A 72,089-nucleotide genomic window follows, 5' to 3' on the forward strand; every position below is an offset into this window, starting at 1 on the left:
ATTCTCGTCGTGTAAGTCAACAGTCTCACATGTCTGTTATCACAGAAAATTGTATAAAAGACACACAAGCGAATAGCACTTATAATCAAATTACGATGAAATACAGTAGAGCCAAATCCTGCAAAAAAACTACAACATACACGTATTTTGTCGTCCTAAGTGAAACTGAAATATACAACATACAAATGTATATACTTATTGCAAATCTATAGGTTTAATGAAACTTTTAGCTATTTTGGTTTTATCTATTTCCGATAAAACAATTTGAAATAAATATTACACTGAAAGAAAAAATGAGTTTAACATGATTTCTAGATTAAGAGATGCAGCCAGGCAAAGCATAATAAAATCACACATGGAAATAAATTGAATGTCATGATGATATCGAAAATACTTCTCTAAACATAGATAAATACGTAACGTATTTATACATCATTAAAGCACACTACATAATTCCTATCAAAGACAAGCGATTGGGTTACTACGACTGATAAAATCGTATGTTCTAGTTAATAAAGTTAAATAGGTTTAGTCAAAACCAACATATTTAAATGTTGAAATTGACAAATGGTTGGATATGTTTATACCAACCCAGTTATTTGAACATTGAACAATGGATAAATAAATGGGTTTAAATTAATGAAGAAAACACTTTTCAAGAATGGAAAATCACCAATACGCAATGTTAAGTCATCAATTCTTCATCAACCACAATTTAAAGGGGGAAACATCTATCCACAAGAAAGGAGCTACAGGATGTATTTTAGTTTGACTGTACAAACTCCTTATAACATAAAGTTCAATCTTGATGATGTACGGAGAGTGTAAAGTTATTATCTCTAAAATAGCAAATAAGATATCATGTAGGTTTTGCATCTGACCTTATTTGAAAAACGACGGGTATTCCTTTACATCATTTCTATCCTCGGTTTTCCTTAAACCTTTGATTAGTTCAAATGCGTTCAGATATTTGTTCCCTTACTGCGTGATAAAGCAAAATACAAATGGTGATTTGTGTTATTTATACATATTTGTTGTTCTTGAATGTCCTTGCAAATACTCCTTCGGAACACCTGGTCTTATCCTTAAAAATAGTTCCTATAACGCATCCTCTTGAATATTTGAACATGATGTTTCGACAACGACAAGGTCTCATTCAATCTTTGTAATTATAGTTCTTTATATTATTGACTTATTGAATTGTATTCAAATGTTGTTTCACAATTGAATAAAATACAACAGCAACTAAGTACTTTCTTTTAATGCTCTGAGGTGTCTTTGGCATTTACGTGGTTCTTTTTTTGAGAACATCTTATCATTTCCATGTGATTGATTTAGGGTTCATTCCCAATTCATGATTCTCGTGCAAGATGGTAAGGTTTCGAGAGTTGCAAGTAAATAATATTGTTGAAAGGTTCATAACGACAACATGATAGGCGAGCAGGTAGAGCGTGTGCATGTCATATGCTGAAGTAACAGACGGTGATACAAGCACAACGTAACAGTTACATTATACTGAGTGGTTGTACTATCTAGGTCGATTATATTTTAATGATATCAACGTGAGATGGGCTAAAAGTGAAAACGATTTTATTTGTATAAATATTAAAAGTTATCAAATTCCATCCTATCACCAGTTCAGGCCAGTTAGTATATTATCCCCAAGACATAAAGCTGTCTGTTGTTGGTGTTAAGAAATTACAATCTCGTAGTTAATAGAGATAAAGGTTTAATGTTTAAAAAAAGATATCAATGAAGTTTGATTATAATACGAGTCAGGTAGTGCCTGGAAAGAGCGGGCCTACATGTCACACGGACATCCTCGGATGGAAGCGTATACCATCAATAAAGTTTGCTTAACTGGTTAGTTCTTCAAGAAATGAGAACATTTGTACATGTTGTGACGTCATGTCATTGAATGGCGTTATACGCTGTGATCAAGAAATTTTGATTCAAGCCAATTTCATTTATATAAAACTATATTTATGTTTAGTAATAACTAAAAGTTAATGCAACAAATTCAGGAAAGCGAAAAAGTGTTTTCGGTTAAGATTATATACTTTAGGCTTCTCAGTTCCGGATACAACATGCCTTTCACTTCCGGAAGAATTTTTCTTAGATAGATAATTCCTAAGGTTGCTCGTCCTAAACGTGAACGAAACGTGGTCTTACAAATGTTACCGGCATAGAGCTTGCTCTCATCATCTGTTATACAATAGAACGAGTTGCTGTCGAATGGTTTCCTGTGATTTATTATATAAATGTAGTGAATTTGGTCTGAATAGTCCAGAAAATGGTCAGACATATTATCGAAAACTCCTAATTTCAAACTTTGAAAGTGTTTTAAAGATTGCTTTAGTATCATTGTGACAAAATATGAAAGAACGAACAAAATAAATGACAGGCGGGTGAACGTTTATATCATATTATTATTTATATATAACACATTTTATCCATACACATGCATCTCTTTTTCAATGAATTCCCTCTGTTTTCGAGATAAACGGTGAAATCGTCAACAATTGGTATTAGAAGCATAATGAAGATGACGTCTTTTCACAATATATATCTTTCTACATTATGATTTAGATTGTCAAACGCGCACATTATGTTTATTTTTCATTTTGTTCTTTGCTTGAGGTGGGGAATCCCAGTATCTCTATTGTAGTATGAATTGTATGTCCCATAAATATGGAGACACAATTATTTTGCGCAGTAGCTAATATCTCGCCAGATATTAAACAGGTGTAGAGAGAATTATACATTACGTCTTCCGTTTCTGTCAATTTTATTTACTTATGTTAGCGTGTAATTGTTTAAAAATAGAAATCCGTGTATTGCATTGCAAATATGATTAATATGAGATCTTGTTTCTAATACATTTGTATAAGGTTAAGTCATGTAATGATTAAAAGATAATACCATATGTAATATAACTTTTTCAGACATCTCTGTTTACAGCATTCAGCATGTACATAGTTTCATTTTAAAACCCAAATAAACTAGAAAAAATGGGAAAGAAACTGCAATACTTAAATACTCCAGCTTCCACGAAGTTTGATGAAAATTCTTCGAAGAACGAGGTAGGCTGAAACAATATCATTGTTCATATCTCATACACAGTTATTAAATTGAGATAATGTATATGGCCAACATTCTGAGTGATGACATTGAAACCATAATGACGTTTAACATAAGGTCTATTACTAAAACGTGGCATGTTGTCAGTTGTAAAGTAACACTAAGCCAGTTGTGTCAGGTTTGCAATATGCTGACGTTTGTATTTAGATGTAAGTGGATATACACACCTGATATCTGATGTTGATGACAAAATAAAATCAGAAATAAGCACAATATTAACCGAGAGGATCTTCAAAAAGTCTAAAGTAAATATTCTCTAGATATTGTTGTATGGGACAATTCTCTTTACATGGAGAGGTTCCTTCAGTGCATGCATATGTTCAAAAGTAGATGACTTATTCATCTTTGTATTGTACAATAATCCATTGGTCAGGTGTATGCAATGTGGAGTTTTAATTTTGTGATAAAGGATAGTCCATTATCCAATATATATCAGGTCACTGAAAACTATCATCATTTCTTCAAAATGTCGAAAATGACACAATTCAAGTCCACCATTAACAATATTTCTTTTTAAAAAACTAGGATTAAAGAAATATGGCACTATGTACGTGAACAAAAAGCATCAACATTGCGAATATTCTAAAATTTGAATTTCATATGGCAGTAACACTTGATAACAAAAAGAAGAAACTCCCAAAACTTCTAAAGACAGCATGTTAACATCTTGGATTGAATCCTTAGTATTCATCCTCTGACCTCGCCGCCACATGATCTCGCTAGCTAGGCTTATGTAAAGGCTTATAGTGAGGCCCACGATAAGAAAACAATAAATAATCCTTTAAACAAATGATTTTCTCTGATATATTTGTAAACTATATAAAATATATCTCGTTTCTGATATAAGTAACAATATATATTCATTAGTAAATTATTCAGGCTACATTTACTGGTACAAGGCTAGCTCGGCGTACTTCTGCCCAGACAGCGGAGACACTACTAAACAGCCAACAAAATACAGAATTACATGAATTTAATACCATACTGACGCATAATGTAACAAAATATGAACATTTACCCAGTTCGTAGCAGCACGTACCCACACACACGTGAAATTACAATACAACAAAACGAGAAACAAGGAAATCCATTCGACAAATACTTCCAAACACCACAGCAGCACACACACAATCAAATGTAAATCAGCTGATAATAGATTTTCACTTAAAACTATGGTGATATATATATATATATGGATTAAAATCCATGTATTTCACTATTGTTAATGTGATATGTTATTATAAAGTGTGCCTGTACTTAATGAAAACCATACGTGACAGATATAAGGTATGCATGTTGTGTAAGATATTGTCATATTACATGTAAGGTATGCAGACAGTAATTGTTCTGTATATATATCAGATTGAGTGTAACGTTGTTTGTTGAAGTATTTATACACAGTGAAGAATAATGTTCATGTTTAAAGGAGTGTGTACAGATAACTTGAACGCATGGACCTTGTGAATGATATATGTGGAGAATGAGAGCCCTTCTGTGAGAGGACAAGTCTTGTAATGCAATATATTTATCTTAGTCTTAGTCAATAAAATGTTGGTTTCCTGAATTTAATTTAATAAATTTCGTTATTTTCATAAACCATTTAGACATTTTGTTTTATCCAAAATCAACTTACATATTTAGTTGGCAAATAATGACAAAGGTATGAGTCAGCGAGTTTCTTCCAACTGATAAATGACTTCTCCCAAAATAAACCAACACAAAATCATTTAATAATTATCACCTGATGACATTGAGACAAATGCAAATGTGTTAGATTTGTGATATACAGATTGGCACATAGACAAAAATAATATAGATTAGAGGAGGGCAGAGAGAGGTTTCCATTTTAATATCAGCTGATATATATATTTTTCAAATATCATCAGATATAGAAAACAAAAACGCCTATCTGGGTCTTGTTAGTGTTTCCCTCGGACACAGACAGCACATCTCAAATCTGACTACTACACCAAACATTCCTTCGTTGCACCATAGGTAGCTTGCTCCAAGTTCAACACATTCTGTGGAATATATCGTTACATATGTGCCGTCTTCATCGGAAAGGACCAGAAACTCGACCTTAAATATCCAAAATACTTTCAATTGATTTATAAGAAAAATATGAATTAAGATTATTAATGAAGCTAAAAGAAGATTTCTATGAAGTCGTTAAAAGAGATACTAGTAGGAAAGTAGAAAGAGTGTGGGGAAAGGGGAGAGAGGGGGTAATGAGAATCAACCTAATCTACCCGATATTCCAATGAAATGCTGTGCAGCTTTGGGAATTTTCATATTGTCTCTGCACGAAATATTTTAATCACCTTCACAAAGAATATGAACATTTATATACATTTAGTACCATATTTCTGTGTGAAGAGTTGTTCGGAGATTAGCATATAAATAACAAATAATAAAAAAAAACTTGGTAACAATCTTCGCATGGATGCCCACATTGACACTCGGCAGAATCGATAAGATGTCCTCTATAGAGATAATAATTAAGAGAACTAGCGCGGTTTTCTAGACGGTAGTGTAGGATATTTAGTCGTCAAGGTCCATAGGAAGCAAACTCATAGTAAAGTTGTTGTTTACTCCTATATATTTTTTTACATTAACTTTGAAGTAATGTATAGAAGGAGAATTTCTGATACTGTTGTCCAAATCGGTCCAAAGATAGCTGAAGATGCAAATATTGTTCTCTTACTAGATGGGTATTTCTTAAGTGGTGTGGTACTAAATTACCGATAACATCAGGTTATAAACCTGTGAGAATCCCAAGTCCATAACATTGAATATAGGATAAATGAAAGAAATTTCGCGATATTAAAAAAAACTATTTTTGTAAATACGGGGAGCCTTGTGACTATTCTTGACACTTCTAGCTGATTTATTTTCAAGTATTGGAGAATTAGTTGCCCCGCAGTTGTCCCATACTTTGCATGCATATTTGAGCAAAGGTCTAATGTAGATAAGATACAATTTTGCCAGATGGTTCCTTTTTATGATAAGTTTGAGCTTTCGCAGGATATATATATATAAGGAAGAATAAGGGTCGAGATGAGAGCCTTCTGGAACACAAGCAGTTGTACCTTTAAAAGAAGATAATGAATCTGTGATGAAAACTGCTTGCTTCCTGTAAGAAAAATAATCACCTAGTCATTGGAGAAGTGGTCCTTATATACCATACTTATTCAGATTATTGATAAGATCTTTGTGCCATACTCGGACAAATGTCATAGAGAAGTCACAAAATATAAGAATAGAATATTCATTATTTTCTAGAGAAGAAATTAATGAGTGATACATCTCGATAAGCTAATGGGTAGTAGAGTGCCCATATAGGAATCATGCCTGGTATTTGTAAATAAGATATTTTCAGTTAAGAAATTGTATATATATTTATAGACCACACGTTCAAATACTCTAACTAAAAAACGAAGAAGTGATTTTTGTCTGTAATTAGAGATTCTGCTAGGGTTTTAAAAATAGGCAAAACAGGAGTAGTAATGTTTCTGATGATAAATGAAGCATCATGGTCGATAACATTTCGCTCAATCTGGACAACATTACATCAACAGTATCATAGGACCTACAAGTGTGGAGGAAGTAGCAGTTTGTCTAGTTGGTTCAGTAATCACATTTATCTAATTGTAAATTGTATAAATTACCGAATAAAGAGCATTTGGTTTGATTTGTGACCATATCATTTCAACATTCCCAAATTCCAGGCCAGTTCTCAGCTCAGCAACAAGAGAAATATACATAGCAACAACGCCACCAAACATATTTCTGCCTTTTTGAAAAGGATCAGAAAAGCCACCTATCATAATTTCGGCGTTTGCAACAGAATCGTCAGAATTGGTTTCGGTAATGTATAGAATATCAACATAATCTATTAGACAGTTCAGGTAGCTGATGTTGTTTCGTAATATAATTGTTATCATCTGTCACTCATTTCAACATTTATTTCAACATAAAACACAACACAGGTTTGTAATAAGATCATTAAACAACATTTTAATCAAGGTAGGAAATCTATATACAAGTTTAATTTGTACAAACAACTATTTACATATGAAAATAAAATGTGCTACTAGGTTCAACAACGAATAGAATACATCGAAGTTTTTCTTAACAATGTATCGAACATCTGTAATACGCATGCGCAGAACCACTCAATCTCTATAACATGCATATGATTTATCAATAAATATTCAGAGTAAACGATATACTAAGACAAACTAATAGAGCTTACTCAGATCATGTCCATATCATAAAACCCACTTAAATTCAATACTTCGTAATTTTAACACCGTCCAACTATCAACAATGTCCTAAATTTAAGCGCATATTATCTATCGTCTACAACGCTACAAGCAAACTTCGTTAAATCGAATTATGAAAGCTCGAGTTATTTTCCCCATTTTCGTTGACTTCGAGTTAACGAAGTTTGACTGTGTTTACATTTGATGACTAGAAGTAAATATGGAGTAGAGCATAGCATCTGTATGAAATACTGGCCAAATGTATACATGTATTCTAGATTAGCATAAACAACTTTTTTATTTCTTTTTAATTAACCTTTCGTAAACATATTGTTATTATGAGTAACCAAAGCAAAACTAACGGTTGTGATAATAGATTTATAAGGTAACTTTTCAACATTTTGAATTTGTGGTTTCCGATTTTCATTTTTTATGATAAAAGTCCAACTTAATCATTTTGCTATTTTTATGAAACGAAAAAAGACGAATTCCCTTCACAACTGTTTTGAAGACGATACAATTTGAAAACAAGAAAGAAAGAAAGTTGCCAGCTTTTGTCTTTTTGTTTGAAAGAAACATCCTTTCATTAATGATTAAACAGCATCATATGTTCATACATTTGAATCCGGACACGATCAAACCGAATATTTTAGGTCATTAATAACAACAATGTTATGTAATGAATTAATGCTGTTTTTAATTAATGTATAATTAAAGTATAAACCATGAAGATACGTCAGTTCCGTTTTATGTACTATCTGTTTTATCTGTAACCCAATACTCTTAAACAGCTGTTAACTGAATGATTCGCGTGGATAATATATATCAAATTGACTTTCGTTGAAGAAAAGTTGATATTAGTAAGGTTACAACATTAAATATTGAAATAAGACAATTAAACGAATGACGTAGAAATACATTATCGTGTAAATATATCTAGTATTTATAGATAGATAACGGTAAAATCAATGAAATTCGTTAAATTCTGATTTAAGTCGGTGATTTGGATATTTGAATTTATTTCCTTAATTATTTCAAATGACCAAATCAGATGTAGTTTTACTTTAACTAAAGAATGAATATTATTTGAATAAAATCTTCATTAACTAAAATCATTTAAAAATTGTACTAAGATCGTTCTGGATGTCAGTAATTATATGTCAGCTATGCCATCCTCCTTTTAGTACTGTTGAGAATTGATAAATGTAAGTGTTTCATTCATGTTATCGCCGTGTAGCCTAAAGACAATATCAATGCGGTAAAATATATAACATTAAAATTTATACATCGACAGTCCTCAAAAGCTTGAATCCATTTAAAGTTTTAAAACAAAACATGAAAATTACCAACGATTTTTCTCGGGCTATACTCTATCACAAGAAAATATCTGATGATACAAATCTAAACATTTTATCACAGATCATAGTAACACCTGTCTACACCGTTATCATCGACACAAAAAATGCATATGTGGATGTTAAATTTACGTAAAAGGTATTCCTTTTAAACTATAATTATTTCTCTTAACCGACGTTTGTTGTCATAGGTTCTGATCAGATATTTGTGCTTCCACTTCAGTGTAGACAAGTGTAACTACATGTCTGTAAGAGCACCGATCAGAAGCACATACCTCTTTATAACAACGCTTATGAACAAAAACAATGAAATGCAATTCGACTTCCTTAAACAAGCAACAAATTGCGAAAACAGGTGATGATTTAGTCAGGTTTTTGACTAATGTTCTGCCTGTACACTGCAGTAACAGTCCATGCATCGCCTGTAGCTTCAAGCCAATGAAAATACTATTTGATAAATGTCTACGCAAATTTAATCACCACAAGCAAACACAAACAAGACAAAACATTCCTTCAAACTTTAGAGTATATCGCAGCAATGTAAAATGTCTGCAAATAGATAAAACTAAGGGACATAACTCGAAATATGAAACTCACTTATACAACAGGAAAATTGTAATAAAAAGGGAGATTACAAGAACTAGATTAGATAGGCTCATAATACATCGACCTGTAATACTCATTGCTTGGAATGTTATATTGTCCAACGAAATAGACCTTAATTTGGGAAATAAGATACAAATAAGGAAAAATAATGAGTATTTATAGAGGTAAACGTATCACAATTCAAATTCCGAAACACTGTCCATATAAACGCCTTTGTATATCAACATATGGATTATCTGCCCTTGATTCCACACATCGTTCATCAGAGTGATATTTTGCATCATTTTGACATGTAAAAACTTTAACTTTTCCTTCCAACTCTTCACAAGTATTTTTTCCCTTTTTTGTGAGGGAGATGATGAATATGCCTTTATTTGTATTTGGAATCTAATTTATATTTTTTCCCCTTGAAAGTGATGTCGGGAATTTCAGCTCTAGGGGAAGATCATTTAGTTGGCAAATACGAGATTTGCAAATAATGATCTTCAAAAAGTTTAGCCTAATCTATGCCATTGTTATCAAGCTATGCCTTTTTTCATTCTTTGAGGAATTTTGCACATGAAAATATTTCTACGTAAAAATGAATTTGTCACACTAGTTAAAATACCCAAACAAATTAATTTTAGCTGATGTCATTTCGATTTTCAGCGATGTGTATAATATGAGAATATTCCAAATGATTGAGGTTTCGGATTTGACAGGTTTACAGATTTCACCTTGAACAAGTAACCCTTGTTCCGTAGCAAATAAAGTGTATTTCCAATAATCCAAATATAGCTTTCTACAAATTTGTATTATTTAACGACTAAGAATTTTACCATTGCAAACATTTTTCGAACCAAAGCATGAAGACAACTATGTATTGCGTGATATGTAAAGACTTCACGTAGAACTGTAATTTGATTCCGTTTAAATATAGCGTTTTAATGTGACTCAAGCAAGTTATCATGTAGTTTCTAAACGTTAATATCCAACGTTTTTCTGAGATAAATATTCTCATTCTCTCTGTACCTATTTTACTTTGCTTCATCACTCTCTTCTTCGTTCATTTGTAATTGTGACAAACTGCAGAAGAGGTTTCAGGCTGATAAAATTTCTCATTCACAATCAGCATCATCCCCGATCACACTGGCTATTTTTCAGAATGTCGCCATGGTGTAGTCATTGTTTTCGATACACACTTGCATTTCCTTATTTGCAAATACACATAAAATGGAGCGTTTCCAGAGACCTCCTCTTTGATACTAGTGTAAACATCCATGCATCAAGGGAATAGTATCTTTCAAAAATAATAGCCACTGTCTGCGGTCACAGACCGAAATTATATGGTATTTTTTCCGTTAGCTCCGCGTGTAAAGTAAACTTTTAAATCATTTCTCTGTCAGGTACAGCTCTTCGCATTCTGCTATTTATGTCATTGCGAAAATATTTTAACATAACGTTGTCAAACAAACAATCTTCGATGGGTAAAACTTGTGGAGCTCAGCGATTCCAAGACCGGGTTTGTTTTTTTTTTTTTTTAATTTTTTTTTTTTTTTTGCCATGTTATGCAGATCTTAGCAACTTACATGTTTCCTTCACCACGTGACAACATATCTTAATTTCCCGCTTCCGTGTGTTCCAAAAGATACGTATAGATTGTTTATATCTCTTAGATATTACACATACCCCCTTAACTCTTGCCCCTCGTTGTTTTTGCCGGAGTTAAATGTCAACTTCCTGTTCCGGTCTATTGATCACATAATAAACTTTCAAATTCCTTTTTTAAAAATGAGACAAAGTTTGAAAAAAGAGAAATCTGCATGGTTACAAAAACAAGGAAGAAACAAGGGAATTCGTGACATCGTTATTAAATATATATAATATGGAAGAAACGTCCGGTCTATTCAGGTTCCGGTACTAAGTGATGGAGCAGTCTCGTAAATTCTGAAACATGAAAAAAATATAGTCATTTACATATTCAAAACCAAACCTGTGTACTATCAGATTAAAGTCAGCGCTTAATACTAATATATTGATTTATGGTAATATGAAATAATAGTGAAAATGAAAAATGGTAATGGAATGTATTGTCCTCGTGTCTATCGCAATATGATTTGGCAATTGTGAAGAAGCTGAATAAAAATGATGATCCTATATTAAAAGATACGGGTTAGTAAATACGTAAAACTATTAAGATACGCGTTGAATATACTACAGCGTTGATTAAATAAACGGCAATATAACTAACAATAGTAGCGATAACAGGTGTGATATGTAATTGTGTGTGTGATTTATAAATAGCTGAATAAATATGTTTACCATTGAAATCGATCATTCCATCACCATTTAGATCAGCTTCTTTAAACATCTCTTTGATATCTTCTTCTGATAAATTTTCTCCCAACCTTCGCATAGTGTATCGAAGTTCATGTTTATCTATGAAACCATTTCCATCCATATCAAACACTTTGAATGCCTCCAATTGTTTCTCGTTGCTTATTGAAGAAACGGAAGACGATGCTGTAGCGCCATCTGCTTCCGTGTTTTGATGCCATCTCCGCATCAACACTACAAATTCGTCGAATTCAACAAAACCATTTTCTGGAAAAGATAAAACTCAGACATAAGGGTCTAAATATTAAGCTACCAGGTTATTATTTTGAATATAGTTCTCGTTGTCTAAAATAACTAGATATAGATTTTTTTCAAACATATAAAAAAAAAAAAAAAAACACTGCTGGGAGCCGCGCTTTCTAATCGGATTGCAAGATTCCCTTCCCATTAACACTGGAGTTAACAGTAAAAGTATTTCAAATTATTCGAGTTACTTCCCTTCCACCTTAAACTGATCCCGCCAGCAATGTTTCACAGTGCATCAGCACTCTCTGCATGTTATCATTTTTTTTAATTCCTTCATAAACACGGACTACCAGGTTGTTTCGACCCTGTATCTGATCTTTGAAGTTGGTAGTCATATATCAGGCTGTAAGACGTGAACGAGTATTCAGAAAGTCTCTGTACTCTCACTACCAGGACGAATTCCTTCATGTAACGCATAAACGGCGATATGAAGATCGTTATCAGCTATGTGAGTATGCCTAACTATTTTGCTGTTATCAACACTTTTCATAATGTGAAAACGTGACATAACTTTGATCTGGCCTTGATTAAAAAGGATCGTGGAAACGCCCACCTTCATGAAAATGTAACCCTTTCTACTTTTTCTGATTGTAAACATTTTCTTATTTCATATCTTACCCTTGTTTCGATTACGAGTTAGAATAATGATTCAATATATCCGTCTAAATATATGTTTTTCTTTATCTTTCAATGCTACAGGTCTTTGTAGTCCAGATCGGGTGTTTGCGATGACATACAAATATGTCTAAAATTGAATTTATGTACGTTTTTAAAAAAAAGCATTTTAGTGACCATGCCAATGTGAATGCATGTTATGTACCCAGAGATCATTTGTTCTAAATGCCATTTATCATAATGACAGAAAAGACAAATCAGAATGATAGTTTGACTATTCGTAGGCAACAATCTAGCCATTATTGCGATATGATTACTCCAAAACTACACTCTAATTTGTATATGGTCATATTTAATCATTGGGCTGTCAGCTATTCAAATGAATTAAAATGGCATGAGGATTACCGCAAACCTCGGGGACTAAAATTCCATCGGCAGTGCCAAGCACCTACAATCACCAGATAATGAATTAAATGCTGTTATGGGCCTACATTTTGAAACCTGAATTTCTTTTCTGAGTAGATACATCGCACAAAAATGAAGGTGAAAACACATGACAAATTTGAAGGCCGATAAAATAAAAATGAGAAGAATGAAAATAATCTTCTATTTTTGGAATTTAAGTACAAATATTTATCATCTAAGCATATCAACGGTCATGTTATGTGGATGTAACCGCCGAACGGTCATGACAGCATGTAAGTAAACAATTCTGACTTTCAATCCCTGTAGATCAGCTGTCAGCATACCTTGAACATTAGAGACGTGTACTTAGTTTTCCTCAGTTACCATTTCCAAAAACGATTAAATTTGCTTAAAGTCCATCTGAATGATATTCATCTTTTTACTTTCCCTGAATTTGCAAGCACATGCAAACTCTTGCACGGTTGAAATCCTTTATTCATGTAATGCTCGAAAGAGTATTTGACACAAACGAGAATAAGATTTCTTTAATTAGAATTTTCGAACTATTAGTAAAATCTATAACCTGCGAGCGAGATCGGGGTATCCCAGTCGAGGGCTAACATCCTGTAACAGTTACAGGTAATAATTTTTTTTTTCTCTCAGACCTACTTCTCTGAAAATTATTCAATATTTCATCAGAGTTTGGCATATCCCGTGGGAGCCCCAAACTACCCACACAGCCTCTTCACTTTGAAACAACGTTTGGATAGTGCCGTGTAAACAATGTAAAAAAAACTACAACACATTTTACGGTGAAGATATTATTTCATCTACAACATCAGGAATCTTAACAACATCAACAAAATACACAAAACAGATAATATAAAGAAGATAGTAAATTTTGAACCGATTTCTATATATATATACATTTCTACAATCAGATGAATGAATCGATACGTAAAAAATCCGCGAAAAGGCACGTAAGGGTACAAGACAGAAAAATCTAAGATGGGGTATTACGTGGGATATCCTTGTCTGAGGTGCGAGAAAAGAATTTATTAAAACTTAGCCATGTTAACTTTATTTCGTCCTTCGATTGAGCTATAACATAGAAAATTGTTTTTCATCCTTGCTTGTTGATTTTAGCTTTGGGAAACAGTATTGTCAACTACGCTTTCTTCAAGAGAGTAATATTTGGCTGTAACATCCCCTAAAGAAAAACAAACCGATATGAGAAATTATTTCTCTTATATCTCTTTATTAAAGTTGTTTTACTGGTAGACAAAGCTTAGACAAAGCTTAGCTCACCTTGCTCGACTTAACACATGCCGATAGACAAACAGTTGTGTAGAGAAATTTGTACATACCATTTGTGTCGGCATTTTTTATCATGTCGTCGATATCCTCCTGTGTGTAGTTATGGCGAAGCATCCTCATTACACAGCCTAATTCCTCACTGGATATTTTACCGTCATTGTTCTTGTCGAACAGGTTGAATGCTTGTTTTAATTCTGAAATCATAGAAAATATTTAATTCATTCGATTTGGAATGTTTTTTGTAAACATATATAATAGATAGACGTATATCGGAATATAACCTGATTATATTGTTTTTCATATCCTGTACAGCCCGGCATTTTATCTAGAAATAAATTGAAAATACATACATGTCATCATAATGAAATAATGGCAAAATCTAAAAAGAACTATTTTCACGAATACTCCTAAACAAATAAAAAGTGAAAAAAAGATAATGAAGATCAGAATAGGTGTTCCGGAAAAGAAAGCGTATTCCGCTTCATCGACAACAACCGCCATGTAAATCTTGGGTCAGTCCACATAAAAATGTCACATTCTCAAATGAGTACTAGGTATACAACAACGGAGCCGACAAGCAAACTTAGAAGCATCAAACCCGTCCAGCTTTTAATTGCAATGAGATCACTGTGACGACCTCAAACTTTCCCATAATTTCAATCTATCTGCATTTTTTTAAAATCTTGTGTCACGCGTTTGTCCGCCAATCGACGACTTCTTGAATTAAAATTATGATAACGGAAAAGACCCTTAAATACAGAATCAACTGCGAAATGAGAACACCATAAGTCGGGAATACAGGATTTATGCTATCTAGAAATGGAAAATTCACCACAGGAAAATTAAAATCATCAAGCTTATCATGCAGCTTGGTAGAAAGCTGCCCATAATTGGTTTCATTTTAGGAAAAGATCGAGATAAGCGGCAGATTTCGAAGAGTCGGTCTTGTCCTCGATTTCAAGTTTCGGTACGTTGGACGTGGCTAAAAACATTCTTGTTATTTAAAGACAGTGAGTCAATAGAGGAGCACTGTTGGTTCCCATAATCTAAACCAATAGTCTGTTGTCAGATCTTACCACCATACATATAATACGATTCAAGACAAGAAATAAAAATGACGTCATCAAATATACTAATTTGGTACTGAAATGGTTGACAGCTACTGTTACAAATTGTTCGTTACATTTTAGTTTCGAGGTTTGTCTATAACCATTAAAACAACGAAAGTGAGTATTTCATGGTGTAGAAAATATACGACAACTGTTTAAAATCTGTGGATAAGATGATATTCATATCAGTTGTAAATGTATTATAAGATCTGCATCTATAAATATATAATATAAGTGTGTGTGTGTGTGTGTGTGTGTGTGTGTGTGAAATATTTTTAAACGTGTGATCTTAAATACTCTGTACAGATGATATCAGTTTTCATTTCTTGCATGCTTCAAAAACATAATACAGTGTATACAGTATTAACCTATAATATTGTTTGCCTCCTCTCTCCTTTTTCATTGTATCTAACACTAAGTATGGCAGCAGAGTAATCGTATATGTTTGTAAATTTTATAATTGTTTGTTTGTAGTATGAAATTTTTATGTGATAATATATTCGTTTGCATCAGTTGCGTTAGCATGTGAAAGCATATGTCCTCCATTTTATCATATGAAGCGTGCCCACCCCCACCCCTAAAACTGGAGATCGAAAGACAAGTGGTGAATGATATAAAACAATGCATTTCTGTCTATTATTTAGGGTGTATAAACAGGCATTATTGCATACCCACAATCGTTGCCAAGACGACATGACTTAGTACACATTTGTGTCCAATCAAGATTTGATTTAATATATCCCAAAATTCGAAGGTAGAACGCGGCTTATTGTATTTAATAGTAGGTACATACAGGTTTACTTATGTAAGATAATATTTTTTACAGGATATGCCTAATGCAGAGGTGTTTTTATGGTGTATCATAATATAAGATTTTATCCATATGGCGAGCCCCTGGAGATCTGAAATATGAAATGAAAACCAACTGCGTCCCTCTGTTGGTTCACCTGTTTTTGCTTTCATACAAGGCTGAACTTGTTGAAGAGCTATCAGAACAGGTCACAAAAACCTTGTAATGTCGTTTTATTAGACCATCAGATATATTGATGGCGTCTTGTCTTTAGAAAAAAAAAGAAAGTTATTGACTACGTCCATCGTATTTATCCACCAGAACTGCAAATTAAAGATACGATAGATTCTTCTACGTCACTTGCTTGTCTCGATCCTTTCTACAACGAAACCAATATGGACAGGTTTTCCACCAAGCTGTATGATAAACGTGATGATTAACAATTTCCCTATTGTGAATTTTCCATTTCTGGATAGCAATATCCCTGCATCGGTAACTTAAAGTATATACATTTCACAGTTGATTCGGTATTCAAGGGCCTGTTCCCATTATCACACTTTTCCTGCAGGAAGTCGTCAGGTGACTGACAAACTCTCCTTTGAGAACGTGACATTACTTACTTGGATTGACCAAGGTTTACATATGGCGGTTGTCGCCGACAAAGCAGCAGACGCTTACTCTAGGAACATCTGGTCTTATTCCTCTTGTATTTCAAGTATAAATCTTTTTTTTGTTCATATGTTGCCCTAGTTTTATAGGTATTTTTTTTAAACTTGATTAAACATTCTTTTCGTCATACCATCAGTGAATGAACTGGAAATATTGCATTAAAATGTATAAAGCATGGGCAACTATACATATGTAATTTAGATTGCAAATCAGAGTTAACAGTTTAAGACGCGGTTATCCTGAAAAGCTAGAACATGTAACTATTTTTAAAACTGCGTATGAATTTCAGAATTTAAATAATACTAGCGGACGTATCTCATATAGGGTCATTATTGTAACTAATGTTGTTAAATTTTTTTAAATTGAAAGCAAATATCTTTAGCGATGATTCAATAAATGAAGTTTAAATAGAATAAATGTTTGCATAAACAGCCTAATGTAATGGAGCGTATAAAGAATAGGCATTGATGTTTATGGCATATTTAAAAGACAAACCTTGGAAAGCTAACGTACACGCTATCTATTACGTCAGCCCGTATCATTAACTTCGGCTGTAAGGTATAAACTCTACCCTTGAGGTTCAATACATCAATAAGTGTTAAGATGACGTATATCGTATTTTACTCTATACGTATCGTTATTTCAAGTGTTTTCTACATGATTTACTCTCAACGGTAGTTTAATTCCTAGAAAAATCATTGTCACTGCTATGCACCAAATTTAGGTAAACGTACTTTTTGTCAAAAGAACTTTATTTCTTTACTTTATAGAAACTAATGGCTGTTAACCTTCATTCAACCCCTCTCTTTAAATCTCGATAGCAATGAAGTAGCAATTGAATGCGTTTTCGCGTTCTAAATATACCGATATATATCAATGCGGGACTGCTTTACAACCTACAACCCTATATATATTGTGAGTGTTCAAACTGTTGTGTGTAAATGGTGTAAATGTTTATATAAGATAGAAATAAAAATAAAGAAAACAAATCTGACTGATAGAAATTGGAAATAAGAATAAGCCAGTGGCTAAATATATTAAAACAAAAAGTAAGTAATATTAAATTGTATTTACAAGATGGCAGGAACAAATGGGTCGTATTGGTTTGTGGAAATCACGATTTCATATACGTAGTTAACAATATAGAAACAAATGGCGCTGCCTACCTAACATGAGTTTCTATTAGATAGTGTGGTGGTCGTGAGCATAATCCGCAATTAACAGAATGCCCTTCTCCGCCGGGATCATGTACAAGCAAATCAATGTATCCGAGGAATACAGAACGAACAGTAATGGTGCCCACTGTCCATGGAGATAAACATTACCTTGTAGTAAGCTGACAGGCATTGTCATGGAGTATATTAGTTAAAAAATATCATTAGATAAAAGGGAAGTGAGAAAGTAATAAAAATCCAGGTGGTACACTGAGATCGGGATATAGATAAATGGATATTTACTAGTGCCGGAATATCTCACAAATAGATCACGGATATATATATATTATATCGAATGAAAGATCAAAAGACACATATGTGAATAGCACTTTTAAATACGACGTTAGAACTAGATACGATCAAACTGAACTATGGATTTAACTTCATCATACAGCAGTTTCGTCCTTGTAGGACTTGGTGGTGCTAAGGGCCTAAAATTTGAAACCTAGGAGGCAGTTAAGGAGAATCCAAAGTGAAGATCGCTACGAAGAGATATGATGATGTGAACCATGTTCTGTTTTAATATTAGTTTATAACATTCCATGCATCAAATTTCAGACTAAGTTCTTATGCAGGAAGTTTCTTCGTCTAATTAGAACTGGATATTATGGTGCAGCAAAAACATTTATCAATATACTAAAATCAATGTTAGAACTATTTTATTTGAACCAATAGTTTAAAAAGGGAATGTCGGAAGATAGCGTGACGTTTTAACGAGGATTTCATGATAAGTAATAGAAACATACTACTGATAATATTTAAATTTGGTATATATTGACTAAGATTCATGCCGGATTGATCTTGGATGTTAGCAAAACATATGGTCCTGAAGCAGTGTACGGAATGGTAGGTTCTGCCTTACTTGAAGTTAAGTGTGTACACCAACAAGGAATGCAAGTCCGATTTCACACAAAATGACAAAGTTAATCTTGATTAACACACACCCTAAAGAAAATTAAGTCTCGATTATGTAAGGACGTCCAAGATTCTAAGGGCCGAAATAAGTCATTGATATGATTAAGTAGACATGACGAAATCTGACGTCAATATTTGTGGCAAAAACGTATACTTAAGTGTAATGCGTTCATAGCGTTCATATGTACCAATATTTAAAACCGTGTTCATCGTAGTTTTTTGTGCGTGTGTGTGTATGTGTTTGAGCAATATGATGGAAATAGATCTACGCGAATATCCTAGCTAGGTCCAAGAGCATGACTCACCACGAGCATCTGAAGGTCGCTTTAAGCTGTTAATGGTTAGGAACTGGGAACTAAATATAGCTTCTGATGGTCGATTAGAGCTCATAGACAATATCTAAAATCTACGTGTTTATGCAGTGAAGTGCCTAAAGCTATCTCGTCACATTTAGGACATAATTTCGATATATGTGTAGAAAACGTTAACAACGTTCATCAATAGCGAATCTTATAGAGTATAGAGTATTCATATTTTCATAGCTTGCCTGTAAACAATTATTTACGTCAGTGTTGATTTGATATATCATAAAATTGTTTTAACATTAAAACTGTTCCTTAAGGCGAATCCATGCTCTGTGACTATATTCAGTTACTTAATTGTATTTTGGAATTTCAGAACGAATGGGATATCAAAATGCAATCCGTCTCATTTCATAGCTCTGTCACGTTTAACGCGAACATGTGCTGATCGGCCGAATCAAACTCTCATTGGAATGAAGATGATCAATTGATTGTTTACATCTGTTGCTAAAAGACTGAAGGAAATAGATCGATTTATCCATTAAAAGATTTCCTGGCCGCTGTCATTGACGCATGCTGATGATACTGTTTCCATGCACGATTTTAATTTGACTTGTACTACCGATATTAAAAAAAACCGACATTAAATTTATGTAGATTAACAATTTTACCAACTCTAATTAATAATGACCGGTTGGTATCATATATGTCTATGAATATACGGAAACACGTTAATGACACCACAGGCGTTTCTCATGTGATAGATTACCAGTTAACGTCATTTGAATGTTATGTGTTTCTGTCGTATCTACAATATTATTTTCCGTTATCAACACTACAACTTGTTTGTTCGTAATTGTTTTGAAATTACTTACAATGTCTGTTTGTATGGATTTCCTCTTAATGTTGCCATGGTATTGGTAGTGGTGGTCACCGTAGAAAACAATGGAACATTTATTTGTTATTTCGATAGGACTTACCCTGGAATAGCCGACGCTAACAACCTTAGATTTCTTCAGATTTCAAGACAGTTTAGGGATTAAGAAACAAGTTTAATATAGTTCGAGTATAGAAAAAAAGAAGAGAACGACGCATTAGACAGAGGGGACTAATTTTGTTAGGGCCATTATCTTGGGAAGAACTGGTCACTTTCAATCTATGACGAAAGTTCTAAAACAAAACCTGAATTTCGCGATGTTGCTGTGACTCCTTCACTCAACGATATATATAATATGCGATTTTATACGAAGAAACGAATACCATCTTTCAATACAAATTTAGTATTAGTATTAATTGCCAACTTATTTATGCATTATGAAATTATGAAATCGTTTGCTTCTTCTTGGACTCCGTGGGAGCGAATAAAGATCTATAATATTATATAATCCGATTCACCTTCCTGTGCTTCAAGTTTGTGTGTCGGTAATGTGATATTATCAATAATTATGATACTAGACATGTCATAACGAAATAAAATCATATGTAACATGATATTGTCTTCTACGAAATTATTTAAAGACTGATACATAAAGCCTAATCTTTATTTGAACGGAACCTGCTGACAACCTGTGATAAGTTCCATGTCACTTGTTCATTGTTTGATTGATCTATATTCTTGCACGAATACTGTTACTATTCAGAAGAAGACATGTCGAAACTTTGAACTGATTATAAATCCTTAATTCGAGGATGATAGGATGTCTTGTGATATTACATGATCATTTTATCGAAAATGCGATTAATCTTCCGGAACACCTCGTTCTTGTACCAAAGTATATACATCAATATTTCTTTTGTTAATCTTCGTTTTATATTTGTGTGTTAGTAATACCCGTCTGTATGGACTTTGTTATTTTGTGATCTGGCACAGGTAGGTAACCTCGCTGATAAGGCTTTTAGCTGTGTAACTTGTACAAGGCTATTTTAGATACCTATCCATCGACGTTCGACACCAGTTCTCGCCGAAGATTTTCCATGACCTCTCACTGAACACACCTTGCATGGCAAAAGAAAATTGATTGTCGCAATTTTTGTTTGTTTGTTTTTGTTTTTGATAATCTGAAAAGTCGCGGGAAGGATAATTAATTACTGAAATGAATTTCATTGCCACAGATACTCGTGGCGTTTGTATCATTGACAACTGGGTAAAAGACTGAACAGAGTTTAAAGGCACAAGAATCTGTCACTTTCTAGATTTTCAAATATAAAATGACCTTGGTAAAAAATACACACTGTAAGCACAGAAGTAAAACTTTTTGTTGGAAAAAATCTAATAAATTACAGAGGTGAAGAACGCTTTAAATGATAATTATAACACGTTTGACGTCATTTGTAAAACAAACAGGAAAAGCAATCGACATAAATGATACTATCTTCTGTCTGGTAATTTATCTCCCGAGAAAAAAGAATTCCAATAATTGAATTTGGGTTTTACTCTTAACGCAAGCCGAGGAGACATAAACACAATGCTGGCTGTTGAAGCAAGTCGCCACTCCTACAACGTCGTGGCAGGTTTTAATTCAATATAGAGTAAATTTAAACGAATGTCATTACTTCAACGTCAGCGCTCCTATATCAAGTCCTCCACACTCATAGTAAGGTTTTATCTCAAGTGAAACTTTCAATAAATACTACTTCTTAAATGTGGACGCATCTATGTCAAGTCCAGAAAGTCGTGGTAGATTTTTATCCAAAATTAAATTATTTCCGAATGTCACTACTTTGACGTAAGCTGTACTATTTTAACTACATTAATACCACCACTTCACCAAACGAAAACAAGTTTGAATTTGAATGTTAAATAACATCGTGAAAAATAGGCCAGGGCCATATCAAACACTGGAAACACCACGAACAGATCCGAAAACTGGAAATGTACCATTTTGTGAATGGAATGCGGTCTTATGCAAGTCACAAAAGGACATGGCAAAGAACACAAACAGGTCAACGACAAATCAGAAACGATGATAAATTAGTGGATATATTTCAATCACTCTGCGTTTTCATTCATGCATGAAAACATTCGCATTGAAAATACAGAAAAACGCAATACGTAAATATGAACGAATTTCTCATTTTTGGAGCAGTTAGTGCCGTATAAAAAAGGTAATAAGGCTTTACACTTAGAGACGAGGTGATGTGCCATGAGTTAGGAAAATAAGGCTAAATTGTTAAGGCTGTCTCCCGGTTGAAACGTTTGAAATAATATATCATTTTTCTTTATAAAGATATAGAGATAGAGACTGATGGACCAAGTATACGTAACAAAACATTAGTTTGGAAAACAATAATTGTCAAAGATTAAACATATGCCATGAGTTAACAGACCAATTGTTTCTGACAATGATGCATTATAGCATTACACAATTAAGACTCAATGATCAAGATGAAAGTCAGATCATACATTTATTTTCATAAACATGTTTCGTACAGTGTGAAATGTTCGTGCTCTACAAATACTCGCAACCATTATCATCACATTACTAACGCAGTTTTGCATAAACTGGATTTTTCTCTCGGTTTTTAGCCTATCTATTACAAATTTTCGGCTTCGCATGTTTCAGATGGTTTAAACATTCTTTTTAATGTAATATTGTATAAACACCATGAAAACAGTTGTGCTGAGCGTAAACAATACGCATAGAAGCCTTATCGGCGTTTAAATATCTGCTTAAATAGCCTTACAGTAATTATACATTACCTCGAATCAATCAACTTTCTAGCTGGTCTATTTTCAAGCGTTTGTAGAATTCATTATCAGAACCGATACACATCCTGAAAACCCTACAAACCATGCTTAGTAATTCCGTTATGTCTAGACGCACCGTTTTCTTTACAAAGCTAAGCTTTTCTGCGTACCATTCAAACATTTATAGGATAAGAATACATTAGCTGTATTGTTTCAGTCACTGTGGCGCTGGCACTATGTCAGGAAGAGTGGAATCGGTACATTGCCAACATAGGGTCAGATAGGCCCTACAAAACACATCAATGCAGTATCGACTAGCGAACCGTAGCGGTTCTGGTGGATCGTGGACATCGGTCCTACAGACAGGTGGATAGAAACCAAAATAAAAGCTAGACTTTTTTTTGGAAAGTTACAATATGATGTTTATTGACCTCTACTAAAGCAAAATAAAAAACAACATCAGTCGTTGATGAAATCACACATTTTGTATGACTGTATAAACGTAAATATAGGTTGAGAGGAAACTTGTCTAAAGCTGTCAATTTCACATCAGTGTGACATTACTAGAAAGAAATCTGACAGTTATGACATTTCTGATGTGTGATATTTTCCTCCCCATATGAATTCTTCCATTGCTTAACATAATGGACTCTACCGTCGTTATTGCGTGCTAGAAGTAATGCACGTTATTATCTCTTTCACCGACATTGTGATATAGTATTTCCAATTTGTTGAGTGTTTCGTGTTTCTGGTTCTCCGTCTCCACTTGTAATAGTTCCGTGTCTTGTCTAAAACGCAAACCTTAGTACAATCTACTGCTGGTTACTAATTACAAGTTAGATACTTCTGATTATGATAACCTTCGACTATAGCAGGGCGGAACAAGTGTCAGGGAATAACAATGCACTTGTAGTTTCAATTGTTGTTTAACAGCGTCAGATGGTGTGTTCTGCAATACTTATATCATTTGCGACTTGATTGAAAAGCAGATCGCAACGGAAGAATTCTGTCCATACTGCGGTTGCCCTAACGTTAGATATATTTGAACAACGCATGTAAATAAGAAATAAGCTAAAACTGCATAACTTTGTTCAATAGAAATTATTCCATACCTTTATAATGACAGTGCAATAAATGTTTGTTTTGTTTACATTTGAAATATTGTTGTTTAACGTCCTGTCAACAGCAAGGGTCACTAAAGGACGCGCCAGGTTTGGTTTCTGGAAGAAAGCTAGAATTCACGGAGACAAAAACCGATCTGCGGCCGGTACCTGGTGATTACCCAATGTGGGCTTCGGACTCGAGGTTGTGGACTAGTGTAAAAGTGGTCAGATGCCATGTTAATTTGGCCATCACGGCCTTGTTGTTATGTGTGCATGTATACGAATTATATCCCAATATTTTGTCCCATCTTTTCTGTGCGGTGTTTTTTATGTTCTAGTAGTTCGACAGCAATACACGGCAAATATCTTTCTGATGCTCATTTCGGAAACATAATCATGATGGCCCATGGTACCAAGTCACGTGTACAGTTGTGTGTTCGCGCATACGTGAGTAGGCGGGCTGGGACAGTAGTGGGAGTTGAATCAATACAACCAGAGGCCGTATTAAAGATCTACATTTTGTATTTTAAGCTGCAACGAGTATATAATAACAATTACATGCTTTGTTGTTCAACGGCCAAGATGTATTCAAAAGGCAACAACGCCAAATATATTGCACTTCAAATCCCAAAGCTAAGTGCATTTACGCCAGAAAAAAATGCCATAATGGCATGATATGAGTGCTTCAATTATATTTCATGTCAGGTTAAATGATATAATTAAATCGTAATGTATGCTGAACACAGTTTCATAGAGGTATGTGTTTTTAAGACATCTTAAGTCAAATATGTATTTTTATATCAAAGACATATCTGTCTACTCTCACTACATATCATACAATTAACAGATTCCAATACCAAACATAAATACCACCATTCAGAATTTCCAGAGAAATTTTAAGTGCTGTATAAGAAAATTTCGCAAAGAGGAATTCCTAATTTGGAGCATGTTGGCAGGTTAGCATGGTATAAGACCTCCTGTTTTGCTGTATACCATGCATCTACACCATTTCTAAAATTGTTGATCAAGCATTATTAGCAAGCAACAAATGAAAAACGAACTCTCTAAAATATTGAATATTTGATAGCGCATTTGTGTGTAATGTCTGAAAAGTGTTTCTGACAAGGAAATTGTTTCTTAAATTGTATTGAAATATATTGTTCAAGTGTATCTTTGGGAGACGATGCGCCTTCGAGATTGAAAGTTCTACGATCTGTTAGTGGACTTCAGTCCTCGAGGCTGTCGTCATTACATGTTTTAATCCATGCACATTTTATTGACGTTCTTTTGAAATCAAAATTAAGATTAAAGAAATTGAACAAGCTCACCATCCCATCTAGATTCGTACATTAATTACAGTTTGTTGCGATTTTCCTTAATCGCTTCCTCAGTTTCAACACTGTAGGTTCCAGGTGTCTCCGAGAGACTGGGAAGGACGAAACAGCTCTATGATAAAGTTCATGTTAATATTTTAAAACATTATAGAGATACTGGTATTGTATTTTATAAAACTCTTCTAAATTTGTATAGGACCTGATTCACGAGTGTTGCTGAAAACTATGAATGCAAGAATACTCCTTTCCTGAAGCAGAAGACGCTTAATCTTCCGGCATTATCTTTGTACTTTTTAGGAGTCTCCGTGTAAATCTTCGAGTTTGCTTTTGTCCTATTGAATTTGAGTTTGGATGATGATGACATCAACATGTTGGTATTTTTCTATTGTAGCTAGGTTTTCATATGTAGTCTTATGTTAACGATGTTTCTGTCGTAAAGATCTCACAAGAGTGACTCTGTTGAACATTTTCTCTGATTCAAGAAACGTTCGTGTAATTGCGATTCGAACCTACCTTCGCTTTCTTTGTCTGTGAAGCCATTCGGAAGTTTATTACGACTATAACTTCCCTTTCTATCGTTGTGGTCAGCACTGTGACAACCGTCCATGCCGTTCGATTCTTTCACTCGTTTTTTCTTGGATTTTGGGCTGAGCCGGATTAGCTTTTTACACTTTGTCGACTGAAAAATATAAAAAATACACTTATTTATTACAAAATTTGTCAATATATTGATCATGCTAAAGACATCAATGCGTTTTTGTACATTATGGCTATAAACATCAATTACTGGCTATATTCTGGACCAATTCTGTCTCGCGCCGGATAGTTCTAAATCTTTTAGGGCGAAGAATCCATACTTCATAATAAGCCATAATGTATTCGTACGCCATATGAGAAGATATAGTGCTCTTCAACAGTGTCAATCTAAGGCCGATGGGATACATAATGCTATTTCAATATACACTAGGACTGGTAATTGGTGAGATGTATTAACAACATTGTAAAGAATCATAGTATAAAATCATTTCATCGGGAAGATAAAGAAATTTACATTACATCTATTAATAGATCAAATATCTCTAAGTTTATGTACCATATCCAGTCTCGATCCTTACACACACTTGAAAAGATTGACCTATGCCGTGAATAAAACAATGTAGTCGGCATTCAATGGATAATTTATAGCATGTATTTTGAAAACAAAAATGAATTTATTTTCAAATGCGATATTATGTATTTAAAAGTAACGAATAATTTAACTCCGTGTATATATTCTACTAATTAGACAACCTCAGAACAAAAATGTCCACATCCATGCCATTGAACCTTGATTTATTTACACTAAAAGCTCAATATAAATCATATTGTTTATAACACAGTCAACTCCAAAAATACAGGTCGTTATGAATATATAAGAATCCGTTTAATAACAATCCTAACTGTATTTGCTGCATCGCTTATCTTAATGGTATGCACCATTGCTGGTATATACCTCAATAAATTGCCATTTTGGCATATTTATTTAATTCATTTGCTGACGGTATCATTATATTTTATAAAGACGCTAATTCAACCGGAACACCTGGTCTTATTCTCTTTTCAAGAGTCAACTTGTAAATCTTTCATTTGTTCTTATTTTTTATTGAATAAGTTTAGATTATGATTAGGTTGCCATGTTGGTATTTTCTTCATGCTTTGTACACGAGGAAGCGCAATGAAAATGAGAATCTAAGTATGTAACAAACCTGCTTCGTCAACGTATTTAGTTACCTTCACGCAAATACTGTCAATATTTGGACAAAAACTCCACAACACACAAACGTTAAATAATGTCGATCTCAAAATCCTCAATCTTGAGGTTTTTATAAATACAAGTGGATATTAAGACCTGATCCAAGCGCATTCTGATCATATGCACTGGAACTCTACATATTAAACCCATCCCGTTCAATATCATATAAACCGCCACTTGAAAATTGTTATTCATGAGCCTGGACATGCAACAGACTATTCAGGGACGAAACATTTAGGTGACTCTGTCGCGCCAACACCATACATAAATACATTTATGTATTTATGATGTTGTGGCATATTTCGGGCCCGGCGACATAGCCCGTGGAAAAATATAAGCGGTTTGCCAACCATTTGAACTGGAAAAAATTGTCCTCGGCTTTCATTGTTACGAACTAGTGTCAAACAAATGCATACCGCTTTTGCTTGGTTGGAAGGGGTTTAACCTGCATATTTCGTATGTGATCGTGAACAGCACGACAGCCTTATACACAATCATCTTATGGCTATTAGACAAAAACTTACTTTCGCTTCAAGTAAAAATTTCAGAAAATAACTTAAGTCTTATTCGATACCTAATTCTGCGCAATGCATTTGTCAATTTAGGTTCAAAACGGAAAAAAAATCAGATTGGATCTTTTTATCAAGGTACATGTTTTATTTAACAAGTGCTCTTTACAGACAGATTTCATACCGTAAAAGATAGTTATTGCCATACTTTGTTATTGTGAAAACATTCAATATTTGGAAACATGAAATTCATCAGGCGATGACATTTTCCCGTCTGGATTTAGATGTTTCCTCTGGCCTCCTGTTACTCTCCCACAGCACATGGTCTCTTTGCACTTATCACGAGTCCCGATGTACATTAATCGTTGCCCTGATTTGAGTTTGAGTTAAGACTATGTAGACACATTCGTATGTTCTTAACACTTCAGGCCGTTACAGTTTCTGTGAAGAACGAAATAATACGGTTTGATAAATCATTTTGGATATCCGTTTTTTTTTCATTATTTTTAACTGAAATTGATTATTTTTTTAATGTATCATTCACTTGTATTTTTTTTTTTTTTTTTTTCTTTTTTTTTTTTTACTTTCGTTTTACTATTGAAATGTAACGTCACTAAAAAACCTCATGCCCCTCGGAATTTCAGAGACATAAACAGCGATCTTTTACTTTAAGCAATGTGTTCTCTGTTCAGTGTTTCTTTTATATTATCTACGTTTCCAATAAATCATAGTCTTAGTGTTCATACAACAATGTAATTTTTTAAAACTTCAAGAACCCTGCCATTTCGGGAAGAGTAAACAAAACTGAAACTTCACCAACGGTAGCACTTCGTCTCCACCCAAGGTCAACAAAGATTAATCTCATTTCTGTATTTTCAAACGTTTAGACAGTATGTATACTGTGTCAAGCATCAGTAAGAAACCGAAATTAAATAGTCATTTGAAATCTCATTAATTTCTAAAATATGTTCTGTAAGTAAATGTTGAAATGAGATTGTCCAGACCGCAACTTCAAAAACGTTTTCTTGAATGGATAAAATCAGGAGACGTGTTCAGGAAATAAAAGTTAATTGTTCAGCTATATATATTCTGTGTAGAATGGTGTGCAGTATCTAACGCAAATCTTATTCAAAGTCCTTAGCATTAGGCTTAAGATGTAGACAAGCAAATAGCTCTAGTTTAATTTCAATTTGACATAAAATTTATAAAAAAAAACTGTAAAGGAATTATGAAAGTTAGAATATACATAATGCTCTTTCAGTTTCTACTACAAGAGCATCCCTGAAGTCTGAACTCTTCAGCTTCCGGAGATACGTTTATAAAAGTCTTTTCCGTCTACCAATTTTTTTAATGACATCAAAGATATGATATTATCATCTTATGACACAATGAACGTAAACTCCGAAAGACATATTGCATTTCGTACGACTTGTGGACGTCTATTAATTTCCTACAGAAACAGGTTTCTGAATGCCATAAAATAGAAACATCGACTGTTTTCTAAATATAGCTCGATTCATTGGAGTTAGCATAAGCCAAGTGAACCATCCATTTATTTGCACTAGTAGTGATTGTCAATTACTTCACACTGGTCTCTCTGTGTTGCCTTTTATAGCGGTCGGCAATGTTTTAATCAATAAGTTAATATAATCCCTGATTTAAACCTTTGTGTTATATGAAGCTGATGTGTCGTTAAATAAGAAATTTCTAGGAAGCAACACCTATTTAAATGAATTAGTTTAAGAATTCTGAGGAACATTATGTCTCTCTGTTCCCTTTAAGACTCTTTAATACCACTAAATCCTCCCAAAAATGAGCGAAAAATTCGAATTTTTATCATTTTTATTTAATAAACGTTGCCTATCAGAGTTTTATATAGTATGAAAAAGTTGGAAATATCTATTGGAAATTACAACCAAATCCATTTTATCCAAAACTATGAGCTAAATAATGATATTAACTGCCTGCCTATGATCGATCTGTGCTTCAGCTGAACGGGGCTTCTAACGACCAGGAAAATGACGAAATTCAAAAATAACAATTAAATATTAAGTCTTAAACAATCCGGCCAATAGATCTAAAGACATTGATTTATTTTGTGGTTTCTTGATAACTGAGTTTGTGTATGTTTTGAGCAATTTTTAAAGGATTCCGTACAAATTTTCAAAAACCACAAATAATTCGTTTTTATCATCCAGAATTTTTTTGTCTAGATTTCAATTATAAAGCCTAAGACTATCATACCTACTCTAATATGTAGTATTAGTACTTATGTCACAGAGAAACCAATCTAATCACATTTTTTGTAATTATATTGATGTGCACGCCGAGACGGACGCCGGTGGCAAGGCCTGCTATACAGTTTCTCTTCCGCTCCTTTGTCGTTGTAAGGCTCAGCATCCGGCCTAACATTTCATATAGTAAATGAACTCATCAAGGTGTTATCCTCCCACGCGAAAACCATTAGGACTTGTCTGCTCGCCACCGAATCTAGCTTACGTCATCAGAGGCTACCTCATCGTCATGGTTCATAGGTCACCAAATAATAGGTCAAATCTTGGTAACATCACGATCTCTGATAACACCACAACTTTCTTGCTCATTCTAACTAGTTTCAGTTTCAATTTTAACTAGGTCTGACGGTTGTCACATTTTTCATGTCTTAGATGAAAAGGCATGTCGAGTTCATAGTTGACATGTAAAAGTATGTATTATTTTTATGATTTTTTATGCTTCTAACAACACAAGCCATGTACTCAATGGTAAATCCAAGTAAACAGTAACAAATGAGATTTACCACAACAACAACACTCGAAGTGAAAACCCTTGATTTTACAGATATTCACGTGTTAGTTATCTCACACGTAACCTGAAGTTTATGTATAAAGTACGTGCTGAAGTACGTGCTTTACTCGAACTTGTAGCAGCAAAAAAAGGCCATGATTTATAAAAAAGAAAGTATATCACTAATTGATATGTATCGACCTATCAATGCATTGGATAACACTTGTATTAGCTAAAGATGAGAGTAATGATCATCCTCTGTGTAGTTTAATATCTAAGGCTGATTTCGATTTCATAATTTCTGAATTCCGAAGTCGTCACTGAAAATCAAATTGTCATGAAGAATCATTTGATACTATGCATAAAAAAGGTTGCAAAAATTGATGAACAGTTGTGTTAATTTGTGTGGTCTGTATATATCTATATCTATATCTATATATATACAAAAATGCGCTCAGAAATTCTCCTTTACCGTAAGGAGAGCCCGGTTAGAGAATCAGGCGGCAGTGTCTAGTAGACGACAAAATATCGATAAGAATTGTAAAATAGTATGAATGAAACACTTCCAAACACATTCTGGTAGCCTATATGTAGCTGGCTACAGTTTTATCGACCGAACAAGACACCATACTAGTTCCGTTTATTTCTCTGTGACGTCATTTCATTCATAAATATACATTCACTAGTCGGATCAATGAACAATACTTCAATGAAAATAGCAGGTTACAATCGACACTCCTCAGTTGTAATGCTGTGGCACAATCTAAATGTGATCGATCGATCCTAACAGGGCAGGATGCTTCAAGTAAACATCTCACAAGGATTCTTTACATTAAATGTGTTCGTGTTGCCGGCAACAATTTTAATAAAATCGTCTTTTGCTATTTTTTTTTTTTCAATTTTTCCCGTATCTGTCTTTCTGATATATATATAACATTCCTTAAAGGCTGTTCCTGTATACTTGATTATCGAATCACCTGTAAAAGATAAGCTCGGGAGATAAAACGGTATCGATTCAGATAACGCATGTCAAAAAACTGCTAATATTGTAGGTGTGTTATAAAAAACACATATTGTCCAGTATCATCAAATAAGACGAAAGCTGCCGATGGAACAGAAGACATTTGAACCTTGAACTCTGGAAACCATGACTTTGATGTCAATATCTTTTTTAAATTAAAAAAAAAAAAAATTGTTTTTGTTTTTGTTTTTTTGGTTTTTTTTTTTGTCTTTGCCTTGTTTAGTATGATTTGAGATTACGATTCGGTCATCAATCCAGTAACCTTTGACCTTTCGGTTCTACAATGGTATTAAAGTATGTCATCACATGACCACATACAGGTTGTTAGAGGAGACATTTCCCAAATATCAGTGCTAACACTCTGAAATATATTTTATCTTTCATCTACGTCAACAAATATTGTTTCACACTAGACCTGTTCAGCAAAATCAACTTCAGACAGAAATAATACATGTTTGCTGTTTTAGTTATTTGTTGTACAGCATATCTGGATTGACCAACAAAAAAACTCAAGTCAACAGGTGTTTCTCGCCAAAAAACAAAAACATATAAGCAAAAACAAAATCAACACTAAAACAGAATAACCCGTAATAAAAAAAATCGAATTCTCTGTTGATCTTGAGACTTACAAAGCAGCTATCTGACAGGGTTTTTGTATGGCAGCAGTCTTATCTGTGTGGATATCGATCTCTTCTAGAAAATGGTTTGAGCTATGCTGAATGGAATTCCATGTCGACAAAACACTTCAATTGGGATTTTAAAAAGAAGTGAGTTGTGCCATTAATCTTGTCAAATATATTTAAGGATTGGAAGAGAAAGAAATAAAAGTCGACATGTAGAATTAAGTATGTCGCGTCGAACAAGTCTTTGGCAGAATGGTTATTAGGCAGATGTTTTTTGGTGTAGAATCCCGCTAGATTTTTATGACATCAAGTAAAACTGTTTGTACCAAAGATACTTGGAATACACACTAAGTATAACACTGTAAACATACATAATTTAGCGGTAATGTTATTTTAGTACTTTTCACACTGAAATATTATTTCACTTATTAAACTCCCTGTATTTCATTAATACAACAATAATTGATGATGTTCGAATTTATCATTGCGCAAAAATGATATTGCGCTAAAATTAAGATCACGCTAAATTAAGTATGTTTACAGTAAGTAACATAATGTTATAATAAAACTTTGAAGCTATCTTAATGTGTATAGAACAAAAATGACAGAAAACATATGCTCAATAACAAAATGTCTACTATACCAACAAAACTACGGAACACGCGCTGTGACGTCATAGGAACATCATGTCGATTCAACAAAACTCTACCATCAGAAATTTCTATGATGCAAAATCGAAGTTTTCAAAAGAGTAGAAATATGTTAGCAAGAAAAGAAGCTCTAAACCCGGAAGATATGTAACTTTATGGTTTTTTTTACACTTTGAGACATTTTCGTACATAAACAATAAGTAGGAAGTGTTACTAGGATCGTCTGCTGAAAGGTCAAAGGTCGTAATCGTTGACGTAAAACCTGTTAAAAACAATAATAAATAGGCTTTTCTAGGCTGTGATGACATGTTAGTAATCCTGTTTTGTTACTGGAGAAAGAAATGTTTAATTAACTTATATACGGAGAGAGAACGGATAGGTAATGGGGCCAAGGATTCCGGGTCCAATTAGGAGCGAGACCAGGAGCCAGGAAACAAGAAAAACACAGGAATGTTAAGGAGACATAGCTGTGGAATGATTGCGACAGGCGAAATGGGAAATATATCTGATTGAATAGGAGAATGAAAAAGAACTCAAAAAAAGAGCAAAAGTGAATATCGATGTCGAGGGAGTGAACACGAATGATGGATCTTCAGAAACAAGAATCATAACAGAAGCCGTGCTAACAATGTCGAGGGAGTAAAAACGAATGATGGATCTTCAGAAATAAGAAAAGATACAGGAAAAATGAGAAATGTCTCAATGATTAGACGAAACCGCTACGAACAAGAGAAGAATAAGCAAGAGATGAACACACGAGGAGGCGATACTGGAAAACGAACGAAATGGAATTATGTGAAAATCTTCTAGAGTGTATTTCATACTTCAGAATGAGATGGGTTTACCTACCTTAGAGGTGCTCATCTCGCTCTTCATTGTATTTGTGTAGTTAAATCCAAGAGATAAACAGACACAATTCTACAGTCTATGTAAAGTTCCCCGCCACTAAATCACTTCTTAGGACACAGCAGACAGAAACTTTAAATATCCAACTAAGAGCAGAATACAGAACAGAACATTTTCTCCAAAATTTGCATAAAGCACCCAGTCCTTCTAAAAGTCAATCACAGTGCACGGTTTGGGCGATGCTTTTGGATTCTCTGTGGCTTTCAATATCTGGTATGACGTCATAGAATTGTACGAACAATTTGCCAGGTGCTAAGCGGTAATAAGGCGATAATCAATCTCTGTTGTACAATTCGATGGACAGACCTTCTCCTCGCTGACGAGTTATGAGCTTCCCTCATTGATTTATAAATAATGAGATTTTCTAGTTTCAATTATGTGACGCAGCTCTTTGTACCTTGTTATCTGCATGTACATATGCGGGTTCAAGCACGTGCAGTGAAAGAGAATTCGGTCTATGTGATGGCTTACCAATGCAATCTTGTATATCGTTTATGTACACAAAGAATGACTCATAATAAACATTTGATCCAGATCTTATGAAATTTACGTCAGGCTTCTTTTAAGTATCCTTTTGAGTGTAGACAAAATCACGGATATCACATCATCGCGCGGGAGGTTTATTGCCTACATTGGCCTGTTGAACAGATCACCGTTCAGATTGTGTTGTAGAGTGTCCGATTATAAACAGGCACGAGAGAAGTGTTTATATGAGCAGGTTCTACGTCATAAACAGGTCGAAGCGCGTTACTTGATATCAAAACTAATCACGGATAATTGGCCTCGTACCAGATTTAGATTTTATTATCAGTCGTAGCAGTGTGTACATACTCTAACGATATACGAATCACAATGCTCTTGGAACATCGTCCGTAACCAATATTCCGGACGGTATATATTTGTTATTTGCAGATATTCAATATTTAAATTGACATACTATGATATCTATAATTTGGGGCCAAAATCCATTTAACAAATATGTTCCAACACCAGAAAATGAAAAGTGATCTGATTTACCCAATTGTAAGTATAATTTATGTATCACGTCAATTATTTCTTTCGACTTTCTCCTGACTCCATCAAACTTTACAGGACAAAGTAAGAACTTGTCTGTCTGTCAAAAGGTATTCCATGTGACATTTCTTGTAAATGCATACTTAAATCCACAATTGAATCAGATATATTAGAACAATGTCTATTTCACAAATATACTATTGCAGGTACAACAGTATTGTTCTGTTACCAATTGTTATCACATTACATTCCTTAATGTTGTTTGTTGACAATCGTAACACCCTTGCTGTCAAGCCGTAAACTAAGTACTTGTTGTTTACAACGGTTTGACCACTCACATATCAAGAAATGATTCCTGGTCAGTGTATTTCGTACATCAAACAGCACTAAAGTTTTCTCTTAATGTAAAATGTCGGCAACAATTCATTAGCTACAGTGCCTCAACGCTTTTGTTTTTTTCCTACGGCACATCTCAGACAACACTTCCAGTAGAGATGGTCGGCCGAGCTCTAACGATCTTTCTAACATTACTCCTGTTTTATTTTGTCAGTAGTATCTCTTTGACGTCACTAAAACTTTAAAAATAGACCTGCCTTATTTATCAAACCAAAAATAACCAATGATATCGATCATTTATTTTGCTGCGGATATGCCGGAAGTTCAAAATAATTACGCAATCAGTATCTACTATAGAGTTCTATATTTAATAAAGCAATATAAAAGTATAAAACCTTTCCAAGATAGATGACGTCAGAAGGCAAGTCTCTCTGTGAGCAATCTATTTCCAGCGCTGAGCATTTTTGAAGAGACATGCACGTGGTCGATGCTGTACATTATTATAAGGTGTAGATAAGACAGGAAGCAAAAATAGAAGTTATGATACTTAGCGTACGAGTAAAAGCTTCAATGAGTCACGCCGTCAGACAGATTTTAACAACAGTACTATGATCGATACCTTTATGTTATATATAGAGCACGTGTCGGAACGTGAATCAAGACACTGCACACGGAGACAACATCTAAGATCAGCATCCCGTTAATGGTCTTTACAGATTAAGCTTCTTCACACGTCTCTTTCATATTGTAGCGGACTTATGATGTAAAAAGGCCCATCGAGTTGAAAACAACAGATATAACTTGTTTGATCCCGTCATTTCGTATAAACCTTTTTTTCATGTGAAGTTTGTTTGTGTGTATCCTTTTTTCGTTTACTGTTCGGGTTTTTTTTGTCTATTATTTCTAACGAAATTTTATGTTAACGTTAAGTTTCATTTTTTTTTATTTTGTTTTCTTTTTCATTCCTCCTTCATCGTTAAATCTTTAATCTATCCGAAGTTCATTTGAGATGAAATTCCAAAACATGAAGTTGACATGACTGAAAGCAAATGATTGTTTTTTTTTTTTTTTGTTGGCTTTGTTTATCGTCCCTCGAACAGCTTGTATTATTTTGAGTTCTCTTACAGTAGTTGGTGGCTTCCGTACCCAACGACATACGGAAGGTCCGTCTCGTGCTATGCAGAGCTATTAGGTTAACGTATTTTGCTCAAGAAAAACAACCACGACAGCACATGTGGTTATTTTATGTTAACCCAGTGATTGGAATGTCCTTGTTGTTTAGATGAAGGTCACCACTGCCACTCATACACACATAATGATTATGAACAGTGCTATGCCTCAGTTAGACCTCTGTTTAAAGGGACGAGTTGTCTAAACAAAACCTAAGAGTCATGATCAACATAATATTATTGGGGCGAAAATGTGTGCAATAATGTTATGACAGTCTTAAAGATCCATGTCCACAAGTGGAAACGAATACTCAAATTGACTATAACTTAATACGCTATTCGCATCGAAATAAATGTTTAGGGTATACCTACCGACGTCAATATGAGTGTCTGTTTCAGTTTATCATTGTTTAATCGGAAAATCAAATCTTTCAAATAACCATCATTCTGACACATTCTGGCGTGGCTACATGCCGAACTGGAAGGTTGTACTTTACTCGATCAAAATAGAATTCTTCTCTCTCATATGCTCCAGAAACTGCCGATAGAAGCTACTACCTCCGAGTACGCACACTTACACATGATTAGAAACTATGTTATTTATAGTTAGCAGAACTGACTGGCCTTCTGGAAGGCTTAAGGCAGCACTAATGTAACCAATATGGCAGAATGGAGAACTTCCTGATGATGGAATAGACGTGTAAGTGGGGAATGGGGTCATTCACGATGGTGTTTGTGTGTGTGAGGGGATGGGGGGATGGGGGGAGGAGGGGGGCTCATCAACAGTGGGGGAGGAGTCATCACCTGTTGGAGAGGGGTCAGCAAAATTTTGGGTTTATGGGTCATCAGCAATCGGGGATTATCAATATTTGGGAGAGGTTCATCAACTGTTGAGGACAGGGATAATAAACTGTGTACGAAAGGGATCATCTACTGTTGGGGAGAGAGATCATCAACTGTTGGGGAGAGAGATCATCTACTGTTGGGGAGAGAGATCATCAACTGTTGGGGAGAAAGATCATCAACTTTTGGGGAGAGAGATCATCAACTGTTGAGGAGAGAGATCATCAACTTTTGGGGAGAGAGATCATCAACTGTTGGGGAGAGAGATCATCAACTATTAGGGAGAGAGATCATCAACTGTTGGGGAGAGAGATCATCAACTATTAGGGAGAGAGATCATCAACTGTTGGGGAGAGAGATCATCAACTGTTGGGGAGAGAGATCATCAACTGTTGGGGAGAGAGATCATCAACTTTTGGGGAGAGAGATCATCAACTGTTGGAGAGAGAGATCATCAACTATCAGGGAGAGAGATCATCAACTATTAGGGAGAGAGATCATCAACTGTTGGGGAGAGAGATCATCAACTATTAGGGAGAGAGATCATCAACTATTAGAGAGAGAGATCATCAACTGTTGGGGAGAGAGATCATCAACTGTTGGGGAGAGAGATCATCAACTATTAGGGAGAGAGATCATCAACTGTTGAGGAGAGAGATCATCAACTGTTGGGGAGAGAGATCATCAACTATTAGGGAGAGAGATCATCAACTGTTGAGGAGAGAGATCATCAGCTGTTAGGGAGAGAGATCATCACCTGTTAGGGAGAGAGATCATCAACTGTTGAGGAGAGAGATCATCAACTATTAGGGAGAGGGATCATCAGCTGTTGAGGAGAGAGATCATCACCTGTTAGGGAGAGAGATCATCAACTGTTGGGGAGAGAGATCATCAACTGTTAGGGAGAGGGATCATCAACTGTTGAGGAGAGAGATCATCAACTATTAGGGAGAGAGATCATCAACTGTTGGGGAGAGAGATCATCAACTGTTGGGGAGAGAGATCATCAACTGTTGAGGAGAGAGATCATCAACTGTTGGGGAGAGAGATCATCAACTGTTGGGGAGAGAGATCATCAACTGTTGAGGAGAGAGATCATCAACTGTTGGGGAGAGAGATCATCAACTGTTGGGGAGAGAGAGATCATCAACTGTTGGGGAGAGAGATCATCAACTGTTGGGGAGAGAGATCATCAACTGTTGGGAAGAGAGATCATCAACTTTTGTGGAGAGATATCATCAACTGTTGGAGAGAGAGATCATCAACTATCAGGGAGAGAGATCATCAACTATTAGGGAGAGAGATCATCAACTGTTGGGGAGAGAGATCATCAACTATTAGGGAGAGAGATCATCAACTATTAGGGAGAGAGATCATCAACTGTTGGGGAGAGAGATCATCAACTGTTGGGGAGAGAGATCATCAACTATTAGGGAGAGAGATCATCAACTGTTGAGGAGAGAGATCATCAACTGTTGGGAGAGAGAGATCATCAACTGTTGAGGAGAGAGATCATCAACTATTAGGGAGAGAGATCATCAACTGTTGGGGAGAGAGATCATCAACTGTTGAGGAGAGAGATCATCAACTATTAGGGAGAGAGATCATCAACTGTTTGGGAGAGGAACGATAAATATGTAAACTAATTTTACATCTGAACACTTAAACGCCGTAACACGTGTCTTTTATATACAAATGAACTATCTGAACGTCGATCTATGTATTCACGAGAATGACCTTCATTCCCTTTCTACACATAAAATGTATTTTTGGTAACTGTGATTCATAAATAACAACTATAGTACATTTCTAAGATGTAGACCTCGATATTATAGATAACAAAGTAACTATTTCCTATTATTGAACATCATATATAAGAGACATGCACTCGTTCCAACTATATTTGGAAAACTTTGCCTTTATCGAATATGAAATGACATTTACTACAATATAATTTGTTTTGCAGTGAATGTATGACGTCAGGATAGATACTCAGCTGATATAAACTCCATGTGAATCGTACTGGCTCCGAACAAACGATTCGTGGTACTCAGATGTACGGATTGAATCGATATCTAAATACAATGATATAACTTAGTCAATGTGAAGAACACAATTCGTGACAGTTTCAAGGTAACCTTCACATATAAATACATACAGATACAATGTTTATTTGCGAAAAACAAGTAAATAAATAAATATCAGAAATAATAAAAAAATCAATGAGAAATAAAACAAAAAACAGATTGTTGTTTCCAAATATAGAAGACATCATCAAACAGTATTTTTCTAAACGTATCGGCTCTTAATTTAAGAATGTTTTAATTGCTTTCCGCTAAGCGTAAAGTATGGAACAATCACGAATGTTTGGCGGCAAGTTGGTGTTATCATTCACAGCATTTCCTCCTTGTAAAAGGTTTGATCAATCGGATGATAAAATTACAAGTTACCAGACAAACTTTAATTGTTGTAAAGATGAATGCATTGTACAACATAATCTAGTGTTATACGTACAATCACTAGACAGATTTGCGTGATCTCAAGGCATCGGAAAGAATTTTCTCCACAAAGCATGCTTTTGTTAGGATTGTGTCGGCCAAAGAGATTTGATATACTAGTCATGCACGGATATAACATTAACGTAAAATGACTAGGTTCATTAGCTGGGATTTTGCATATTTTAGGCAACAGATCAAAGATATGTATTCGATAATGAAATGTTTATTGCGTCAAAGCATATCCACAATGACGTCTGAATGGATGTGCGGTCAGAAAACGACACCCGAAGGATTTGCGTGACAAATCTACTCTTTATACTATAAATTCATTTGCATAAAAATGCAATTTCATTGTGTTAAAATTTTAGGTTATTTTTTCCATAGATCGAAAATGTACAAATTTTATTACTTAATACGCACATAACTACTTTCATCGTCTTCTATGAACATGTACAAGAAATATATCGTTCTTTGTTGTAAACTCAAAGAAACCATTGAATGTAAACACCGCCTACTATATACATGTACATGTATGTTTGATAATTCGATAACATATTTATAAATGAGCCACATTTCATCGAGGACTAATGTGTTTCTATAAAGCACTCTCAGCTGCCTTTGGCCTATCAGTCTCAATGGACCTAAAACAGTATGAATTTGTCCTTATAAAACAACAAGAAACCGCGAGAATATTGACAAAGTTTAAATATATATACTGTAACAGGGGTAATATTTTTTCTATAGCTGAAAAGAGGTTTAGAGTGTGAATACGTTTGACCACCAAAGAAGCCTAACAGACAGACGATGGTTTGAAGTCACAAAAACGTGCTCAGTTGAAAGTTGACAATACATTGAGCAGTTGATTCCAGTATTATGCAGAGGTGAAGCAGTGTATCATTCTGTTCTTAGTCTCCGAAGATAAGAACATGAGGATTTTTTTTACTGTGTTCAGCAGCTAATTGGCTCTTGCATTGTAAAAGGCTGGGATGGAATTGAGATTCACGAACTCTTATCTCTGCAGAACAGTTTAACGCTAAAATGGTAAACAACTGCTCTCGCGTGGCACACGTCAACAAATAGAATAGATATAAATAGTACATTTAAATAGCGACCCAAACAAAAGTATTGCCGATTTAAGATGAAATCTCTCGTTATGCAGCACGGAAGATTTCATTTTAAAGGCGTTGCGTTGACTGAACGGTTCAATTATACTGCATCAAAATCTGTGCAATTGTAAACAGATAGAAATTGATGAAGTATTTCAAAACTGACTGCAATCCGGAAGTGAATGCTATGAATACGATTGAATAGAAGCCGATATAGATAATTCAGAAACGTCTTAAGAAACAAACACACAAATAGAAATGATAATTGTATTAAAGAAATGAATGGTTTGTTTTGTTTTTTGTTTTCGTTTTTTAAATAAAAAGCAAAGAGTCATTACATCCACTTCCATATCAAAAAATGTAATTGTAGTCGATAAAGCTCACTTTCCAGATATCCCCCACCCCCCTCTCTCTCTCTCTCTCTCTCTCTCTCTCTCTCTCTCTCTCTCTCTCTCTCTCTCTCTCTCTCTCTCTCCCCCTCTCTCTATCTATCTCTCTCTCCCCCCTCCCTCTCTCATTATTAAACATTTAAACTGTGTATCATACTTTCATACGTGTATTTATTTGTTACTGAAAAATATGACGAAGTCAGATGCCGCGTTGGAAAGGTTGTCACTAAAATGCAGAATGAAATCAAGCAAAAAATGCCTGAAGATGCTAAAATCAGTGTTGTTTTGTTTGCGTGGTAGTTGTTGTTTTTTTCTCATTTTTATAACAATAGTATATTTTATATGGAATTTGATAAACGAGCTAGCAGCACAGTCTTCATGACTACGCCCACCAGAAAGTCAAAGGACGACTTCCTGCACTTTCCTGATTTTTCTTTAAGATTTAGAACACGACAAAACGATTAGGTCAGTCTTTGTAATTAAATACAGATGTTTAAAAATAATAATCGCGTGCAGAATATAATTTTATCGAGCCAATCAAGTATCGAACGACAACCTTGCTTCGCTGTTTCAGCACAGAAATTGGCAATCAACACGCATGTATTGACTTCTAAAACAACACTGAAGTAACATCACAATGACTGAGATCTTTAAAAACAAAAACAAAAAATGTTTAATTTGATTGATGTTTAGACACAAGGAACAAACAAGCACGAGCGGCATGATTCATAAGTGTACCGCCACAAACTGGCGTTAGGATATACTTTCCGCGAGTCTTGTTATGACGTCACTAAGCTCCCTAATGATTCATTTAGGATTACTTATGTCACGTAACGAATACTTCAAATTTGCGACGCAACAAATGCCTATATATTGATATAACGAGGACTAACAACTCAGATATACCCTTATATTACAAGACCCAAGCGGCTTTAAATAAAAATAGCAACCTTTTCCTGTATGTTTCAAACGCGCGATATGATTGCCTTGCTACATAGTCACTCGATGATACAACGTAGTACTTATTACCGTGCTGTGTAAAACGCATTATTTACGGGAAAGCTGTGGTATTATAAAACTCTCATCAACAAAGTTGGTAGTTTTGTAATGTGGATTTTCTCTTCGATTTAAGCCAATACGTATACCTCATTTTATTATTGTACAATCGTAAACTTCAGTTAGACTCAATTTTTGTTATCTTAGAAAAAATATCAATTTCCGTTGGCTCATTATTATAACTTACAAACATCACTTGGTATTAAAATTCATTTCAATTTGCATATCATCCTATTTCGTGGACACATGATTTCGTGCAGGATGAAAAAACACGTATATTCAAAGAAAATGCAACCCGCATGGAAATTAACTATTCCACTACGACTCTCATACCACTATGAACGCCATCACACAATACTCATCGTGGTAATTACAACCACTGTGATATGATCCTTCTGTGTGATATAAATTCCGTTCTGTCCATCAAGGTGTCTAGTCTGTCGACAATGATGAACATTTGCGTTAGTTCGTTTGCTCTCAGACAAGACTGATCAAATAAGAGTACAAATGACCGGAAATAGACATTACCCCAATTACAGGAATTCTTTGATTCACTTTTGTCATTATTACATTTGTTCAAGAATCAAGATGCCGTAGAATCTCTTTTACTCTTAAAGATAGCACATTCTCCTTCGATGCCTAGTAGGACCAATTTTCTTGTCGGAGAACCTTATCTTAACATGCGATATTCGGCAATAGTCCAGACGTCTGCTGCCTTCGGAAATTCAATTCGACACATGTATGCAACCATCAAAAGCATAGTCATATTGTCACAGTATGTTATGTTGTATTTATATTTGAAGCTATCACAATGACATGTTTACATCATCACAAAGCTTGTGAATGAATGAGATTTTAAACATATACCGAGTTCATAATGGCGTTTAACATCAGGTGCAATAGATGTCGTGCGGACTGTCTAACTTTTGGCCAAACACCCCGCCGTACACTTACCTCAAACATGAATTGTTTGCTTACGTCGAGTGGTAATGGAGTCCATATGACGTCAGTAGTACAAGCACGTTTATGTATTGACAACTTAACATAACAATCTTTGAAAACAATTCTAAAGACTATAATTATATTGTTTTATTGAAATTCCTATATCTTTAAGATTGTTTAATATTTGCTTAAAGTTTCGTATTAATAAATCAATAAAAGATATTATCATTTTCATTTTTTAATAGACACGTACATGATTACTTGAAGATGGCGCAAGCTATCAATGCTTGAAGGAAAAGGTTAAAAGTTGATAGGTATATACCTCCGTCGTTGTTTATATGACCACAGGATGAGAAGTACTTTGTATACGACATAATGACGTGCAGGAATTGACCATTAGTTCCGAGCTAGTTCATTTCGAAAGGTCTTGGCATCTATTGAAAACAGACGAGAGTTTCTAGTGTGTTAACGTCATCAAACGGATCATAAGCTCTATATACTTTGACAAAAGATGTTTGTTTTACAGGCGTACAACACCTACGAATAATAACTTTAAACAATAACTCCCATCTATGGAACATCTACGTTCCAACAATGCGTGCCATTGGCTAAATTTATTCGCAAGATATGGACAGATTTTTTAAGTTAAATTATTTTTAGATATGTACATGCATTGTACGCAATATATACCATTCGCTATTCACTTCCTGCTAAATATGATCGATCTTTGATAAGTTATCGATCTATCGATCGATTAATCAATTAATTGATTTAGAAATCAATATAAACACTGAAAACTACAGTGTTCTAACGTTTATGTAAACAAAATATCAAATATGTCAAGTGTCATTATGTAACATGATGAATATGTTCGCGACAAAATTAACATTCATTTTCGGGAGAATCTCAATCCGAGGGTAAGATTCTTTAATTGCTAAACACAAAATATTTCGAATTTATTTATATCCCCATATTTTACTTCAGTGAGGTATATCAATGTAACAGGCCCTGTTTATATCAATGTGTTTTGAAAGAACTTGTCTTTAAAAAACACTGTGTCGCGATGACCTTTTATTTTATATCAACAAACACAATGAAGAAAAATGCAAGCTAAAATCGTAACCGTTCGACCTCTCAACAATGATCAGGGACAAACAAACAAAGATGAATACAAAGCAAAAAGTCAACGTCATTTTATATCTTGAATGTGTACTATCGTTAACCTACATTTAGTCTACACCACGAATTTTTTTTTAAAACCTTTTGAAACAGTCTTATTGCATTTTCACCATGCTGGTAGACCGTTGATTTGAAAAAGGACTGATATTCGTTTTCATATTATTGTCTTCTTGTAAGACATCTGATTTCCATCGATCCAGTCGATATCATCAAACACACAGGAAACAATGTTCGATTGCTTCCGAATCAGCGAGGTTACTTGGTACTCTCATCGAGACAGAAACAAGCGTTATGCTGCTAGTGAACTTGGCGATCGATTTCAATGCTTCATAAACGCTTTGTCTGGCGATTATGTTATGGAATAAGTTATTTACCCAAGAGATCAAAACATGTACCTGTTTATTGCTCACCATAATTCAGATTTTTGAGACGAAAATCCATTCTACTAAATGCAGAATACAGCATGATGGAAATATCAACAAATGACACGTTGTCCACACACGGGAAATACTTGAAAATAAAACGTTTTAAAATTCTGAAAACTCTGTAATGTCTTATCTCTATTCGATCAACAACATATACATTTGTGAACAGTAAATATCCTTAGAGCATAATCACACATTTCGTATACCCATAAACATAAGTAATATTGTGTCTGGTTGTTTATGTAAACCTTCGAGTTAAAGAAGTTAAAAGAAGTTTTTCTACACAAGCATTTTGTGAGACTGTGTTAAAATGTTTGAGAAAATTACTATGTTGTATTTAGGATCCAAATAACTGCTTGTGGGACGTGTGTTGCCGCAAACCGTATGCATATCAAATGATTTGATGACCCCCACCTACACTTGCAGATTGCATGACATGCAATGTTCGATGATAAAGGTGTCCAAACAGAGTCGGCGGGCTATGTATTATTACCGGCAGTTTGTATAATTTTGTTTATCAAACTTCTAAAAGGTGCATAATACACGTGAAATTAACAGTTTGATTACACACGTGGTGATATCCGATTCAAGAAGTGAGATTCACATACGCTGTTGTTTATTTCACCGTTACAAAATAAATAAACCTTCTATTAACACGCACATAGCGTGAAGAGTGATTATTTCATGTGTCTGGTTTTAAACTAATTTGTTCCCATTTTGGAGGTTAATGAATCAATTGAGATAGAAAGGTTTAGAGATTAATGTAATCAGTAATTGTCTAGCATATGCCCTGTTCAATTTTTCAGGAAATATACGTCATACATCAATATTTACGACGTAAACAAACAATGTTTACTCTTATAATTATGTAAACAACGATGCTGGTGCCATGACTAAACGTGCATGTTAAGCTTAACGCTGGCACGTGCACCACATATTTATCATATTAACGCTAACCTTGATCGGTTTTCGTCCTATATCATGAAGTGTGCGTGTAACGCACGCGCGCCGAATCATTTAACGGCAACACCTATTCATACCAGAGAGAAATATGTTTGCGATTTGCCAGTTCTGGCATCTAATCTTTCTCATTATATATATTCACGTACCCGGAACATTTCGGTAGATTGCAGCTGCGCTCATCAAACGTCATCATGAGCCAGTGGGGTTAGGAAGATTTATTCGAAATACTTACACTCGAGATCGCGGCCTACCAACACCGTAGCAACATATTCGGAACGCATCATACTTATGCATCATTAACTGTTCAGTTTTGCATTATCTGCTAATATGTTCCGAATGACTTATGTCGACATTTAAAGAGCACGACCCATGTGTAAAAGTAGAAAATAATGTTTTAAAAGCATGAAAAACTTACGGAATATATATTTTTGGAACTATTTCAAAAGTAAAATGGTTTAATGTTGCGTGTAAATAAGATACTGGGTACCTTAGTCATTGCCTATTCTACCTGTTTACGTAAAGCTACATGTATACACACCTGTCATGGTAAATACACGTACTTCACATTGTAGGTATTTCAATTAGGAAGGCGTAATGAAAAACACTGTACGCTGGGGTTCGAACTACCGATCACTCGGTCAATAGACGGACAAATATTAAGGCTGCTTCCCAACAAATTTATTAACATTCCTAGACCATTAACAGTGTCAATGTTTTTTTTATTGTTGCTGACGTATAAACATGTCACGTACATATTCTTAGTTCCGTAAATATTTCTCGCGGGATATTCTTATTGGCGACTTTTACGTGGTCAGTTGACGCGGACACTGATATTGAGAGGTTTACCTTGTAATGGTAGCAAATGGACATTAAAATCAATTTTCGATTTTAACTTAACATAATTAATGACTAATCCCAAGTTATATAGATAAGGATATATATTATGAATAAAATAATATCACACACGATGCTCAAAGATCGGAATCAAGAATAATAGGTATTGCGAGTTTCCCAATACATAAATTCAGAAATACGTATGTTATTTCCATTCAACGTCATCAAAATTCTTTCTTCAATCGAGACATCACCTGTATCACTCACGCACAAATATAAACATACTATTATCAACACACATGGAAATCATCAAAATTGTTCCTATATTTTAACATTTTTTAACGGACACTCATTAAAAGGTGCTCTGCCCTACAAGGCAATGGAAAGCAATGCAAGAAACCGTGACGTCATACATGTAGTAAATTACGCAGAATAGAAAATCAAAATTTTCATAAAATGGTAAAACTGATTCCGATTCATTGATTTGAAAGAATGATAAAAAAAAGACAAAAATTCTTGACAAGTTCAATTCTAACCTTTGCCTGTGTCAAAATTACATATAGAATAATGACCTCGTAAATAAGCACGAGTTTGGTAAACAAGTCCTGAGCAGTAACATAAAACAATTAGCCTAGAAACTCTAGAGTTAGTTTACATTTCTTGTCCTTCTGTGAAATTTCAATCGAAACGGCGAGAATTCGTTAAGTAGCTAGTAATTAAGCGCGCCAATAATTAATTATTCATAAAACAGCACGAAATTTCAAGGTGAAGCTTTACTAGCTAGTATCTAGGCTAACACCTCTGTACACGATATTGATCAGCGATGACAATTAAGTTGACTATCTAGTTATATAGGTACCCTTCCCAATGATACATAGATTACACACAGTGAATGCCAAGCATGGGATTGTCGCTCAAAAAATAAGAATTCTGTGAACTCAAAAATATCTATATATATCTATCTATCTATATATATATAGAATCTAATTAGTAATATCGACGGTATGGTCCAGTATTGGTACTGGATCCTAACAAACAAATGTTCGTTGGATGCGTATTACTAGGATGGTAATGATATTTGTGTCTTGATAAAGGGGAAGGTTGCCTCGAAAATTTGACGATTCGCTCGTCCGTACTGTTGCTATTATTTCATTGATCATATATATAAATATAAATCGATATACATACATTTTTTATCTGGTATAAATATAGATGATATATATGCATCACCATACGAATAGGACCCCGTTCTTCAATGTGTTTATTCTTCAATCACAAATATATCATTACTACCATATACGCTTGATAATATGATTCCACAAACTGTCCCCAGTTAGAAGGCTTGTTGGCGTCGTTGATACCTTGTTCTTAATGACATTACTTCCCTGTCTTGGCCTATATCTACAAGGTAAATATTGTTGCTGAATCAGAAAACACTGAGCCTTCCGGAACTCCGAATCATGTGTCTCCATATAAATCATTGTCCATATCTTTCCCCGTTTTTAGCCTTTTGGGTTAATTTTAGTTTCAGTTTACATGAGGGATCTCCAGTAACTTTTGGCTTTCTTAATTTATGTTGGTTTAGAACAGACAAAGGAAACTAGGTATTCTTTTATGTTATTTGAATATAACACGTGTTTACATCATCGGATAACACTATGAGAATTATTTTTCTTTCGAATAAAGATTCTTGCCCGTTGAACAAAAACAAATGTAAAACAAAACAACAAAACAAAATCGAAACAAAACAAAATGATAATAAAATAAATCCCAGAGAAAGCGTGTAAAATTAGTAAACGGAAAATAAAAGCCAACAATACATACAGCAAATATATCAAAAGAAACAGACCAGGCGTTCCAGAAGTGAGAGCGTACTCTGCCTTATCGACAATATCTTCTAGTCAAATCAAATACATCCATAGAGTTGAAAGTAATACTGACAAGAATTAAAAACCTTGTAAATCACATCGCACAAATGTTGATAACATTCCAGAACGATATCACGATGATGTCCGAAAGGTTTGTGTTTTATATTTTTCATCAGCTGCTATTACTTATCACAGGCATCGTTATAGGATCATTGTTCAAAGGCCGTCGAAGTGCAACGTATGGAAAAAAAATCATCATTTATCACCGCAGTTTTGGTTTGTTTGTTTTTGTTTATTCTCGTGGGTAACCCCAGAGTTCATATCCACGAAATAGTACGAGACATGATCTACATTTTATTTACTGGAGGATATGGCGCGTAATATGTGTTAAAGAAATTGGTGTCCATGGAATCATAGCATATAGAGAGAGAGAGAGAGAGAGAGAGAGAGAGAGAGAGAGAGAGAGAGAGAGAGAGAGAGAGAGAGAGAGAGAGAGAGAGAGAGAGAGAGAGAGAGAGAGAGAGAGAGAGAGAGCGAGAGAGAGAGAGAGAGAGAGAGAGAGAGAGAGAGAGAGAGAGAGAGAGAGAGAGGAGAGAGAGAGGAGAGAGAGAGAGAGAGAGAGAGAGAGAGAGAGAGAGAGAGAGAGAGAGAGAGAATTTTTGAGCTCCATACACACTCCATGTCTTCAGTATATGAATATCTCGATTAATCTTTGATTTGTGAAATTCCAGATACATTTCTTGAGAATGGAAGTTATATCGGACGCTTCATTCGGTGCAGAAAATGCTTTCAGTATCGTGTTAATACTTCTACTGTACGTGTTTCATCTCTATCTACAGATATTAAGGATTCTCACATGTACATCGAGCAAAGAATACGTTCAGATTAACACTTGGAATGTCAGGAAACAGCAATGCATTTGCAAAAAACATTCCTTGTTTGGGAAAAGGACAAGAACTGGAAATCGTATCCATATTTGCAACACCTAATTTTTTACCTAGACGGCGTTTTTAATCATTCACCACATAAGTGTGATAACTGAAGAGGAGGTGACAGACAAATCAACAACAGCAGCATTGCCACCGTTCCATACATAGGCATGGGAAATAGTAAGTGCCAGAGTTTTAATAATATACCGGGAAAAAATGTTCAATGACGAGAAATGCGACATATTATAGATTCATGGTGGAGTTTAAGGGCAAAAATACCAAACTTAAATGTGGATAAGCAAATACAGGATCAAGAACTGAACAAACAGTAGCACAAAGAGAAAGACTATATGGTTCTTGGAAAGTCACTTCATTTTTATGCTAAAACAATTCAATTATGAATTTGTCAAAGCGAGTTTGGATAGCATTTCGTCATTCTTTAAGTTCAAATAATCATCCAACATCCGACAGTCCAATATAAAACTTTTCTACCAGTACCTCAATTTCACGAATACTTCAATTAATACACAGTTTACATCACTCATTACTTGGGATCAGCTTTTTTAATCGAAATGTTACAAACATAACAGGAAGACATTGAAGAATTATTTAAATTGAAATACCCAGCTTGATATATCGGACCTGTCTACTGTACAATTCTTCTTATTGTTTGATAAAAACAATCATCAAATGAACAAACTACTGCTGTTTTCTTTTTCTTTTTTCCATGCCCATCAAACTGCTCGAGTTGTTCTTACCTTTTTTGCTGATGTTTCCCTAGATAATTGGTTCGGCATTCTATTAGGTTTGTCTACGTCATCAACCTTGGACAGTCTCAGACAATCGGATCTGACTGTTATAAGAACCAATTTCTTGAAGGTAAATTTAGAAGTAATGAAGAGGAAAAATAAGTAATCAAGGTATTTGAAAGTAAGCCAAATTGAAAGGTCGGAGGATTTTTTCACGGCTGGCAGCAAAAGGTCTGAGTTAGCATTCCATGCAATCACAACCTGATATCGTATCGCAAATAATGGTGTTTCGTTCTACCTTGTACCTATCCAGTTGTCTTAGCTGCATAAAGAGTTCTTTTCAATCTGATATATGATTTATCCATATATAAACAAAAACAATTAATTTCGTAGTTCGATTGTTAAGCAACATGAGTCTGTAGTAATGTGCTGTATTCAGATATGCTAGTCTGCGTACTTATATAGAAAATACACTATAACTTGTAATTTTGAAGCAAGTGTTTGTTTCTTTTACTATATTTTACAAAGATTGGACAAATTCGTATGTTCTACCCAGGAAGTTATACCATGATCTACACCATTAAACTGATCTGCCCCCAACAAAAGAGATAATGGCTATTGAGCCAAACGTCTTGATAGCAATGTGAATCCATATTAGTTTTGCTGTTTTTCAAAATGCTTACGGTAGGGTTCAAACCCTTGTTTTCATCGTATTGTTCCACTAGTCTTGTGCTTTAATATATGACTTATTTGCTATATGAGAAACCATAAAACGCGACTAGTCTTTTCAACAACGTGACAAATACATACAGAAAAGAATGAGTGGGCGGACTAATATTCGGCACTTTCTTTTCACGCGGAATAATTTCCGGTCTCTTGTGAAACAGAATTGATATCAAATTGAGTTATCTAGCTTGATGTTCTGTCCACTGTAGAAACGGGGGCTATCTGTGGATGTACTAGTAAGTACTATATGGCAGAAATGTCAAGTTTAAGAGAAGGCCTGCATGAATCGTAATTTAAATACTGCTCTGTCATTGAGAAAGGAAGAGAAAGACAAGAGGAAGGAAAACGTCGTCATTGAAAATCAATAACACAATAGAGATCTGCCACCACACTGCCACCATTTTTTAGACCTCAATATTTTAAAATCATTCGTATCATTAAACATTGAAATTAACTGTTTAATGCATGAGATGACAGAAATCGTTTTAAATTGGTTTCATAACTTGGCAATGACTCAGAAAATGGTGGAGATTATTGCAAGGCACGTTTATCGCTTGTTAAAGATATGCAGTGAAAAACTTCTGAAAGGACAGGTGAGTATCAACGATTCTTTTTTTCGTCCTTGTTTGATTCACGAAATGTCACCGAAGGTTTTGCAGGAATGGTAATTATCAGGTAAAATGCGAGCCAGTACTTCACAATCAGGATGTATACAAACCACATAGAACAAACAGCTGCAGAAGTCAAATAGATTGGGAAATAAGAAACGGTCCAGTTCTATAATGGCTTCAGAATATATGAATTAGTCTCTATTCATTGCGCGTTAATTGTGACATCAATATGCATGATGGTTTTTTCCAATATCTGGCTGTCATTAAGGACGGAATTTTGTGTCCCAAGTATATCATTCAGTTTAATGTCAGAACCTGATCTGAAGTCAGTTAACCCTCTGATGTCATAACTGACCTTTTAGCTTCCATCTTGTGTTGATTTCTGATAAAGTTTTATATGATGATATGAATGTCTTACCTCTTGGTTAACTATTGTGTTGAAGAACGTGCGAAAGCAAAATATATATGCAAACAAAACAGTGAAAATACACTAAAATAGTTACATTGTTACCGTAGGTTTTTGTAAAAATGTTCGGAATCGCGATTCAGGGCTTTCAAGGTCACCAAGTTAAAATCAAATATGAATCAAACAAAAACGGAGACAGCCTGTCCAAATACAAACAATTGGTGAATTTCGAACCTTTGCCCACTACACAGACCAATTCAACATGAATAGTGTGTATGCACATGTATATATATGTGTGTTTACTTGTTTATGCAATCTCGATATACAGATATGAAATCCTCTAATCTTAAGCAATATTTAATTATATATCAAACATGTAACAGCTTCAGAACTAAATTCCACTCATCACTCTTAACAGTGCAAATGATTCATCCACATTGTATTGTCATGGCCTAACAGTGAACCATATGTCTGAAACTATGGTTTTTAGCTAAGGATGAAAAACACAAATATGAAAACTAGAGCACATTTCTGCTGAACGCTAGTGCAGAAAGGTAACATTGCGTTGTTTGATAGAATCAGAAGAATCCGATCTGTAGACGATATATAAATCACTGCACTAAACCTTGTTTTAAGGAATTATCATATAGTTACATGAATGTAGATGGGAAATAGTAGTATTGCAGCGAAATATCCTGAAAATCTATATGATAATTGCTTCTAGTGAACACAACAAACGAATTGTTATTTTGAATTTTGAACAGAATAAAAGGCATTCTAAACATTATGACGATTTTTTTATTGTATAGAACTTTTCTACGCATTTACTTACGTATAATATTGGTGGTTTGGCTTTTTTCTTTTGCAAATCTCTGTTATTTTAATATTAAATTCCAGTATACATTATAATAAAATGGAACTGAATGACACATTTTCTTCACCGCAAGAATGATACGGAGAAAATAAATAAGTAACGTGTTGTATAAAAAAAAAAAAAAAAAAGAAATCATCAACCTAGATTGATGAGTAAAAAACAACCAATCTATAAAACATTCAACATGACATCGATACATTTGCTTCCGTATTTATTTATTCAAATCCTTTCTTTGAATAGTCCATTACTTCTCATTACAAATAAGGTAGATCCATTAACTCAGAGAAGATTTTCGTGGCATTTAAATTAGTTTTGTAAGGAAGTCTCAAAACGTTACGTTAGACGCCTTAAATCTGCTTGCAAAAAGGAGGTTCACAAAGTGATAAAGCCAAATGCATGCATTAGTGATCTAGCAAAATTCCGCTTCAGGATGTGTTGCTTATCGTAATTGATTAGCAGTTTCCTTACAATATGCCATCACGCAACAAAAACAATTCATTTATTTGACGTTCAGAGACAAACAATTTTGATAGTATCGTAATTTAAGAATAGATCCACCTTTCTATATTTGGAAAAAAACAATATGTCACCAGTATCCTGAATTAGGTTCAAATTTGATGAAACTAGGACAAACTGTAAACATAAAAAAGTACCGTTATGAAGCCATGTAATATAACAAGATATCAGTGGACAACTAACTCGAACACAATTTTCTGATTCACAGGATTCGTTGTAAATGAGTGTAAACACTTATTATAGAAATAACGGTTATCTGTATATATCATCAGCTAAAATTAGTACAGCAGAAATATTGTACAGTTAATATGCTTCATGTTATAATATCGAGACAGCTGGGACTTACTTTACCATGTTTGATGTCTTATTCATGATTACACATATAATCTGTGGAATTACACAGTAATATAGAATTGTACATCATGTGATAATCATGTACAATGTACATAATTGTAGAGTGTGAGACATACTTTGTATAGAATTGTACATCATGTGATAAACATGTACAATGTACATAATTGTAGAGTGTGAGACATACTTTGTATAGAATTGTACATCATGTGATAATCATGTACAATGTACATAATTGTAGAGTGTGAGACATAATTATGCATAGAAAAGTACATCACGTGATAATCATGTACAATGTACAATGAATTTTATATGTATGCATTTATTTATGATTTTCTTATGTTTGGGAGTTGTCTTTTCCTACCTGATAACGATTTGTTCTTCTTGCAATATATCTAAATCACAAACATTATCCAGATAGTATAAATATTTGTTATAAGATGGAGAGCAATAAAATGTGAACTATGGAATTTAACCTCTCTTAAAGGCCATGTATCCCCAATGGTGTTACACATCACTGTTGATTCGATAAAGGATTTGTCATGGATTTGTACTCAATTTCAGGATTGTCCTGCTATATGTAGGAAACCAACAGACAAACGTATTTCAAGAGATGAAGACAATGGAAACATTTTATGATCATCATAATGATTTCATATGGAGATACGTGTATTTCTTTCCTTAGGAGATCTGACGCATGGTGACTCCGTCATTTACACTGTTGTCATTGGGGAACGTGACATAACTTCATTAACATGGCGTGTGTCATTATGTACGTTAGTAATACGTCATTCAGATGTGTAAATTTCGTCTAAAACATATTTGTATAGTTAGTATCCATTAACGTGTAAACTTTTATTTTGAATGCTTGGATGTGCAAGTTCCTTCAGATGTAAATTAGTTGCACTTGCAAACGACACAGCCAAGAAAGATATCATAGAACGCATTATACAGAATATGTACCGGGAACCGGAAAAGGTGACAAATGTGAGAATTTACCATTTACTGGTAAACATTTGCCGCCCTTATTTTAACAGATGCCTTTTTTTCAATTTCCTGGTACCTTCATTGTAAGTGTTTCGTTTCTTGTCCTTGGTAGTTGGATTTGTTTTATACTTAGCAGTTTCAATCAATATCGACATGATCAATATGTTTCAATATGATCTCAGCTTCAGAAGGTATCCGAACTTGAAAAGGAATTGCTGGTTTGTTTGAGGATGGTATCAATGGGTGCCGGATTGCTAGGATGCCCTTATACGTTAATCGTTTAGTTTATTGCCGGACATGATTTTAAACGTTGATAGTTAATACATTTTTTTAAATTATCTATGTGGCAGAAAGATAAAAAATAAACCAAAATATGCAGAGTTGGACGATAGGATGATGCAGTGCCAATGGACTCGCCTTTTTCTTATGCGACTGGGGTCCGATTCACCGATCGGACATGAAAAGATATGGAGACATCAGTCTGACTTTGTGAGTTTACAGGGTAGTCATTTCTCCTCATACAATAAGACCCTTTTATCTGAGCTACAACATTTAATATCTAGTATGTTGCAAAATAAAAAAGTTTAAAGTTTGAGCTGTAATGAAATATACAGAGATGACAAGAGTAGCTATTTCGGACATTCGATGCACAAAAGATTCCGGATCTTTTAAATGATATAAAAGCACATGTACATTTTAATATTGGTGAAAAATCGTACGCTGATAGAGATATTCCTAATACCTCCTAGTATAATGTGTTAAAGGGAAAGCATAAGATATAACAGGATGCAAGAATGCCCAGAAAAATATCTAATCATGGAACGATATGTTTTAAAGCAGGAATCTGAAAACGCGAGCCTGTATATAGCAGATCATCTATGGTGTGTCTATTCCACGTCGTTACGTAATACAAACATCTTGTTAATTCCAATGACAAACGCAATACGAACTGTTACTATGTCAACAGAAAGCATCCATCATGAGGTCTCAAATCTATTCGAACTCTCCTGAATCGGTTCCAATCAACGTTAATTCCCTGCCAAAACAAGAAGCAGTGGAAGTACCAAATGACCCTTTCATCAGAAAACTGGATTTTTTCCAGTTTGTGAATAGATAAATCTAAAAGTCGCTTGTTTTATTTATATTTTCACGTTTATATGTGTCACTCGCCATCACATATGTAAAGAACATGCATTTCGATCTAAAAGTAAATATTGTATCGAAGTCACGTGATATATTTGCAAATTGTATTATATATTATTTGCGTGATAGTGACAGTGGAGAATGTGTATGTAAACAACACATCTAGGTCACATATTTTTACGCTGTATGATACATGAATGGCACGTGATTGTTTTACTCTTTTTTCACACGGTCACGTGACTTAACTATGTTACGTAATCACTGGCCTGTAATGATTTATATTACTGATTGTTGTCAAGATATATTAATTTGTACGGCATAACAAACTCAGGACCGAAATGAAATACATCGTTACACAGAATTGTCGACCTCTTAACATAACTTTCAATAACACTGAAAACATATGTGCTTGGTCATGTAGTCTACCACGCTTCGGCAACTCTTATATTAACTTAATGGTTTGTTGTAAATACAAACCTTTGTTTACAGTAACAAATACGGCAGCTAGCAAGGGTGGGCTTGTTTTAAGTTTTACAATAATAACACAATGAGACTTTGAATTGGATATTATCTCTAGAATTTGTTCTTGCGTAGAAAATTTATGGGAAAAATGCTAGCTCTTCATGTCCAATTTTCCTCACTATATATTTACGATACGAGTTTCAGTTGAAATAAATACAAAAACGAATATATTTTTTTCAATTTAATGGACATGGAGGAGACCCCACTTGTCTTTCATATAATATATTCTTGTCGAGAAAACGTTAAGACTGACTTTCTCGGGGAAATGGTTTTAAGAGAAATAGCGTGAAAATCAAACGAAGACGAGAATTCTCAGTTTATAGGAAAACAGGAATGATGTTAATGTCAGCTCCTGCTTATTTTCCAGGCTCTTATATACATAGATGTATACAGGAACGTTCTTAGATGGTATAGTAACAGTGATGCGATGACAAATGGTTATATCATAAAAACTTAATGTTAAGTTCATGAACATTTTATCGAAAAGGTAGAGATTACAATTAGAATTAAAAAAGAATTTCAGGAAATGCCAGGTATAGATGCAAAACACAAATGTTTTTGTTCATCTAGTTAAATATCCTTGATGAGAAAAAGATGTTAACATAGAAAACACTAGCTAGAAACCTTGTTTACCTCTTTTTGATAATCAATACTCGATTGAAGAACGATATAAAAAACATTTACGACGTAAACTTTTGATAATGCATGCTTGTTATCCTGCTTAATCAGCAAGATACTATATATATAATTTAGATCTGATTCAGTATAATGCAGGTTATGATAATACCGGACATTACAATATATCTTTATATGCAATATATGAATATGTAACCTCTCGTGTATTTTGCCTCTTCCTAATGACTTATGACTGCATACTATTTGTCATTAATTTCTGCTTCGTGCAGAACTATTGTAGAAATAAAATCCAAAATCATATCTTCAAAATCTGGACCAAAATCTGAACTCGGCGAGTATATTGTGCACATTGGAGTATACTCCAGTGTGGAAAGTATGTAGATATAGATAAATACATATACTACGTGTTACTAACTAGTTATAAATACCCCACAACTGCATTCATAGACGTAGTGTTTGAAATTGTGTTAATATAACTTACCTTTGGATATGAAATTTCCTATAAAATCCGAATAAAATCCCAAGATTGAAGGCGTCTGATTCGTGTTTGTTATGGCATCTTTTTGGGGGAGTATATGCAACCCATGTTTCTCGATACACAATACCACAGAGTTTGTGTGCTACTGTCAATACACAGATAGAGAGCACCGGCAGTCTGTGTGAGACGGCGTTACACGATATTTCTACAGAGCTTGAACACATGTGATAGGAAATATTCTCGGCAGTGTCCCGTTTTCAATTTAATAACACGATACAGTGTATGTACTGACGTGTAGTAAACGTTTGTAATGAACAGGTATACAGAGGTTAGTTGACTGGTCAGAAGAATGATCCCAGATTTTATGGCCTGTCTGTTACTACTACTAATACTATCTTAGTCGGATGATGAACCTCACTAGCACACTGTGACTGTCGGCTTGGAGTCTTCTTTAGTATGGTACTGACACAAACCAATTGTCGCAGTTTTTATAGCATTGTACCAGCACAGCAGCTGGAATTGATTTAAGTACTTGTTCAGTAGTAGTACCATAAGTTAGTTTCCCCTACCGCGACTTTGTTTTGTGTTACGATAATAAGGTTTCTTCAGTTGTGCAGTTGTTCGTTTCTTTCATGTTTTACGATAATAAGGTTGTCCTCTGATACAGGGACTTAGTTTCTTCCCCTAGTACCATGATGTATATACAATGTATGATGACAAAGTTCTCCTCTGATACAGGGACTTAGTTTCGTCCTCTAGTACCATGAGGTATATATAATGTATGATGACAAGGTTGTCCTCTAATACAGGGACTAAGTTTCGAGAATGAATTATGTCACTCGGTACTAGTGTTAGTCTTGTCCACCTTTCATGGTATCATGGAGTATCATCTATAAGTATTGAAATGCTTTACGATCGCATCTCAACATCAGAAATTACTAACACATGATCACATCTCTACTTGGTTTGCTTCTAAAATTAAATACACTCTGAATTCTGAACGTTTCAAGTTGCATAAGAAATGCCTGTCATCAGAAAGTCAGTTAATTGTATCAGATTTCGTTTGGTGATATAGCGTACACCCAAACATTTTAATAAAACAAATTTTCATGCATTACAAAATACCGACTCGGTAGCTTATAGGACGCAGCAGGTATGCTAGACTTGTACATTCATGTATAAACAACTAATATTGAGGGAATATTGTCCCGGCTGGCTGTCACGGACGAACATATTCAGCATTCGGGTACTCTACTAATCAAATTATCGACAAAAGTGTGCCTTCACATTACGCTAACACCTTCTAGAAATATGAAGACAAACAAACTCCCTGGCCTTTTTACTTATAAATAAAGGCGCTTTATATGTTGGCGACTTCACCCATTTTCAGCCTGATACATTAAGTTAAACAAACATTACCAAGTACATGTAATAGTAGATTGTTACGTCTCATACATCAGCAGAACTCTTGATAAATGATGACGAAATAATTGATACAGCACAGCACTTGTGTTATTTTGTGTTTTCCTACTGATACGTCGTGCAGAGTGCAGTAGAATAGTAAATAAATTACTAAATCAATACACATTTACAAAAAATATCTATATGTATCCAGGGTTTCAATCAGACCATTATACGGCACTTGGAATAGACGCTTTATTGAAAAGACGTTAATTGTGTAAATGGAGGAACATACTGAACACTAAAATAAACTCTCTTTAAATGACATTATTCTAAAATCATCTGATATAAGAAATTAACGACATGTTTGGTCTCATGTGCTATTGTACGTTCCCGTCTAGATTTTGACTTTTAATTTGATCACTTAAACAATTTCCATTCTCAGTTGCCTCACAGGCTTCAAAATGTAGGCCCTTAATATCACGGATATCCAACAGCAGACTATTTGCAAACCTATGGGAACGAATTGCACCCTTCTGCTTGCTGAATGATTTTTTTTTTCATACGGCGCTGAATTTTCGGAGAGCTTGCTAAATCAGGTCATAGAGACCTTGCGAAATCGTTCAATTTATTTTCAAATACATTAGCCGTTTATCTTGATCATTTTCCTACAGCGAAGCCGTATTGATATCATCCTTGTATACCCAAACTTTGATGTTAACATGTCGAAGGCGATTCGATATGTAAAGGCCTGTTCCCATTATAACAATTTTCGTGCAAGGCGTCGCTAATTGATGGGCAAATTTGTAACAAACGGTTTCAAAATATACCGGATGAAACGTATGGGGAAGTGTTACACTCGTTATAGATATATTCTATTTCTTTGTGCCATACGAAACTGGACGTGTTTGGTGCTTATAAGTTTACCTGTTGGTTCCGTTGTTGTCTACCTTGTTCTCATTTGAAAACATGACATTATTTCCTTGGATTTTCCAAAAGTTACATAGCGGGTGTCGTCGATTAAGAAAACGCTTACCCTTTCGGAATACTTGGTCTTATTCTCGGGAGTCTCCGTATAAATATTTCGTTTGATTATATTTTTATTACTATTTTCATAGTTTCATGGAATTTGAATTTGAATTTTGATTATGTTGACATGTTGATGTTTTTAAAAAAAAATGTTACTTTTTTTGTTCACCGTTCGCTACAAGACCAAATGCACCACCGAAAGATGTTTAAATATTTACTCGAATGTATATGTGTTGTAAGAAGCTTTGCAGTTAATTAAGGTGCTAAATTGAGACATTGTTGTGTCCTTGAGCAAGTCACTACCCAAGTCGCTCTGGATGACGTGTGGTATCTCTAGTGAGGAAGCCTCCGGGTATTACAGGAAGATATAGTCTCAAAACATCAACCAAGACGAAAAAGAAATTAACACCAAAACACACCTAACGAGCAAACCCTTCTAAAACTAACGAGTCAATATGTTCCTCACTCTATTCTTCCACGTATATAGTCAATAAACTCAGTTATGATATATAATCTATCTTATGATTAAAAGATCAGAAACATTTTGGTAAAATATATTAAATGTTATTTTACACTGTATGTGTATGTTCCTCTCCTTTAACATCCCAAAGATACGCACTCATCATTGGCTATGAAGTCGTTTAGCGTTCATGTTAAATGAAGTGAACCGAAACGCCTGATAGGGGTACGATAAATACATCATTGACTTAAAAACAATCTAAATATAGTAACGTGACCTCAATAGAGCAATCTAAACAGAACGATTCTTGAGAGCTACAGCTCTCGTAACATGTATCATCATTGTCATTTCATGTGGAGACACAAGTGGATGATACCTTTCATTACAAATTTTAGATTAGATACACGATGTGAGGTTCTAATAATAGACACACCAGTCAAAAGTACATTTCACAACAAAATAATAATTAGATACGAGATTACATAATGGGGAAGGTCTTTCAATACAAAAATTTGATATGATACAAGGTATGAATACAGTTGTAACGTACAGCCGACAGATCCATCAGTGATGCTAATAGTGTCGGTATATAGGAGCCTTCAAGTATTAGTTAATTTAAAAATTATATCATATCCATATTGCACCTGTGCATAACATGATTCTTAAAATCTTACTATGAAAAGAAATATTGCGCATTCAGTAAGAAATAACTTTTTTTCGAAATTACTTTTTTTTTCATAAAAGAATTGCGCAAAATGAAATGTTGAATTTATACCTAGGATAATAATCTTTTGCATTACAAAATTTCTCATTTTTGTTCTTTTTCAAAAGTAATACATTATATTCAATATAGTTATACAATAATATATAACAATATTGTTTTAGCGATACGCTGTATATAAACCTGTTATTTTACTGTAATTATGCAATGTGTATATAATATATATTTCAATATAGGTGTTCAATATAGATAAACTATACCGTAAAAATACAACAAGGTTTGTATTGTTTAACTGCAGTAATGCACTGTATATAAACCTGTTTTGCTTTTACCGTGCTAATGCAGTATGATATAATACTATATATTGTTTTGATTCGGTATTACAATATATATATTAGGGATGCAGTAGTGATGTAAGGGTTAAGCTGTATATATCGATTTTCCTTAAGCATTACATGATACTGTATATTGTTTTGCTATTACTAGCACATCACTCAGAATCTATACTGTATCTCAGTATCTGCGTCACCTATGATTCGCGTTTGACATTTTATTGGGTATTAGACACATTTACATATATATCTTGTTATTTCTAATACAAGAGTAAACCAAAAACACACAAGTGAATCGTACATTTTAGTACAAAATCAGACATAAAAATTTATAAAAGTTAATATGCATCAATCTATTTTCGTCTATTTAAGACTCGCCAGTGATACATGGGGCTACACTTTTGAAGCGTAGGTGACCACTGAGGTGATCGAATGGAATGTTAAAATATGTAGATAAATGTGTCGTGATATTGACAAGCAATATAACCCGTACATTTACCGTGCATAACAATACGTAGACATCAGGTAATGGGGGAACTTACAATATTACTTATATGAAATTGACATTTTCCGTGCAAGGTATACATTAAAATAGCCTGGTGTAACATTACGTAAACCCAGCTTTGTTGTGCGGCGCTGCTTCGTCGGATAAGCACTTGTTTACAATAAAGCTGATCATTGTTTTCGTATAACAGTATTTCCTATTATTCCACCATACAAGTGTAAATTACATGACGCATGGATTTAAATGAAATGTAAGTAAGAGTTTAAGACGAGAAATATATTTGCATTGATAATATTGATATAATATATCATAAATGAGGAATACAGATTTTTTTTCATGACATTCATCCTGATGTTAGTTTGATTAAAAACAACATCAAAATTACTGTATACATGATACATATTCACACGGTATACATGTAATAGCTGGTTTTTGTAAAGTAACATTCATGGTATTATCCCTGTCTAAGCAAATAAACATCGAACGCACCTGTTCAAGGAGATTCCCTAAATCCGTACCAATTCTAAAAATCAACCGATAATTTTTTTTTTATTTTTTCAATTTTTTATTGTCTTGATTTCGGTAACAGAGCCTAAGAGATTTATACCTTCTCTAATATGTAGTATTAGTACTATTTTCACAGAGAACCCAATTTAATCACACTTTTGTAATAATATCGATGTGCACGCCGAGACGGACGTCAACGGCGAGGCATATTATGTAGTTTCTCTTCCTCTTTCTTTTCGATGTAAGGCAAGGCATCCGGCCTAACATTTCATATAATAAATGAACTCATTAAAGTATATAGCAAATATAGATGAATTAAACGAAATGTTTTAAACAAACTGAATCATCTATAATTAAGCTTATCCACGTTCTTATTCTAGTTTTAAAGAAGATAATGCTTATATTTAGATTTTATTTTATAATCCGTTAAAAGAGTATGCGATTTCAACGAACTGATAATACAACACATGTGTATACTTGTAGCTGTACGAACCGAATTCAAAATGTTCTATAATGTGTCCGTGGAGAACCATAAACTATTAAGTTGACCCAGGCAGATCAGATACAAGCGCCAATATTGCAAGTTACAAGCGTCTGAGAAACTAAGGCAGTGTAAAGCAAGAAGCGTTGAATATTGGCAAAATTTATAGTTTTCCGTGTTATGAAGTATAATTATTCATGAAAAACAGAATATGCTCGAAGCGTTTAATACGTTTATAGGTCTGTCGGCGAGGCACATCTTTTCTATAAACGCTGATAACGATTTTTTGTTCATTCAATTGCATGTTTGCATAATTCAGTGGAAGTGAACCAAATGTTACCGTATATATCCAGGCGAGGTGAGAGCTGGACTAAAATCGACAGCCAGAGTGACGGAGTACATTACATATAGTTTTAGTACGTGTTCTCATGGTATGCTGCTAAGTCGTTTACAAGATATGTTTAAAGAGTATTTTTGTACAACATGAGTAGATAGTGCTTTGTATCAATTTAGAAAGTAATCGGTACAGATTAGTTTTATGCTGTGTAATGTATATAGGTTGCCATGGCAGAATACAGTAGAGAAAGGCTTAAGAAAGCATCGACTATTCAGTGTTTGTTGAAGAGTCTAAAGCGCTTATTTAGAGAGTGAATTGAAGTGTAAACTGTTCATGGGGAAGAGCGCTGCTATGTTGTTTTGTGTGATCTAGGTCTAATTTCGCGGCAGGAATCATCACACTACATATACTGTATACTGGGTTATTTTTCTCCATGTTATTGTCTTCCTTGTACCATTATACACAAATTCGCCTGTGTTCCTTTCGCTGTCGGAAGATTTTATATAGTTGTAATGTAAAAGGGTTATGTAAGTGTCACAATTTTCTGCCGACATTTAATATTCGACCTCCCTGTTCTTGGACGATAGGGGGGAAATCAAACGGGGCGAAAAGTTCACAGAATACGGTATATGGAATATAAGATTATTCGCGAAAATATACATGACCTATATGGAGTCGTCCAGGTCTTATTGACCCATCAATGAACTGTAAACAAGATACATGCATCAACCGGTGTCTCTATGCCATCAATAGGAAGACATTTTCGAAGTTAGATACACACCTATTATGATACGACCCAGATGGATCATGGTGAAACATTTATAAGTCTGCATCATCTCATTTCTAATGCAACAGGAGCCCACACTTCTGTCTCAATTCTAGCCATTCCTTTTATAATTCTAACTTGCATCCGGAAGACAAAGATATTTAACAAAACTCTTTAAATTTCGTTCCAAATATCAAATTCTACGGTTACTCACTATTCGTAAGTAATAGAAAAAACACGAAATTCCTAACATGTCAACAAAGTAGTACTTCAAACTCGGGATGAGCAAAATAAATGAAGCCAAAAATAATGGAACACGGAAAATACCTACATAACGATGCTTGAAAAAGTTTACTGATAATAAGGTAAGATATTTCAAAATGTCTACTACCTCATTCATAACAAAAGCCAAATAAGAAAAATTCAAAGAACAAAAGAATTTCTTTTTACAAGGACATTCTTTCAAAGAGGACACGGGGTATACTATCAGGTGTTCCGGAGGATAAGCGTCTTCTGTTTCATTAACTACACCCGCAATATAATTGTATTACTCCATCTAAGTAATATAACGCTTTCAAATGAGAACAAGATAAACAACAAAGGGATCACCAGGCATATTATTGTTGCTGTGTTCTCTCAACCTTTTTTTACGCAATTGTCTGAGGGTTTTCCTTCATCTGTAAAATCACGGAAATATTGATATTGCGAATAAGACCTAGTCAACTATCGAAACATATTCGACACCAAAGGCTAAAGCAGCAGAAGTGTTACTACCAAAAAAATGAAAATTCACACAAGGGAAAATTAAAATCACCGTATATATACAACTGAATTGAAAACTGCCAGTGCCGTTTGTATTCAAAAAATCGATGAAAAGAACTCTTGCACGGAAACCTTTAATATATATAAAAAGATAAGAATATGTGAGTGCAAGGAGAGTGTAACCGTATTCTACGGGGGTCTTCCCTGAACACCAACTCTGCATATGGCAGCATGTTTACATAGGAGGTCAGTTGTGATGATAGTGAGTTATAGTCTGGTGCAGAATTGTTGTACAGGTAACTTGTACAGGTAAATCAGATAATCAAGTTCTGATAACTGTTCAGAAAACTGTTAATAACTGTAAAATAAAGGGATCAAATATAAAACTGTTCCAATCCCAAGCTGTTCAACGAGAAATGTTTAAAGGCCCAGCACATTTTGGAGAATTATCATATTTCAATCTGCACTTTGAAGCATCGCTTTCTCATTGCCTGATTTATTACTTGACTTTTGTCACATATATAAGTTAATCTTGTACTTTTTTTCAGCGTAGTGTAAAGTGTATTTAATTTGAGAAATATTATTATCTGTGTGGTTTGATACAAGTACAGGATGACTAACGCTCAGATCAACGTTAAGTCCATCACCAACAGAAGAGGCATGCAGAACCTTTCGCATAATGGATTCATCTACAGACAGATTCGAAGCAACGGCACCAGGACATTCTGGAGATGTTCAGCATCCCTCTCGACAGTAGACAACATACGAGCTAACTTTGGAAGAAATCCACACAACCACACCTCAGACCCAGCCAGTGTTGTAGCCAAACAGTTCATGAACCAGATCACCAATAAATGCGTAGAATCTGTCCAACCCATTCCGTCCATCTTTGAGAAGGAGCTCAACCAACTCCGAGGCAACGACTGGGATGACACTTCCAAGGCCGTGGTCTAGCGACTGACAACATTCTACACAGCCAAATCGTCTCTCTACCGTGCTCGCCACAAGCATTTCTCCTCTTTGACGACGGTGAACAGAACAACAGGATGATCGCAATCGCTACATCACATAACCTGACCGAACTTGCAGCATCTGACACATTCTTCTGTGATGTCACATTCTACACCTGTCACCAGATTTACAGCATCCATGTACCGTGACAACGATGACGTAAAACTACTTGTACGCCGAGCTGCAATTCTGCCACTCATCCCCTTAAACCGCACTGAGGACGTCTGGTTACAAACCCTTGATGATGCTGATGATGCCGACATCACACATCCTGTGTTATCATTCAAAGATTACGTCACAGAGCAATAGATAGGGATATCGATCAACCTGGAACCACTTCTCAACAGAGAACCCGGACTATCAACCATCCTGAAGCTTGGCAAGGGAATCTGAAGAAGAAGGTATTACATGTCCTTCGAACATGAATGACATTTGCCGGATTCAGAGAGATGTAGGAGGCACCATTCAACCCCGGAAGAAGAAATACGCCAACATTGACAGACGCCTGGCCACCTTGAAGGACAGTTATCAGACTGGGACGATCAACCTGATGGCCTATGCTGATTCAGCATCCGAGCTTCTCCATCTTGGATAGATTGTTTTGAGGTTTCGAGTAGAGACTTACCTAGTAATTGACTATCAAAGGTTGCAAAAGGAAATAATATCTAGATAAAGTGGATAATGTATTGTCATAGATAAACGAGTCAGTGCTAATTCAGCTTCAATTAGGGGTTAACTGTTTAATTTAACTAGTGGTTTATTTTAGTGCTAAAATGTGCACATTGATTTACTATTACATGTATAAATATGAAAATTAAATTGCTGACATCAGTATGTCAATGTGACTTAATGAATTTTATTTATTAATTACACATAATCGTACATGATAATCATTCAATAATGAATAATGATATTGAATATTGATATTTAATAACTATTTTTAATACATTTATAAGCTACAAATTGTGTTACAATTATGTCAAACAAATAGAAACTTTTTATCTATTTCATTATTGCTATGTAAGTATCCTATTTACAACATAAGTTGACATTCTTAGTTGAAACAGACTATAACATTAGCTTCAAAGGTTCCCTATATAAACCCCTTCCTTTCAAGTTGGCAGAGTTGGTGTTCCGGGAATGAGTCATTCTACGTTACCAGCAATCAACTTATGTATACCCAAATTGTTAAAACAACGATGCCATTAGATATTTGTATGAAGTATTTTTTCATGTTTTGTTTGATAAACATTTTAATGTTGCGCAGTCAAAAACTGTAGTTTGTGACAAGTCGGTCAACACTTGTAACGACCAATGATTTCTTTAAGTCATTCTTTGCTACGTTTTATTGTTGGCGGTGACTATGTTATGATCCTAAGCATCCATTTTGTCGATTGACACTATATTTCATACGCCGTATTATACAATGTATCTTTTCATCTGAATTTCCATAATTTTGATACGTCATTAATTTGAATAATCGTTAAAGGACGAAACAGCTGTTTGATGAATGTTACTTCAATATTCAATATGTATATATTTTATGGTACTAATTTTCAACCGTATGCCCTTTTTACATACCTTACAGATATTTAATGCGACCTTGATGAAAGACGAGATGACAATAAAACTTGAAAGTATTTGTAATTGACAAATGAACACTTATCCGTTAAAATAAGAGATACAATAAAACGGGAGACGTTTTATTGTTTAAACATGTCGAAATGAGCAACCATTGACGAAAAACAACAGCGGGCGAACGGTCAAGGTCAATGTTTCTTTCTGCCACGAGTTAATGAGGTCTTCACACACTTTAAAATTAGTTTGCTACCGCAGTTGACCTAAATGGTAACCGACATGTGTTAGGCTTTACTAATCAGATGTGTTTATAATTTCATCATTTTTCTATGTCTGTACTGGACACAACGAATTTTCACGTTCCAATATATACATTCATTTGTATGTAAGGCAATGATGTTTGTATAATGTAAAATTTATTCAACGTATGTAACTCTGATACATGTATTATCTTTGATACATTATAACAGGTGTCTTATAGATTTTTAACACTTCGATGAATCACTGTCAACACTATAGGTAGCTGTCTGAAATTCCATTTATTTACGATACCCGTCATCAGATAGGTTAGGGTTTGGTAAAACACTACAAATGCATCAAAGGTTGTTCAAAAAGCACACAAATGAATAACACCTTTTGATATAGATTTAGATTTTCAAACAGTAGAGCCAAACAATAATTAAACTTCATCACACAGCTGTTTCGTCCTTCTAAGACTCGTTAGAGCTGCCGAGGGACTTAATTTGGAAACCTTGAAGGCGACCGAAAAAGTTCAAAGCGACTGACAGAAAAGGCAAACTCCAGATTCTAAAAATGTTAAGATCACATTCATCGAATTAGCTTGAAAAAAACTTTAAAATGACGAATAAGTAGCATACATCATATCTGGTGAAGACACAGTAATATATAGGTAAGTATATCGAAACTACTTCAAAGCTAATATTAAATAAATAACCATTTTATATATCTGAATATGTTAATGAGCTATTTGAAGAATGATTATAAACCAATTACCCAGATCTGTTGAGACTTATTATGTTATCATATGGCATCATTATCACTGTTTACCAAGATTCTTCGTTATGTTGTTTGCTACTCTGTCAATATATATTACCATGTAATAGATTTTTAATTTTATAACAATTGATTATAGTAACTTGATTATGTGGTCACATTCTGTGCGTGTTGTTCATGGATAGACTGGATGATCGGAATTAATCTCAACCACGATAAAGTACAACAAATAAGATACCGACATGTGGCCATTCACACTTCAGTATCACAATTTCTCATCAAATTCTACGGTGATGTATTCTATACAACGGTTAAGAATTCTGATAAAATGCGAAAATTAGAAAAGTAGAATTTCAAAAAGAATATCACAACAATGTTCCTCCGAATGGACAGTCGTTGCCATCGTTCTCAAATCCCTAGATTTGATTAAACGCAGTAGACATATGTTTAGAATACTACCGACAGTAATGCATATCGATCTGGCGAACTGATATGAATGGTATTATTACAATGACGTGATAATGCAAATTACCTTTCTGTTCATATTAAAACTGGCGCTGATTTCTCTGTCACTCCTCCCTGTCCATAAACCGATGCCAAAAGCCAATTTCCTTACTGTCAACTAAATGTTTATGTTGAGAATTATCCGAAGACACATTTCATGATCACAAAAGTAGAGATGTTAAGCCCATGGTGTCTTAACATGAATAGTCCCGTTATTGTATCTTTGATAAGTTATATATTTATATGAGCTACCTCTTTTATACAATTCTACTTCCTTTTCGTGTTCAGAATTGAAATATATCTTATATCCTACCTTGTTAGATTTTACATACGATTGAACTATGATATGATCTTGATAACTTAAGAAAACCTTGTAGGTCATTTAAATCGATATCAATACAAAGTATTGTCAGCTTGTCAGGGTATCAGAAAAAACACTGTAAATGGAAATTACAACACTCGTCCAAAGATAAAAAAGAAAGTTTATACCTCACGCTGGAAATTTGATACCCTATATCTTCTCATAGACTCGGCGGTCATCCTGCCAAAGTTCCTAGATAAATATATATCTTTCAGGCTATAACAGAATTAAAGGAAAACTACCGTGGTAAGCAAACCACGCGTTCAGATCAGTGGTAGATTTATACAGATTCAAGGTCGCACTCACTATATATGTCGGTATTACAGGGACACATGGACATTCTTCTATTTAAATTACCTGGTAACAACATAAGTGCCAAAAGACCCCCGCATTGCCGCTGTCACCTTTTACACCGCTGACACACCTGAGAGAGTTTTACCTTTGGTTAACCAGGAGGTGGCGTAATTGCGATTCTAAAAATAAACACCGAACAATGCTTTTAAGCCTTTTAAAAGGGAAGTTCCCGTGCTGCATTTTTATGCTTGTGTTCATTCACATTAAACTGAATAAGTCTTTCTATGGCTTTTAAAATGGTGGTTACTTAAAATTAATGAAAAAGGAAATCTGTATTTTTTAAAAATAAAATCAAAATGGGTTAGATTTTCAAAACCAATTTCATTTGCTCGAGATTCTAAACTGTAAATAGACTAATGAAGTGACCTCGACTTCATTATTCTGGATTTGTTTACATGTATGTTGACAAACAAATTAAGTGATGAGACATAAATCATATAATCAACCTGTTTCTTACATGGATATCAATCTGATTACAGATTTTTTTTTAAACATAAGTTGCGCTGTTTTATTACTTTCTAGGTTTAGAGTAACAAATGTATTTGCCGTTCTTTTGAAATAATCAAATCCTTGAAAATATCAATTTTATCACATTATTGAGCTAGTGCCCCTCCCCTTCTTCATTTGGATACTTCTTTGATCAATATTGGTTTCCCCTCAGTCGCCTCCTACGTTTCAAAGTTTAGCCACTTAGTGCAACTGACGCGTCCTATAGATCTGCATATCTATTTTACTCAATTTTGGTTTCCCCCAGTATCCTGGTAGGTTGTAATTGTAGCTCCTTAGCATTACTGACGAGTCCTAGAAGGACGAAACAGCTGTATGATGTAGCATCACTGATGCGTCCTAGAAGGACGAAACAGCTGTATAATGTAGCATCACTGAAGAAATCTAGAAGGACGAAACATTTGTATGATGTAACATCACTGACGAGTCCTAGAAGGACGAAACAGCTGTATGATGTAGCATCAATGACGCGTCCTAGAAGGACGAAACATCTGTATGATGTAGCATCACTGACGCGTCCTAGAAGGACGAAACAGCTGTATAATTTAACATCACTGACCAGTCGTAGAATGACGAAACATCTGTATAATGTAACATCACTGACGAGCCCTAGACGGACGAAACAGCTGTATGATGTAGCATCACTGACCAGTCCTAGAAGGACGAAACAACTGTATGATGAAGCATCACTGACGCGTCCTAGAAGGACGAAACAGCTGTGTGATGTAGCATCACTGACCAGTCCTAAAGAACGAAACATCTGTATGATGCAGCATCACTGACGCGTCCTAGAAGAACGAAACAGCTGTATAATGTAACATCACTGACGCGTCCTAGAAGGACGAAACAGCTGTATGATGTAGCATCACTGACGCGTCCTAGAAGGACGAAACATCTGTATGATGTAGCATCACTGACGCGTCCTAGAAGGACGAAACAGCTGTATGATGTAGCATCACTGGCGCGTCCTAGAAGGACGAAACAGCTGTATGATGTAACATCACTGACGAGCCCTAGACGGACGAAACAGCTGTATGATGTAGCATCACTGACCAGTCCTAAAAGGACGAAACATCTGTATGATGAAGCATTACTGACGCGTCCTAGAAGGACGAAACATCTGTATGATGTAGCATCACTGACGCGTCCTAGAAGGACGAAACAGCTGTATGATGTAGCATCACTGACGCGTCCTAAAAGGACGAAACATCTGTATGATGTAGCATCACTGACGCGTCCTAGAAGGACGAAACAGCTGTATGATGTAGCATCACTGACGCGTCCTAGAAGGACGAATCAGCTGTATGATGTAGCATCACTGACGAGTCCTAAAAGAACGAAACATCTGTATGATGCAGCATCACTGACGCGTCCTAGAAGGACGAAACAGCTGTATAATGTAGCATCACTGACGCGTCCTAGAAGGACGAAACAGCTGTATGATGTAGCATCACTGACGCGTCCTAGAAGGACGAAACATCTGTATGATGTAGCATCACTGACGCGTCCTAGAAGGACGAAACAGCTGTATGATGTAGCATCACTGGCGCGTCCTAGAAGGACGAAACAGCTGTATGATGTAACATCACTGACGAGCCCTAGACGGACGAAACAGCTGTATGATGTAGCATCACTGACCAGTCCTAAAAGGACGAAACATCTGTATGATGAAGCATCACTGACGCGTCCTAGAAGGACGAAACATCTGTATGATGTAGCATCACTGACGCGTCCTAGAAGGACGAAACAGCTGTATGATGTAGCATCACATAAAAGGACGAAGCATCTGTATGATGTAGCATCACTGACGCGTCCTAGAAGGACGAAACAGCTGTATGATGTAGCATCACTGACGCGTCCTAGAAGGACGAAACATCTGTATGATGTAGCATCACTGACGCGTCCTAGAAGGACGAAACAGCTGTATGATGTAGCATCACTGACGCGTCCTAGAAGGACGAAACAGCTGTATGATGTAGCATCACTGACGCGTCCTAAAAGGACGAAACATCTGTATGATGTAGCATCACTGACGCGTCCTAGAAGGACGAAACAGCTGTATGATGTAGCATCACTGACGCGTCCTAGAAGGACGAAACATCTGTATGATGTAGCATCACTGACGCGTCCTAGAAGGACGAAACAGCTGTATGATGTAACATCACTGACGAGCC

General features: G+C 34.8%; 1 protein-coding gene across 1 annotated transcript; it reads right to left on the reverse strand.

The window, feature by feature from the left end:
- Window positions 1-8,459: 8,459 nt before the first annotated feature.
- On the reverse strand, window positions 8,460-57,716 carry LOC132545932 (calmodulin-beta-like). The gene is made up of 5 exons (XM_060209609.1): window positions 57,289-57,716; window positions 25,964-26,129; window positions 14,377-14,520; window positions 11,669-11,950; window positions 8,460-11,293 (listed from the first exon to the last, which is right to left on the reverse strand). Exons 2-5 carry the CDS (start codon window positions 26,055-26,057, stop codon window positions 11,250-11,252), a joined length of 564 nt encoding a protein of 187 aa, XP_060065592.1. The 5' UTR covers window positions 26,058-26,129; window positions 57,289-57,716; the 3' UTR covers window positions 8,460-11,249.
- Between the last annotated feature and the right edge of the window lie 14,373 nt (window positions 57,717-72,089).

The sequence above is a fragment of the Ylistrum balloti genome, unplaced genomic scaffold, assembly GCF_031769215.1.
Source record: "Ylistrum balloti isolate Yb309-2 unplaced genomic scaffold, AGI_CSIRO_Ybal_v1 Utg369866, whole genome shotgun sequence".
Taxonomy (NCBI): domain Eukaryota; kingdom Metazoa; phylum Mollusca; class Bivalvia; order Pectinida; family Pectinidae; genus Ylistrum; species Ylistrum balloti.

Excerpts from the sequence above, each read along its gene's own strand:
- LOC132545932 (XM_060209609.1), bottom strand. The coding sequence starts at position 26,057 with ATGGACGGTTGTCACAGTGCTGACCACAACGATAGAAAGGGAAGTTAT. Across the intron at positions 14,521-25,963 it reads CACAGACAAAGAAAGCGAAG|AATTAAAACAAGCATTCAAC; the intron begins GTAGGTTCGAAT and ends CTATGATTTCAG. Across the intron at positions 11,951-14,376 it reads AAAAAATGCCGACACAAATG|AAAATGGTTTTGTTGAATTC; the intron begins GTATGTACAAAT and ends TATCTTTTCCAG.